This window comes from Bradysia coprophila, chromosome X, assembly GCF_014529535.1.
Source record: "Bradysia coprophila strain Holo2 chromosome X, BU_Bcop_v1, whole genome shotgun sequence".
NCBI classification, from domain to species: Eukaryota; Metazoa; Arthropoda; class Insecta; order Diptera; family Sciaridae; genus Bradysia; species Bradysia coprophila.
Genome location: NC_050737.1, coordinates 315,231 through 376,178, shown reverse-complemented (window position 1 = coordinate 376,178; position 60,948 = coordinate 315,231). Strand labels below are relative to the sequence as shown.

At 34.6% G+C, this 60,948-nt stretch overlaps 3 protein-coding genes and 2 long non-coding RNA genes across 6 annotated transcripts; 3 read left to right on the top strand and 2 right to left on the bottom strand.

The window, feature by feature from the left end:
* The first annotated feature begins 1,709 nt into the window (after positions 1 to 1,709).
* On the top strand, positions 1,710 to 2,368 carry LOC119085643. The gene is made up of 3 exons (XR_005089334.1): positions 1,710 to 1,790; positions 1,847 to 2,044; positions 2,166 to 2,368. It is a non-coding gene; the product is annotated as an uncharacterized LOC119085643 (long non-coding RNA).
* Positions 2,369 to 16,445: 14,077 nt separating this feature from the next.
* LOC119085713 (cytochrome P450 3A2-like) lies at positions 16,446 to 22,072 on the bottom strand. The gene is made up of 5 exons (XM_037196163.1): positions 22,007 to 22,072; positions 21,145 to 21,703; positions 17,922 to 18,267; positions 17,146 to 17,858; positions 16,446 to 17,085 (listed from the first exon to the last, which is right to left on the bottom strand). Exons 2-5 carry the CDS (start codon positions 21,324 to 21,326, stop codon positions 16,893 to 16,895), a joined length of 1,434 nt encoding a protein of 477 aa, XP_037052058.1. The 5' UTR covers positions 21,327 to 21,703; positions 22,007 to 22,072; the 3' UTR covers positions 16,446 to 16,892.
* A 244-nt stretch (positions 22,073 to 22,316) lies between these two features.
* Positions 22,317 to 33,803, top strand: LOC119085711 (cytochrome P450 4d1-like). 2 transcript variants are annotated; one of them, XM_037196160.1, is made up of 10 exons: positions 22,317 to 22,492; positions 29,027 to 29,264; positions 29,330 to 29,436; positions 29,882 to 29,972; positions 30,034 to 30,059; positions 32,434 to 32,663; positions 32,730 to 33,027; positions 33,080 to 33,320; positions 33,378 to 33,551; positions 33,610 to 33,803. In XM_037196160.1, exons 2-10 carry the CDS (start codon positions 29,111 to 29,113, stop codon positions 33,780 to 33,782), a joined length of 1,494 nt encoding a protein of 497 aa, XP_037052055.1. In that variant the 5' UTR covers positions 22,317 to 22,492; positions 29,027 to 29,110; the 3' UTR covers positions 33,783 to 33,803. The 2 variants fall into 2 exon arrangements, with proteins under 2 accessions (XP_037052055.1, XP_037052056.1); XM_037196161.1 differs by having other exon boundaries at positions 22,330 to 22,457; positions 29,012 to 29,264.
* A 1,439-nt stretch (positions 33,804 to 35,242) lies between these two features.
* LOC119085714 lies at positions 35,243 to 56,303 on the bottom strand. The gene is made up of 3 exons (XR_005089339.1): positions 56,293 to 56,303; positions 50,761 to 50,771; positions 35,243 to 35,299 (listed from the first exon to the last, which is right to left on the bottom strand). It is a non-coding gene; the product is annotated as an uncharacterized LOC119085714 (long non-coding RNA).
* LOC119085712 (cytochrome P450 4d1-like) lies at positions 35,384 to 37,964 on the top strand. The gene is made up of 9 exons (XM_037196162.1): positions 35,384 to 35,563; positions 35,628 to 35,734; positions 36,039 to 36,129; positions 36,190 to 36,215; positions 36,295 to 36,524; positions 36,580 to 36,880; positions 36,934 to 37,171; positions 37,551 to 37,724; positions 37,785 to 37,964. The coding sequence occupies exons 1-9, from the start codon at positions 35,410 to 35,412 to the stop codon at positions 37,955 to 37,957; spliced, it is 1,494 nt and encodes a 497-aa protein (XP_037052057.1). The 5' UTR covers positions 35,384 to 35,409; the 3' UTR covers positions 37,958 to 37,964.
* Positions 56,304 to 60,948: the final 4,645 nt, after the last annotated feature.

Genomic DNA, 60,948 nt, shown 5'->3' with positions numbered 1-60,948 from the left:
GGACTTTCTACGTGTGCAAAACAGTAAGCGCGATGTCATGACTATTTGAACCGATTTTAAATATTTAGAATCAAAGGTTGCGATCTAATTGAGTTATGGCTTTATCGATTCGTCTTTCAATTCTAAAAAATCTAAATTTTTAGTTTTTCTATAAATTAGTTATTTCTCGAGCTTTCGACCTTGAAAGCCGATAGTCGTGAAAGTGTTTTTTGATCATAACTTTAGATTTCACGATTAATGTCCGGAGCGATAGCGGAAGACTTGACGCAGTCTAACTTCCAAAAAGGAACGAAGAAAATTTTTGAGACGCGGCATCATGTCCGGAGCGATAGCGGAGGACTTGACGCAGTTTAACTTCCAAAAAAAGAACGAAGAAAAATTTGAGTCGCGGCAACTATATATAGGCGAGAATTCTACTTTCGCCAAAATGTCCGACATCGTAACCATCGTATTTTTAAATTATTCTCACTTGAAATACAAAGAAAATGAGCTATCAAACGCCTCCCAAAGTGCTCGGGAACCGGAGATATTGCGTTTTCCAAGTCGTCATTTTCAGTACAAATACATGAAAAATTGCATTCTCCAAACTCTTTCAACTTACTCTGTATGTTGCTATCTATCTATCTATCTGGCACGAAAATTTTTCCAAAAAAAATATGCGTCGCAAAGTGGCACATGCGACGCAGATATTTTTGGTAAAACTTTCGTTGTTTTCAGTCAAATTTTTTTGGCATATGATGAGGAAACTAAGCCAGCTTGTTTGAACTAATTGTGTGTAATTTTAATTTTTGCGTAACGAAGCTGAAAGCGTCAACCCTATTGATATCATTCCCTAGTTGTTGGGATCTTACTTCTCACAAACAAAAAATCCAAATTTCTACTTAGTCACTACTCGTATTCTCATTAGCTATGCAGCAATTACTTTTGATAATTCAAACTGCTTATCTCCAATTATTTTTAGCTCAACAGAAATGTTAATGGTCAGTATCACTATTCAATTCAATTCATTGTGATGTTATAGTGAGCAAAAATGGCCATAACATGCGAAATAAAATTGGATAAAAAAGTGTTTTATGCTGGCCAAAATCTGAGTGGAACAGTCTACCTGTCTTTGACAAAGAAGAAAACCGTTCGAAGTGTCAAAATTCATATTGGAGGAGCATCACGTATACGGGACCATATTGACCATAAAGCGGGACATTATTTGGTGCAATGTTTACTGGATTCTGAGATGTATGTTGCTGGAAGCAGTGATGGTATTATGATTCGGTTCCAGCGACTATCTGTTACCGAATGTTCTTTCTTGAAATGGGCTTTCAGGTAAAATTCAAATGACACCTGGTGTCCACCGATTCAAGTTTCACTGTAAACTGTCGCCGAATTTACCATCAACAATGTCTGGCCACCCAGTTCCTTCGACTGACTACGAAATTCGTGTTGTTGTGGACATTCCCTTTTGGAGAGATATAAAATTCATCAAGCCATTTACCGTTATTAAACCGAGAGATTTAAGTTTGGATCAAAAACTTCGAGTAACGCCACAGTTGAAAAACGGTTCCTACATTGGCAGCTCATGATTCTGTGTCTTTTTGTAGGTACCGTTGGCAGTTGAAAATATCAAAAGATTTGCGTTGAATTGTTTGCTATTTCGCAATACTTCCCGTCCATTGTTTATTGATGTTTTAATTCCAGTACGCGGGTATTGCCCAGGTGAAACAATAAATTTGGAATTGGATGTGAGGAATAGCAGTCATAAAAATATTACCAAATTCTCGGTGATGTTAAAGAAAGTAAGGAAAAACTGGAAAATATGTCGGCCATTAGCTGATTTATGTCCGATTTCCAGCGTATTACAATCGATTCCCTCTACGGTAAAAATTTGGGTCATTCCACTCACACAGTCGCTAGTATAAGCAAGGAAAAGACTCGTGGCTGCAAATGCAATCAAGATCAGAAAATAAAAGTGAATCTGAAAGTGCCGTTGAGGACTTTACCAACCGATATTTCTACATCTACCTTAATCAAAAATTCATATTTTATTGAGGTAAGGAAAACTGAATTGCGGGTCGTCCATAAGAGCTCAAAAATAAGGAAAATTTAGTGGACGTCCTTAATGGCTGTTATTACAGAACATGCGCTGACGCAAGTGAACTGATTTCTTTCAGATAATTGGGCACGTTGGTTTTTGGCATTGTAATCCCACCTTGCGTATACCTATTGAAATCGGAACAACACCACCTAGGGACTGTAAACAAACAACGTCAAGCCATGTCGTTGAATTTTTGTCCACGCCTCCCCCTTGTGTCACGCTGAAAGGGATCCCTTAATACTTAAGTTGATTTGTGTGCTATCAGATAGACGTAAACGAACCAGATTTGAATAGAGCTGTGTCAGAGTTGGAATGACTGTATAGCATTGGCGTAAGATCGGGTAAAAACGATTCATTTGACCTCATTCATGTTAAAGATGGTCAGTGTAATTTAGTCTAGTTTTAGTTATTTCAAATCTTATACTTCAATTTTTTTAACATGCGTTTTATTATATAAAGAAACACATTACCCAGAGCGTGTTGTTATTTTTGTCGTCGATATCGATAACAGATGAATGACCGTATGTGACATGACTTTCCAATGTGAGGAGGTTCCACAAACCGCAATTATTTCACTGCAGCCGTATCGCACAAAATGTCTGTAACTCTGCATTTTACTAAAAAAAATTGTATGAAAATCACAGCACAGTTCCCAGATTAGTTGAGTGAAACGACATTCCTTACGTTTCTTTCGTTGACAACATGTTGAACGGTGTGGAACAAATAAAACTGGAGAACGATAACCATGTAGTTTTATGTTACCTACCTGCGGGAAAATTTACTTACTCACGCACTCTGGGTATTATATCGGTTGCCGCCTTAGGCTCTGCAGAGACAATCAGTAATGCAAAGTGCACTTTACTGCGTGGTGGCATGGAAAAAGTTTAATTGAACTTACTTGAAAATGTTGGGAGAAAACTCTATTATGCATATTTTACACTTTACATAGTTTGTAAACGTCATTCGTCCATCGTCAAATCTGTTACTTCTATCGTTCAAAATGACACCTACTTTTTGATACAAAATCTTGTACTTCATTACTTTTACCAGTCATTTTACTATTAAAAATTAGTATCGAATTAGGTGTAAGTCCCCGTTTAGTTTTTTCTTGTGCTGTCGAGTCGATAACATGCCGTTTTTTATACCCTCATTGTCTTTGATGAGAAAATGTTCTACATACTAAAATAGATCTTCCGTTCATTGAGTGTTACGCAAAATAAACTTTTTTGGTCGATAGATTTTTGCGTACATTCTTAGGCAATTCCCATTGCTCTAACGTTTATGGAAATTTAAAATTACGATTAAATTGTTCCATTCACCCCAATCAAACACTTATCATAAATCAGTCCATGCAATGTTTCCTTTTTTTCCACTATATTCAATTCATGCGATTCTTAAAAATGACCTTCACCCAAATATTTATTTCGCATACAATCCGAACATTTCCTCTTGATTTAGCATGGAAGTCGAAATAAAAAAAAATTGAATAATTTTATTAATTCATATGGAGTTGATTTATGCATTTCGAAAAAGGTCAAGCAAACGGAACACTGTTGCTGATAATGTCCAATAAATAACGTTCTTATATGGGGACAATGTCATTTTTGTACAACCAGCTGAATGGTTTGGAAACATAAAAAAATAATCTTAATGTGTATTTGTATTTGTATTATTCCAGGGTATAACAAAGTTTCTTTGTTGATGCGAAAAGTTCCGCTGGCTGGTGGAATACCCATTCCAGAGCCAGGCTATATATCTATTCAATATACCGAAAAAAAACATATTTACTTTTCGACCTTTTACGCAGTAGCTTTGAGAACCTTTTTTCTTCTTCTTCTTCTTCCTTCCTCATTGATATTAAATGTCTGCGTAAGCACGGTGAGCTTAAAAAAAAATTTATTCGACCTCTCGTGGACATGGGATTTTTTTATGGGAATGTGCTCAGGGGACTCCCAGGATGACGAAATGAATATTTCCAAAATATTTCGATGGGAAAATTTTTAATTAGATCGATTTTTCGTTTTTTTGGGACCTGCGGGAAGCTTCGAAGACTGTTTTTACCCTACTGGTGACTCGTTTGAACACAAAAATATAGTTGCTGTTTAGCCTGAGGTGTAAGCTTTACAGCGATACCAATCATGATACTCATGACTACCAACAAACATCTTGTATGAGACATAGTCATTCAACTAGGTCGATGCGAATTCGAAAGGCTGTATCACACGTGGATGATTTCTATTTTGTCTCAAAAAGTATGTTTAGTTATTTTACATAATTTAAAAGGTGAATAAAGGTCGAAAAATGAGTTTGTATTTCATTCTGATATAATCTTTGTTGTTAGACCTGAACAACCATCCCATTTTCTTCGTATAATGTCTCATTTTTTAGTGGAAACAACTAAAATGTTTCAGAATTAGCTTAAAATAGCTATTGGAGAAACTACATACGAAACAAAAGAAAATACAACCAAGGTCTGTTAATTTTTGACTCGAGATAGTGCAATTTGCTCATGGGTGCGATTTATAAACTTTTTTATTTCGAGTCAAAAATCTTTTTTCCACCTTTATTAACCCCTTAAATTATGTAAAATAACTAAACATACTTTTTGAGACAAAAAAGAAATCATCCACGTGTGATACAGCCTTTCAAATTCGCAGGCATCTAGTTGAATGACTATGCCTCATACAAGATGTTTGTTGGTAGTCATGAATGTCATGATTGGTATCGCTGTAAAGCTTACATCTCAGGCTAAACAGCAACTATATTTTTGTGTTCAAACGAGTCACCAGTAGGGTCCAAACAGTCTTCGAAGCTTCCCGCAGGTCCCAAAAAAACGAAAAATCGATCTAATTAAAAATTTTCCCATCGACATATTTTGGGAATAGTCATTTCGTCATCCTGGGAGGCCCCTGAGCACATTCCTATAAAAATATCCCATGTCCACGAGAGGTCGAATAAATTTTTTTTTAAGCTCACCGTGTAAGGGGTATTCAAGCATTGCATATAGCTACAGTACAATTATGTAATTAATTGATTTGCAGATCGTTCTTTGTTCGGTAAAAATTAGAAATGCAGATTTAGAGAAAGAGTTTCGTGAGTGAGGACTGAGCACAAAAACAAGAAAAACTCAAGAAACAATAGAAATTAATTGATTGATTGATTATTTATCGAATCAAATCTCTCGAACGGGAAAAACTTTTGCTCTATAATTGTGGATGAAAGGCTTCCATTGTTTATTAAATTGATGGGGGGAAGGGATTGAATGAATGATACGAGTAGGGACAAATGAGTTTTCTTGAATTTTTGACTGAATTAGATTTTTGCGATGCATATTGCAATATGGTTAGACCGGCTCGAATTAGTTCTGGTATTATAAATCGGATGTAATGTTAATCAAAGAGCGGACCCTGAGGGTATCGGTCGGTATTTTCTTGAAAGCATTTACAGTGAACGACATCTCAAATGTCTCACTGTCAAATTTTTCTGAGAATTTTATTGTGTCATTGCAAATTCACAATGACATTCTCTGAAAAAAATGACAGTGAGACATTTGAGATGTCGTTCACTGTAGTTCGCACTAACTTTGCCTAACGAAAGCCTTTTAGTATTCTTGCTTGATCCTCATGTGTACATACCACGGAATAAACGGTAGAATTTATCAGCGACCATTCACCTCGGCTTCGTGTCCGATCAATAATGTTACTCATCTAAGCTTGACTTTTCAGCTTTTCATTCATAGTTCCTAGTTATGGAAATGACTATGACATAAGAAATTTATATCAAAAGGTCCAGGACCGTACTCGATGAAAATTCTGCTTATTGGACAGTTTGCGCAAATGACGTATAAGTTATACGTCGACTTATAAATATGAACTTATAAGTTATAAGAAACCGAGAAACCGTAAAATTAAAAGCTTGGTGTGATAAACTATGTCCTCGACGGCGTCTCGGACCATCCACTCGACCTCGATTAACGATTTTACAGTTCTAGTACTACCCCATTTTCAAGTGAAAGTGTCAATACAAATTCTCGACAAGAATATCGAATAACTTCGAGACCGTATATGTTATGTGGATCACTCAGAAATTAAATTTAAAGCCTGTCACTTTCCTACATAAAAATCTAAAAATATAAAGGAAGTAAAAAAAGACCGTTACTGATGGGTGTAGACGCAATTTATTTTCTTCCTCATCGACAATATCACTTTTTTTACAACTAAACCGTATCGTTTCAAAGCTTTCATATCGTAATCGGGATTTCGAGTAAAAACCGAGAAGAGGGACGGTGAATACAGATATATCAGAGAAATTTTTCCAATTTACACCCTTCGATGTGTCTGTAAACGAGATTTAGTTTCGTTTCATCGGTCGATTTATTGTTTTATTAACACATTTCGTTACATGGTTTTTCAACATAAATAAACTTTTACTGGGAGAATGTAGGTATCCATAAACGGTCTACATAAAAACCCTTTAATTTTTGGAATTTCAAAAATGTATGGCGTGATAAACATGTCGTTGTTAGAAGGGACAATTTGAATGTAAACATTTCTATGCATGCGGACGTATTTTCTGTTACATATGTTGTGTTATTGTTTGGTTATATCAGGGCCTATTTTATTGAAGATTTTTACCAATTCTCTAAAATTGTAGATTTGTAAAATTTTTAGGATTTGTGGAGAATTGGTAGAAATTTGTGAATTTGTAGACATTTCTCATTTTACGAAATTCTGTATTTTCTAGACAATTCGTTAAGTTCTAAGTTGTTCACTTTAGAACATTTAAGATTTTTTTTTTTTTTAGAATAGGCCCTGTCAGATACACAAATGTATGTTCCATCTCCATCTGCCCTCTCTGAATCGAAATTGCAATGTATAGCGAAAAATTAGAATGTAACAGGAAAATTAAAACCCATTGAAAATGAAAATTCGAACTGGAATATGATATCGCCTGTTGCTGGTTATGCTCATGGTTATCCCGGTACGTAAAAACATTACGTATACCCTCATGATGTTAGGGATTAAAAAACAAACTATTTTTAGACACACAAAAAATCCAATTAATTTCTCAATATTAAATCTGACACATTAATTTCACATTTCAGCAGACACTCATTACAAAACCAATTCCATTTTCGAAACATCCTTTTTATAAAAAGTTTTTTTTTTCTGCTGTAATTAACTAATTGGTAATTGGTCAATCATTGAATGAAAATAGAAATGAGTGCAGTGTTGAGTGTTCAATTCTATAATAACGACGTAATTATATTGTCTGTTTCTCTTTCATTTCATTTTTTTTTCCAAATTGCATTGTTCATATATCATCGATAGAAAAATGGGAATAATGAAATCCATTCGCAAAATGCACCCAACTACTTTAGGTAAAATTCTGTAGATTTCGTTGAAAAATTGCGAGTACTAAAAAAATGATTCCATTGATCAGGATGAATACTTCAAAAAGTTGTTTTATGCAGATGGATGTAATGAAATTGGTTAAGTGAATTAGATAGGTATTATGCTCTAATTTAATTCATTTTGAATTAAAATTACCTGTTAAATGGCCGTTTATATTTTTTAATTGAAGTGTAATTAAAAATTCATTATTTCAAAGAGATTCGCGGAGCATTTATTGAATGGAAATGAAAATGTGAAAGAGAAGTTCATATTGAGCGGACGAATATATTTCGAGTAACGAAAAACGAGTAAAAAAACAGCAGAAATATGCAGTTACAACAAAGTTTCCCAGTAATCTTCTACTTATAATGATAAGTTCTGTGATTGTTTTATTACATGTCTCTCAAATTCAACCAATTTTATAATGTGTCCAGCCATTTTGAATGCATAACATAGCTAACTAGCCACATCGATTTGGAAACAAAACTATATTGTATCCATCCAAACTGATGATTGAGCCAAATTGAACGAACTGTATCAGTTGACAGTTAATTCTTAGAACATCTTAGCACTTCACCACGTTTCCAACTACTAATTTATTAGGAAATCATTTCTCAATGAAATACCGTATACATCACAATAAATACCCAGGAGGTTATTCAACATTAAAGAAAGCGAGTGTGCAAGTATAAGTTGAAAAACAATTTATGAATTAAAATCGTGATCATAACGATTTCGGCGAAAGAACCTTTAAATATAAAATCGTTTTTTGATGATTTCTTTGAACAAAAATCTGTAATTTTTATAGAAAAAATTGGTTTGTGGGTGATAACTTACTTAAATTGGAGAAACCTGTGCAGATTACATAAATTTACACAAATTTTAAAGGATGAAGGGGTTAAGTTATGACTAACAAACCAATTTTTCCTTTAACAGTAACATATTCTTGCGTGCCATAATGGTTTTACTAAAAAAAAAAGATTTTAGTTAAAAAAAAATCATCAAAAAACGAAAAAAATTCCGCCTAAATGTAGGCTACAAATTTGCACAGGGTCCATTGCTGCTAATAAACTAGGTCCCCCCCAAAAGGTGGGTCAGGTCGCTTGACTGACACTTTTCTAAATGTATTTTTGACGTATTCATGAAAACTTGTCACATTTAATACATAATATATTTACTACATTAATGACTCCAGGCAAATGACAGTAAAATTTGACAATTTTTTTTTCTTGGAAACCATCGATGGTAAGGTGGAATTATTTTTGACCACTTTTTGAGCATCAACCTCAAATCAGAAATAAAATATGACTCGTGTAGATGACGACCCTCGCTTCGCTCTGGCCGTAAACTTACCACTCATATGAGCTGTCTATTATTCTGTTTGATTGCATTTTTTTTACATCAGAGTAGATGCGAAGTTTGTTTTGTGAATGTGGAACGAGGACTTTTTCACAAAATAAAAAAGTGCGATAGATGTTCTTCTCTTACAATTTTGCGTAAAAAAAGGAAGTTCCCCGGTACTTAATATACCTTCACATGGTGACATGGTAATAAATGAACTTAATTAGTTTTTGGTTCATCGTTAAAAATAACTCAGTTTACCAATATTTCGGGTAAATTGATACCACTCTATAATGGTAAAGGGATTAAAAATATTTGTAAAAGGAGAAATTTATTGGTAGACCGAGAAAAAATAATCCCTCGATTTCCCATTCACAAAACCTTCAATCGTGAATAAAATGTCACGACTCGTGTGAATTACGGCCCTCGCTTCGCTCTGGCCGCAAACTTCACACTCGTAAAATTTTTACAATATTCATTTAATTCCATGTATTTAAAAAAAATCTTCAAAAATTAGTTGAGATAATTCATCTTATTCCCTGCAAAAATTTAACTTTTTTATTAAAATTGCTTACACTTTTTAATCAAAGTGTGCTAATTTGATAACAGGCATTTTGCTGGCGTAAGATGTGGTTGTAAACGGAGTAAAAAACTACCGACTTGATAAATGACAAACAACTTGATAGTCAACTATCAAATTTGATAGTCAACTATCGTTAGTCAACTATCAAATTTGATAGTCAACTATCAAATTTGATAGTCAACTATCAAATTTGATAGTCAACTATCAAATTTGATAGTCAACTATCAAATTTGATAGTCAACTATCAAATTTGATAATCAACTATCAAATTTGATAATCAACTATCAAATTTGATAGTCAACTATCAAATTTGATAGTCAACTATCAAATTTGATAATCAACTATCAAATTTGATAATCAACTATCAAATTTGATAGTCAACTATCAAGTTGTTAGTCAACTATCAAATTTGATAGTCAACTATCAAGTTGTTAGGAAGAGATGTTTACAAGTTAGAAGATGAGCATAGAACGATGAAATTATTCTTCCTACAAGTTTCATGCACGTCGAAAACAAACTTATATGATTTACCAACACTACCAAACAAAATCAAATTTTATCAAAGTAATCTTTTTTAATTAAGGCTATGATCAACAGTATAAAATCCCGTTTTTCTCGGATAGCTTCCAGATCCTTAGTCCTACATAGCCCATCTTCGAACTTAGCCTCGGGATTTTAATTCCACGTATTAAAAAAAAAGAAACATCCAAATTGGTTAAAAATTACTCAAGTTATCGTGCCTTCAACGATTTTTTGTTACCCACATTTAACGTTTTTCATAGCATTTCATACATTTTCAATCACAGTGCACCTTTTTGTTACCCACATTTTTCGGTATTTTCTGGTGTAAGACCCTGACTTTCAGTCAAGGGAATTTGTCTAATTAAATTTGATATTTTCTAAGATTCAAAATTGAGGTATGTGTATATAGTTCGTTGAGGTAGTTCACATAAAATCTATGAACCGATAGGTAACTGTATTCGAAACGTCATAGCGGTCAGTTACTTTATTCAAGCATGATAAATACGATTTGCTCATAAATCAAATCAGCTTTGTTTACAATGGTATTCATTCGAATCTGTCTCCGAAAAAAGGAAATCCATTAAAGCAACCAAATGCTATTTATCTTTACAACTATAAAGCGACCATTGTTTAACTTATCCCTATATTTATCGGCTCCATAGTGAGTGGATATGCTCATACTAGTCTGCAGTGAAACAAGTGACCCAATTTTCCCGAAACCAATTTAATTGAACTTCGCTCATTTTTCTTAATGGATCGATTAAGAAAACTTTAAAATGCAACCTAGTTAACGGTTGAGAAGAAATATCTACAAAATTTATTGCTGTCATACAGTTGTTTCATGGCTTGCATGAACAGTTTAAGGATATTTTATACACCGAATATGATATGAAAATAAAGAGCGAAAATAAATATTAATATGGTGCCGTAAAGATTAATTTTCTACCAAACACTTTTCATGAATTATGCCAGACAACCTCTTTTCGAAAAATTTCATCCTTCTTCGCTGGCTGACAGTATTTATGATTTTTTTCTAATGAAAAGAATAATTTATGGAAAGTCATTTTCGTAAGCCAGGGGTAGTTAGCTGGCCGATTAAACAATACATTTTATTACAAAAGATTAAATTTCAGAATTTCTAATTTTGAAATGCGTTAAGGGAACATCCATATAGTATGCCGCAATTCAGTGTTGCCATCCACGACTTAAATCATTGATAAGAATGTTTTTGTGACGTATGAAACACCGACCTCCCCTCCAAATTAATTTAATTTTCGAAAATGTATTTTTCTCGAATTATCACTTTGTCTGAGAACACTGAACTGCGTACGTCCTTTAATACCTTAAATACCTTAAAAGTTTCCATTACTCTCTGTGCGGCTGAGTTATTACGCTCGGTGTGCTGATTTTTCGATTTTTCTTTTCTTCTCAGAGCTTTTGTTACAGTTCTAGTACCACGAACAATTTTCCATTTTTTTTCAAATCAAATCCAGTAAGAAGCGAGTATACGTCCACACATTGGTACTTTTCTTTAAGTATACTTACCGGCTTAGCTTTAACGGCAAGATATTTGTTAACAAACAGAAATGTACTGTAGAGTAGACGAACTAAAATAATAACACTACAATATAATTACAGACAAAGGAGCATTTTTCAAGTAAGCAAGACATGGCATTTATAATTAAAACTGAAAGACTTTAAATCCTTTCAACAGATTCCGCAATGTGTGTATAAAATGTTCACAGATTTATGACTTTCCAGTTTTTTTTCATCATCTCCATTATGCAAGCTTTAGAATTTTTTTTGAAATTACGATGTTACATGCATTGGCATAAACAAGTACAGGAAACGCGCGGAATGAAATGAAAGCGTTTCAACAAGGGGATTTTTTTTTTATTCTAAAAACATTTTCATTTTATACTTTTCTACGAAATATAATAGTTGCAAGAACCTTTTTTATTCCTTGTTTTAGAAATTATGATAAAGTTGTTGTTTATTATATCCTTGTAACTAGACTACCATCACGTCTCCACGGCGGCTATTGGTGAAAATATCGCAAACATTTTATCTTTTCACTTTTATTTATGAACAAAAAACTTATCGCTTTAGCTTTAGCTTTAAACAGGGCATATTTTTGGTATATATTTGATTTGGTAGAATTTGTAAACATTTGCTAAGATTTTTCAAACTTTTCTAGTGTTGTTTTTTGGTTCGGAACATATTTCAGATTTTCTAGAGTTTCAAAAGCCATCTCGTTAGTTGGTGGTGCGTTTCTAATATGTTAATCCATGAGTGTTGGGCAACCATTGTGCTCCACTTTGCAAAAACATTCTGGTTAAGAACGCAACGACTTCACTGATAAAAAATATTTTTTCACATTACCTGTGACAGATAATCTTTTCAAAAAGATTACCTGCAGATGGTAATGTTACGAAAAGTTAGCTGACACAGGTAATGTTATAGAAATTAATTATCTGCGACTGGTAACGTGCCCCAAAGCTTCCTGTAAGTAGGCTATCTGTGAAGCATTACCTGTGACAGATATGTGTCCGTCAAATGTTAGCTGTGGCAGATAATGCACATTATCTGTGGTGGGTAACCTACATTAGCTGTGACAGGTAATGTTTTAGCTTATATCCACAATAAAACTATGAAACGTTACGTACTGAATGACTCAGTGACAACGCACTAGACTCATGATCTGAGGGTCCCCGGATCGAATCCAGCGCGTACAATTTTTTTTTTGCAAATAACTGTCGAAGTTAAGCTTTTGCATTACCAGTTATAAAAGATTACCTGTCACAGATAATGTTATGAAAATACATTACCTGGGGACGTACATTACCTGTGACCGCTGTTAATTTTTTGTCACTGTTGAATCTACACGGGAATCTTCAATCAATACTTCGAAACTTAGAACGAGATACTGTCACCAAAGTCCTGTACAAGGACAGAATGAATTCTATCAACTTTTGGTGGCATTTTATCTTGTAGAGATTCAACGGTACGAGAATCGGGAACGCAGCTGAACCACGAGCTGTGAAGTCAAGTTTCTAACTCTCGAATAAGTGTTCTTGTTCCCTATGTGTTTATGGTTAAAAGAAAATATATTCTTAGACCATAACACGGGTAGCAAGTAAAAGACGAAATGTTCGAAAGTCAATAAAGTGTTTCCAGGTTATGATATTTTGGTTTAAAATTTGAAAAATCCCTTAGCGAATGCAAATTTTACGCCAACATATCATATACTGTGTCAATGAAGTGAACTGGGAACATTGATGACTTTTAAAACTCCAAAAAATCTAAAATTGTGTTTTCTAAAGCTGAAGAAACTGTAAAACTTTTATTTTTGAAAAGATCGATTTTTTACCGGCTGCGCCATAATTGTCTTTTTTGTCGCATTTAAAATAAAATGTATTTTTGCAATTTGACCAATTTCGGAAAATTTTATCAGATCAATTTTCCAAAAATAGTCTCTGACTTCAAATAATATAGTTTACAGAATACAGACTTCGAGATGAGCATGTTTGAAATTTATCGCTTGCATTCTATACAAAATTGCTTCCAATGGATGTGGTGCACATATTATTTCCATGTGAAATACTTGTTTCGTCCACAATGAATACTCTCAAGTTTTACAAACATCTGAAACATCTCGAATTTTCGTAGTAGTGATCATTTTCTGGAGTAGATGCTTGAATTTTATAAGGGAAGTTTAAACCACTGAATTTGAACCACTTCACAATGATGCAAACTCGCACAACCAAAACAATAAAATTTTCTCGAAACATAAGGAAGAAAGTGCAATGTGAGCCCTTCACATGCATTTTGTTGAAGATGAAGACTTGTTCAAACGAGTGTTTGTTTGCGTGTAGAGAGTAGAGACTCCACTTACAGCCTTACGATAAATTATAAGATCGCAGGGCCTATTTGAGAGGAATTAAACTCACGGCAATTCCTTTAATTTTTCCGTCACGTTTACCTAAAATGTAGGAACTATTTTTTGACGGAAAAATTCCAGGATATTTATTCATGCTTGTTTGTTGTAATTGGCAAGCAGAATCATTGAAAAACGGCCTGGTACGTTTCACCCTCCTTAAGGACAAATAGTCCATTAACAGACTATTCGTCCTGAAGGTCAAATAGCCCATTAAGAGACAATTCGTACTGAAGGACAAACACCATATTGAGAAATTATTCGCATTTAAGGAACTTTCCGTTTTTCAAAAGGCCCCCTCAATGTATTTTATAAGATTTAAGATAAACCAGAATTTTTGGGAATTTGTTTCCCTGAATTGGCACTGAGTGATCTGCACAAGTGCATATGTTTAAAATAGTAATACATCGTAGACACTAGAACAGAATTTTCAAGAGAGGTCATAGTTGGTCAGAATTGATAAGTTGAATCTCGAATTTATATTTGTTGCATCGTATTTTTTCTCATAAAATAACTCTTGTAGTAAACCTGTTGTACATACGATGTACTTCAAGTTTTCTCTGTGAATATGCTCTCGACATATTGCATTGGCTTCTAGTTAACTAATTCCGTATGAAGTTGTTGTCAAACCTCAGCAAACATAAATCCGTTAAAATCGTTCATTTTTTCACAATTATGCTTACCTGGTACATAGTTATGTAGTTAAGGATCGTCGAATCCTCGTCGTTAAAACGATGATGTCTTTGTTGGCTGACTTTGTTAGCAAAACAATTCAAATTGAAACTATTTTTTCGTCAGAATTTTTATTTCACACACTCTGTTAGACGCAATATTGGATTACGGTTTTTCAAATTTTTATTACATAAACGGTAAAGTGCACCTACCGTCATTGTTTGTGCACACTTACCGTACACAAGAATGTAATAATTATTATGTGGTAGGAGGGGTAATGAGATCGTTACACTTCTGTACATAACACGAACGAGCGTTAGCGAGCCCTACTACAACATATATGATTTTATCTGTCTAGAACGATAATCTCGAGCTTATCCCTCTAGGGAGTTTTTGTTTATCTCGATATATCTGTTCTCGACAGATAAAATATGATATGCACCTATTGCCAGACTGTTATTTTGACGTGTAGGCATTACGACCCACGCCTTCGGCTAGGGCAATAATGTCCTACACGTCAAAATACCAATCTTGGCAACAGGTGCATAATATATATTATCGTTCCGGGGTGAGTTATGTCATACACAAACGAAAACTGGAAAATATTCTGATACACACATGCACACACACATTGTGCAAAACAAAACGTGTCAACAAATCCATTTCATTCGAAGTCTCAGTAGCCGAATCGGTAAGAGCGCGCCACTTTTATGCGATGGTCTTGGGTTCGCTCCTCGACAATTTTTTTTTAAATTATTTTTTTTATCAAATATTCACGTAGACTTGCAGAGTCTCTTCAAACTAATTTCATTTTCAATCGAAACGATATCTGTTTCGATGCATGACTCAACAAAACGTGTTCTTACGTTGCGTTGTACATGTTGATCACATCGAGTTTTCAAAGATTTGTATCTCGGCAGATATTAATCCGATTGAAAAACTAATTACGTTACAGAAGGCCTGAGATCACGCACTACACACTGGCATTTTGTTTGATTGAAATCCGTTTAGTCGAAATTTAATTATTTTCATCGTAAACAAAATACAAGAGAATGGGTTCACATAACAACTACACACACACTGCGCCATGAGTCGTACACGTTATGTACTTTTCGAATTGAATCACATTAGCCGCGAGAATCCAACTAGCAATTTAGTAATTCGTACATATTCGAAAACTCAGTTGTCGAATGGTTAGCGCTGCTTGCTTTCACGCAAAGTTTCCGAGTTCGGTTCTCGTAGGGGTCAGGATTTTTTTCCGAGTTTCTTTCATATATGCGAATGCAACACAACAATTGAACAGTTTAGTTTCTTTCATTTAAATGCAGAGTAAAACAAAACTCCCTAGGGACGGGTCGCGGTCGACGATAGATTAATGTATCATATACAGCTTATATACAGAACCGTTTAATGTATGACATACTGGACATACTCACTCCAGAACGATAAAATATCTCACGTGTAATTGCTTGCAAGTTTTTTGGTTTGGATTGTGTGGGAGTGCACTAGCTTTCGGCTCGTTCCGCAAAGCCCTCACTTGCCAACACAACAAACTTACGAGCAAGGACGTGATATATTACTTAACTAGAAGTTTAATTCAAAAATTACACTTTAGGTCTATGTTGTTGTCTCGTTTTCGCTTATGTGATAAAATAGAGTACACACTTGTCACTATCAGTCTCGGCAAGCCTCGACTTCTTCGTGACAAGTGTGTAATATATATAATGAATGCGGAACGATTGGAGTTAGATTTTTTTTTTAATGAAACCATGTTCATAAAGGCTGAGAATCATTGCGAATCAACTTACATCCTACATATTTCGTTGTGCAGTAGCAACGATAAAATATTTTTATCAATAAAATTGTAAGCTCCTCTATCTGCTACGTTTCTTCTTATTTTTTTTTATGTTAATTCAATAATGTATTACCACTGTGAATATGTGAACATATACGTAGTACGTATAGTCGTGCAATGAGGTAGTGCACAAAATTCTACAATAAAACTTAGGATTGGTGCTGAAAAAATCGTCATTCCCTGGCTTGGTACGAAAAATACTATTCGCTGTCTAGTGTGGAAATATCACGACTTTGTCGTTCATACCAACACTAGCTAGACAAATTGTGGGAAATGTTATTGTAGCGAATTTGATTCCTTGAAAAAAGCCTTTTATCATGCGTTAGGAAGAGTACTAGCTCGTTACGCGTATCGAAAACGGGTTTTTCGCCATCGGCCATCTCAGATCTAGTGAGTAGAGCAACCCCAATAAAAGATATTATTCAAATAGTGTTGCGGTTCATAGACCCTCTGCCTGCACTGTCACTGTCATATAATATAAATCAATTTTTAAAAGGCCCCTACAACTGACGCTTCACTAATTTCAAATACATTGTTTCTGTGCTGGATACTGGCTGCGCTGGTGCATATTTCAGTGGTTCTGTTTTGTCGACCATTTCAAACTGAAATCGGCGAATAAGATGTAGAACGCAAACCTTGATTTCGAGCATTGCCAATCGAACGCCCACACAATTGCGTGGACCATTTCCGAACCTGTAACTGTATGCAATTAAGTATGGGATTCAGGACAATGTTTTAAAGTAAAAACTTAACGGTAGAAAAGCGTTCGTGTTGTGTTTCAAGATCGAATTTTTCAGAAATCTCTCCGGTCGAAAATGCGTAGCATCCTCGAAATTCTCTTCGTCGTGGTGGATGCAATGTACAGACATTTGGATGTGGGTATCTTTGGGTATAAATATTTCCTTTCCATTGTATTCGATTGTATAGTCTTTGTCCGCTTCTCTCATTAATCGTGGTAAAGTTGGCGAATAACGTAGCGTCTCATTGATCACAGCGTCCAAATAGTTCAATTCGTTGATTGTGTCATAGGAAACGGATTTGTTTTCCTTAAAAAATTGATCGATTTCGGTTTTCAGCTGATCCTGAACTGGTTGATGCTTAGCCAAAAGATACGCGATCGTTGTCAGCGTTACCGAGCTCGTATCGAAACCAGCCAAGAAAAATGCTATTCCTTGATCGGCTATTTGTTTGTCTGTTAATAGTTGACCTTCAAATTCAGCCTTCATTAGTAATCCAATAAAGTCATTGTAGTCATTGTCTGCCTTCGATTGTCGACGATCTTCGATAATTTGCAGCGTCAGGTTAAAGAAAAACCTGGTCGCCTCTCTATTGAAACCATGCAAATTCAATACTTCGGTAGAGAACGTTGGGAAGAGTATAACTAGAAGAGTATTCAGTTGCAAAGAGCCGAAAAACTTTTGGCCATATTTAACGAACTCATTGTTGGGATCTTTGGCCGAATTCAGCTATGCAACAGAGTCACAATTTTCAAAAATTTTGATTTCTCTGAAAGTTGTAAATTTACCAACCTGAATACCGAATGCACATTTTGCAATCGTGTCCAATGTGAATCCAGAAAAGTATGGTTTCACATCAACTATCGGTTCGCCTGATTCGAGCGCATCAATCAGGTCGTGGACACAGCTTTCCATCAACGGTAACATTCGACGAAGTTTGTTGGGACTGAATGATGGTGTAACAATGTGCCGTAACCTTCGCCATTTCGAATCTCTAGCGAATAGAATGTTCTCTCCACTTATGTTTTTCTCGGCACCGAATTTTATTCGGTTCGGAAAATGTTCGAGGTCATTCAAAATCGATTTGGTTAGCTCAAGATCGGCAATCAGCAATGTTGGACGGAAGAAATTGATTAATCTGAAATGAAATCAATCGTGAGCTTCGCAACTTGTTGATGAAACTTAGAATTAGATGCTACGAAAGCAGGTGCGTTTTTGAGCAACAATCTGTAGTTCACCTTTGGCTCGGACATACAAACTATGCCCTAGTGAAAATACAGCTACCAATGCGAGTTGCCCATTTTTCGAGTATAACAAAGTTGTTTCCGCCGTAGTAAATTACGTATAACTTTGATTATCACAAATGAATTCACATAAAATGAACAGAAAATATTCTTCATGTAATGGATCATTTTCGCAGGGGCATACTGCTACGTAATGGACAACTTTCACATGAAGCACATAATAAAAATCTTTACGAATTACATTCCCTTCGCCTTTCATCTAATGATGATATAGTTTTCTAAAAGTGAACAACATAACGACCGACCACTTTACCTAGTTACCTAGCACGCAGTAAAATTATTCAACAAGCAAATTTTTACATCTAAACAAGATGGGGTGGTAACAACCCTATGGTGAAGGACTGTATAAGATTACGTTCGTTGTTCGCTTTCGAAAGGTCGTGCCGTTAGTTTATTCAATCAGAATACTTGCGTGCTAGATAATTGATGTCTTAATCGGGTTTGAATCACCTTTCCAAGTTATTTGCTTAAAAATCGAGAAATTATCAGAAAAATCAACAATAAACGACTTCATCTTCGATTTTTTTTAGTGACTAAAGATGACAGAGGGGGTAGAAGTTATACAACAACAAAAACGAATTTTGAAAACATTTCAAACATTCTCTTATCTTTGACTATTGATATTGGATAATTTCTAAAAAATTTCTATTTTCTATAAGCGAACATTCGCAATCGCAGTTTGCATACATATCGCCATAGGCACCAGTTCGTTATTGGAATAGCAATGTCGCTAAAGATTTAAATTCTCAAATATCACCAGCTTACTCCATGGATTTCTTTTCTTTTTCGGTGTGAAGTATTCTTTAGCGAAACTAAATGTTTTCTTACAGTGCCGGTCGGTTCCATATATGAGCAAAGAGGGCAATTGACCTTGGCAGCGCCCTTGTTTATTTAGCTCTTTTTTCTTTTTAATTTATTTTGGTAAGAACGCCGCAATGGACCAAGGTCACCACAACATGTGAAAAGCCATTGAAATCAATGTATCAATTACAACTAGATCATAATAACGACTCGATTGCAGTCCGACCATACTACATGAAAAACGTGCAAATAGTAATTATTATCTTTAAGATTTTTCTCACTTCCCCCAGGAAATGAGTCGGTCCTTCATTGACATGAGTGTTAAAACTTATTTTCTGTCGGTTTGGTGAGTAAACTAACTTAATTGTTTGGAACTACGTATTTTTCTTTGCGTGTTCGCCCTCGGCTATATTGTAATGAAAATTGAAAGGACATCTACCAAAACAACATTTTTCTGAAGTATGGGTCCATAATATCTACGCTAGTGCATCTTCAAAATGCGTCAAAATCTCACTCGCAGTAATCTACTATTTAGAAATACTAGAAAGGGTATTCCGGCGCCTGTGATTTGAAAATGCCCTTAACACCCAAAAGTTAAAACGGTACTGTAGTCGTTATCGAAAAGAAATCTATGTAAGCACGTAGTACATTTTCGACAAATTTCCAACAAATTTACAAATTAATTGGAGTCTGGCGATTTTAAATGGAACTTTTAATTGATTGGCTCTTTCGATTCGAATTGTTTTGTACATTCGTGTCGTTAGTTGGTAATTTTTCCAATGAAGTCTGCTCATCGATAATTTATGGAGTTGTCAAGTGTTTCATTATACTTGAGATAAGCTGATAAATGCAATTATTCATTGAATAATTCCTTCACATCGTTCACGCAGAATATATAACATTCTCAATTATACTTAAAATTACAATTGCAATTCAGTTGGAACAACCAAACAAATTTCTACCAAACAAAGTATGTAAAATTTGAATGAACCAAACATTCCATCAAAGTATAAGCGAATAACATCATTAAAGCGTAGATTTTATGCGCAGAGACAGAGACCATTAGTTAATTGTCTGTTTGATTGTATGTGACATTAGAGCTGTGCGGGCGGTCTAATTTTTATTCGGACCGATCGGGATCCATATTTCGTAATTTATACAACTAGTTGCGAAAAGTGGAGTTTTTGTCGGTAGATGCATACAACGTTTTCTGCAACAAACTGCGAAAAATGAACTTTTGAAATGCACAACATAACTACACCTTTAACATGCATTCTACTGTTTCAACGAAATATTGTATGAATGATCAAGTTGACTGCATTTATGTACGCTTCAAAAATTGGTTCACTGCGATTATATGTCTCAATAGCCGAAAGGTTAGAGGTGTTGCTCGATAAGCATTTGGTGTCGGTGGTACGAAATTTGGTCAGGGCAGAATTTTTATTTACGGTTAATGGTTCAGATATTCAGAAGGTGTGGTGAAAAGTAAATCCATTTCACCAATAGTGACGAAAAGCATAAATGAAAATCCATTTTGCAACTAGTGCTGAAAAGTAAAACATAGAAAACCAGAGAAAAAAAGGCCCTTCGCCACCTAAATCACGCATGAAAAAGTTCAGTTTTCGCAGCGGAGTTGCAGAAAAAATTTTTTCGATGAATGATGTCCGCTTATCCAGCTTTGAAAGCATAACTCCTTCTATGTTCACACATAGTCGAGATGTTTACATAATTTCTAAGGAAATAGACCGCTCGGACTCGGAGACAGGCTCCAAATTTGTCAAGCCATCCGAACCGGCTTCAGATTACGAATAAATAAAATCCCCGGTCCACACAGTTCTAGTGACAAACACCTTTTTTAATGATTTCCGTTCCAGTTAAACGAAATTCTTCAAATTTAGTTAAACACTCACCCTACAACTTTTCCGTGCTGAGCCACTAGTTCCGAATCTAATTGAAGAAATGGCAATTTCACTATTTGGAATATACTGTGACTGCTATTTGGTACACTTTGTTTACTCCAAACCGACAATTTTTGTTTGCACCATATGTACAAACTTAAAACACATAATACAGACACAATTATCGCGAACATATTCGAAACATACAAAGCGCGATATTAATCAAATAACAAAATTGTTTTAACTCTATACTGTCGAGTCTGTGTTATGGCTGTCGCATGCAATCACCAGCTAATCGCGTACATATACGAGTGTAACTCTAGAACGAATGGCATTGTGACTGACTCATGGACGCAAATATACGATCTACGAATTTATTTTTTCTACAGTTTTTAGTTCATAGTTTTTGTGGTCGATTAATTGGCCCATTATACATTCATTTCGTTACTATATGGAAATGTGTTGTTTCGCCGAGTGTTAGATTTGCTGAATGAATTAGAAGCGAACAGAGTATATATAGTCACACAAACCATCACATTAATTTACAGACGATTGTTGTTTTTGATGCATACTATACGTTATTGTTCCAAGGTTATTTGAGCTGTCAAATCTTCATCCATACGATGTTTAGAGCGGGATGGAAAGTCCACTCGGGATCTGCTGTCATCATCTCGGGACAGCAGACCTCGAAATGGAACAATAGGCTGTCGTTTCGCTATCTCTCTCACTAAAACACTATATAGAGCCCTACCTAACCAAAACATTATTGTTGACATATTGTTGGCGTCGAGGTTATGGCTATATGTGGATGCTATATGTCGTGCGTTTTCGGTTTGTCAAAAATCGTTTTTACCGCTCGACGGTACATACAAACCTATGGATTTATTTACTCGCCTACGTCTCGTTCAGCAAATTATACAATAGTCAAAATTTCATCCATGCAGATACGTGTAATTAGGACTGTAACGTTATGAAAATGGCTTTAGACATAAATGACTCACTTATCTCTATTTTCTATAATATTCGAAATGTGGCAAAACTTTCCACCTTAGTCTATAACTCAAGTGTGGCCAAACATGGATTATACCCTTCGCGTTCATCTATCTGTCTGTATATTCAATAAATAATTTCAATTGGAAATACGTTCTTCTTTTTCTTTGTTTAGCATTCCGAACTTGTTATACTTTTAGAGGTAGCACAATATAATGTATTCGATATAAATATCTAGGTATTAAGAATCTCTTTTGTTGTCTGCTAAGTTTTGATAAGATTACATTGTTAATCCAGTAAAAAATAGAAAATTAATAAAAGTTGGAGTCGGTTGTGTGAGTGGCTTTATATTACTTATAAATAATCTTATGTATATCAGAAGTATTACACTGATTGCGATAAAAGACGAATGACTTAATTTCACGATTGATAATTTTGTTAATTACTCGAGTAAAAAGTTAAATGGAAATTTATGGGGAAGTATTGCTAACTGCTTGATGAAGTATCGCTTCTTTACACTGCATATAACTATTCGTATCTAAATTGGACGACTGATTTTAGACAACTTCGCTCAACTTCGCATGCAGGCAAAGGGGAAAAATCCAAACCGAAACATCTTAGGACTCTCTAAATATCGGCCCTTTTTTGAAGTTTTAGAAGTGTTGGTATGTTTCTAAAGTTGCGAACTTCCATCCCTATCTTTTACGTTTTTTCTAACACACGGTGAGCTTGAAAAAATTTACTGTCAAAATTGCAAATTGTCTGAACAAGTTTTGTATCATCAAAACGATTTTCCGCCCTCCAATTTAATATGCACGAATTTTTCCATTTCAACGTATGTCAAGTAGTTGTCAACATCTTCTGTGTTGTGACAGAGGTCTTTTTTGGTTGATCTAATTAAGTATTGCCAAATGTCAGTACTTAGTAAGATTTTTAAATTACAGATATCGTAAAACAGAAGATAGGTATACTGGGGGTGAAATTGATGAGAATAAGGGAGAGATGAGTTTCTATGAAAAGGTAAACTGCCACGTGATATACATTTTAAACTCCGATTTTGAAAAGTTCGGACCAGATCGAATATTCAGGTTCATGTCCAAAACTAACCCAATCGCCCTGTAGACCACGCTATCGTCCAATGTGGCGTAATTAGCAGTCGCGGCTTTCCCTTGCATTCGATTAATCTGAAATAGACTCGACTGAAGCTCTGACTGACATATTAGGGTGGAGCGGGAAAAAATTTCGATTTTTTATTCAATTTCGACATCGTGATCCAGAATCAGTAACTCCCACTGATCATTTTTCCGAAAAAAGATTTTTTTAATTTTATGATTTAGGGGTGCCGCCGATGGTATTTTTGAGTAGAGTGTAAGGGATTTTTCAAACATTTATAGCGTAGAAACCTTTTCCGATGGGTTCAATGATCTTGGTCATAAAATGTCTAGAAAAGTCCAAAATTTATTTAAGTATAACATTAAATTCGAAAAAAATCAATTTTGTGGACTTACGGCACTTCAAAGTTAAAGCTCTGTTCCCAACGAAAAATTCATCTACTTTGAAGTGAAATTTCGGTATGAAGTTGCATTATGACATAAATCAAATTAAGCGTTATTTAACTTGTAATTTAATGAGGAATTCAAAACAAAAGAAATATTTGAAAAAAATTACAAATTGTAGATGCTATTGACAAAGGGTGACGCTCATGCAAAACGTTCAAGAACATCTACATTTTGTAATTTTTTTCAAATATTACTTTTGTTTTGAATTCCTCATTAAATTACAAGTTAAATAACGCTTAATTTGATTTATGTCATAATGCAACTTCATACCGAAATTTCACTTCAAAGTAGATGAATTTTTCGTTGGGAACAGAGCTTTAACTTTGAAGTGCCGTAAGTCCACAAAATTGATTTTTTTCGAATTTAATGTTATACTTAAATAAATTTTGGACTTTTCTAGACATTTTATGACCAAGATCATTGAACCCATCGGAAAAGGTTTCTACGCTATAAATGTTTGAAAAATCCCTTACACTCTACTCAAAAATACCATCGGCGGCACCCCTAAATCATAAAATTAAAAAAATATTTTTTCGGAAAAATGATCAGTGGGAGTTACTGATTCTGGATCACGATGTCGAAATTGGATAAAAAATCGAAATTTTTTTCCCGCTCCACCCTATGACATATGCAACGAAAAACCACCAAATACGACTTTGCAATATACTACGTTCAGACTCTAACGAGTCTTCTGCAAGGCGAGGTAATTTCGCAAGACCTCAATTTGACCTATTCGGTGCAATAATTATTAATGTCAACGAGTGATAAATCCTTTTCTAGAATCTAGATGTGTCAGTTATCAGGCCCGGACTGGCCATACTGGGTGTTCGGGCGATTCCCGAAGACCTTTTGCCGTAGTCGGGCGAAGTCCAGACAGGGCTTTTTTTTTAAATTAACCATTTATTGTTCAAACAAATGAAGCCCATTTTTAATTTCCAATCAAAAAATTTCTACTGAGGCCTTTCTGTTACTTCTTTTTTCTATTTCCAATCAAAATTTTCCTACTGAGGCCTTTCTCTCAATTTTTTCTTTGTTTTCCAATCGAAATTTTTCCACTGAGGCTTTTCTGTTAATTTTTTTCGATTTGCAATCGAAATTCTTCTACTGAGGCCTTTCTCTTAATTTTTCTTTGTTTTCCAATCAAAATTTTCATACTGAGGGCTTTATATTGATTTTTCTTCGATTTCCAATCGAAATTTTCCTATTAAGGCCTTTCTGTTAATTTTGATTGGAAATAGAAAAAAAAATTGACGCAAAGGAATCGAGCAGAAAATGTTTGATTGGAAATCGAAAAAAATCAACGGAAAGCCCTCTCCGGATCAAAATTTGTATTCTTTCAATAGCGAGCGAAGTGAGCGATTTTTTTTTAAATAAATTTTTCGTTAGTTACACGTTTTTATATTCCACTCGAAAAATTTTCCCTATTTTTTTTCCTTTTAAAGTCTTGCACCGTCAAATCGTTACGCCCTTGGCAAAAATGTCCCAATTGCCCGTGTGGCGTGGCGGAACTCTGTGATTCACTTAGACTGTGTAAGTTACACAATATTAATCAGTCATACGAATCGAAGGCCTAATTGGAAAAAGTCGGCTAATATGCCTAAAAAAGAATTACAAATAACGTTTTTTTTAAATAATAAAAACAACAAGCCAAGTCATCAATTTTTGTCACTAAGTTAGTGTTTTAAGAGCTTCTGTCTCGCATGGAGACAGCTACCGAACAGGAAAAGTGATGATTTGTAGGAACCGGTTCCAGATTAAAAAGAACCGTGTACCGGGTTCTGCATTCCCAAATGATATAAGTGCGATTCAGAATTTGAATTTCGGGTGAATCAGTGGATTAACAAATGAATTGAATACGTTTGGTTTGTGTTTCGATACACAAAATTTCGATACATCGACGTTATTACATTCTAAACTTTCGTGGAAATTTGATCAGGTGTTACTATAATAATGCTGCAAAGTTATTTAGCTACACGAGCCTATCTAAAATATGGTTTCTTAATAAATTTTACCTCAGCATACAAACTCTACAATCTACAATTGTGTACCACTATTGTGTATACCAGAGGTTACCTTACTGATAAATGAAAAAAAAAAGTGAATATTTAGCATATTTAAAGCAACTTTTTGACTTCTCGTCACCCTCAGCGATGAGTTATTTTGTAAATTGACTGATTCGAGCATTAACACTCGAATTTCGACCGTTCACTGTACTGTATTCTAGAACGAGTTGTTTATTACAACTCACACGAAGAATGCACAACTATTGTCTGTACGATATAAATGCAAAGTGTGTTCTGATGGAAACTGGAAACCTCTTAATATTTTCTATGTTAATGCTAAAAACGAAATAAGATTTATAGGCCTTTTGGCTTTTGGATTATAGAAAAACTCGTCCCACAAATTTCTAACACATTTAGTGAAGTTATTTCTTTGTTCACACTAGTATTGTACAGCATAAGCGCCATCTATGTGTAACGCCTTTCTTCTCTATGAATGCGAAATTTCGTTCATTCATTTACACAGATGTTACCATTCACATATTTGTATTAATAATGCACTTATGCATAATACAGTGTAATCCATTTCGGATGCACCAACCCGAAGGAAGAAAATAGAATGGAATAATTAATTTTAGAGTAATTTCCACATAACCATAATGGAGTAAGTCAGGGTACATTTTACAAAATTTAAAGGGTTTGAGTTACTAACCTCCTTACAAGTTAGATTTGGTTACTAATTCCCCAAATTATCAAAGGTTAGTTTTATTGTCTCAAAGAGACTTTTAAGCAACTGGTTAATACTTTAAAACAATACAGTGCCATTTTGTCAGGTGCTCACCGTTTCTATTCTATGTCTTTCTATCTATAAGTAATAAATAGTGCAGAAGAATTCAACATTTTTAAAATATACACTGCACTGCAAATTAACAACTTACTGAAGCAAATATGAGTAACGAATACATCCTACGGCATTGGCTGTCTGAAATGTACACAGTTTTGTGCAATCAATTTCTGAACAACACTACAAGAACCACTGTGTAAATATTACGCAACAATATTCTCGTTTGCTTATTTAAAAAGCTTTGCCGCTTACACAACTCATATCTCATGATGGCTTCACAATATCGTATAACATTGAATATGGAAATAATCTTTGAATGGGGTATTCATGTTGGAAATTCTGATACGAAATTAAAATTAAATCTGTGGATGAATAACAAGCTAGCAGAATAACAAAAACGGTACAGTAAATATGAAAGCGTTACAATTTGTAAAGAAAATCAGTAATTAAAAATGTTGACCATAGTTTATTCGCATTAATTACGTTTCTCTTGCGGAAACGACAAAAAATGAGCCAGTGCAGAGATCTAAAAGTTATACAGTCGTCGGACTAAAAGATCCAACATTTTCAATCCAATTCATTCCACACGTAATGTCAATACAATTACCGTTAATACACACATTACGGACTTAGCAATGTTGTACGTACTCATGCAGAGTATGGACAGAATTAGATTCAATGGTTGGGTCTCTTATAACTATACTTCAATGTAATTTTTATTTGTACTGGTTTACAGCAATTAATTAGTTCTATGAGGAAATGTAACAATAAAATCAACAAAGAGACGTAAAATAAAAGCAAAAGCAAACTAATTTACAAATCGCTCCGGGAGTATCAGATTCTTAATAAAAGAACGAAGCGGTTGCTAAATTGAACACATTGAATTTGCAAGCAACATGTAATTTGATGCAATTTAATTAAAATTGTTAAATAGTTATTTATGATAATCATGGGCGCGCGTTAGCATAGCGCCCATGACGCAAGTCCTATTACTAATTTTTCAAATTTTTCAATTTTTTTAATTTTTTCTCAAAATTTTCCAATTTTCAAAATTTTAAAAATTTTCAAATTTTTAAAATATTTAAAATTTTTACAGTTTTTCAAATTTTTTAAAATTATCAAATTTTTTTAAATTTTTTTTATGAAAAGCATTTTAAAGGAAAATGAGATAATCATCGAGAATTTTGTGGATTCATTTTTTTAAGTATTCATGAGTACTTTTGTAAGTAATAAAGTGAGCATTATTGCTTTTCGGATGGAAGATATAGAGGATATAAATTGCGACCAAATAAATAACATAACAGAAAATTAAACCAAACTTCCAAAACAACTGATATCAGTCAAAAACACTCAAAGAGTAAAAGTGACACAAGTCCCTGGGATTACTTCCAAAACAACTGATATCGCTGTAGGTGACACATTCTGCGCTTGTACGCAAAAATTGTCAGAGCAAAAATTAGGCCAAAAAAATTCTAGAAGAAAAATTTTAACAAAAAAATTTTGCGTCACAAGTGGCAGATGTTGAAGAAAGTACTGTTAAGAATATTGTTAACATAGGGAAAAATACGTCCTGAAAGATTGTACAAATGAAAAATAGCCGAATCATCTGCCACTTTGTGACGAAAATTTTTTTTGGTAAAATTTTTCTTCTAGAACTTTTAGAATTTTTTTGGCCTAATTTTTGCTTTGACAATTTTCGGGTACAAGCGCACAATGCGTCACCTACAGCGATATCAGTTGTTTTGGAAGTATGTCCAGGGACTTGCGTCACTTTTACTCTTTGAGTGTTTTTGACTGATAGTATGCCTTAGGCCGCAGGTTGTGTGTCATAATAGACATTGTGAGCCATCAATATGGGTATCGAACCTTGGACCTCCACAATTCAATTTCATAATTGAATTCGCTTTTTCCTAGCTAGTGGTGAAATATCTCTACCTCGTCGCCTATTTCCGACCAAGGTTCTGAAAGAACAGGTGGAGACAACTCTGAGTTGATGACGGTGACACATAAATGGCGTCAGCTGTTACGAAGTTTATATGAAAAAGGCAACCTAACAAAAAAATAAAATTCCAAATTTTCCTAAAAACATTTTCTTCAAGTTGATTTCACACACAATCTGTACTGAGTGCGTTTATCAATTTCGGTGTTGTTCCTAACTTACGCTAAAAGGCTTTTTCAGTTAATTTGATTCCAGAACTCGCCTCCGGTTCGTGCTTCACTAAAAAAACCTTTTGGAATTCGTTAGGAAAATAATTATCTAAATTTTCAGTCCAATGTCTGTAAATGTTCAGTGAAAAACTCAAGAAAATTAACAAAGTTTTGTATAGTGGACGACCCACTAAACATTGTATGTAGCAACGCACTTGTATGAAGACAAAGTATTTCAAGCAAATGTGCTTCTTATGGCAGCTGACAATTTTTTTTACAAATTTTGAAATGCGTTGATGAAAACGAAAAAGCTGATAAAGTAATTTTACTTTTTACAGACGAGGTGTGAAGAGCCTATACTCAACGTTCAATTTCACGTGACGCAGCGACAATATTTCCTTGGTCCGTAGAACAATACGTTTAGTGATAGCGGAAACATGTCTCTAATAATTCTGATTTTAATCGGACTACTGATTCTGTTCCTGAGTCAAATTAATTATCGAAAAATCTATTTATCCTTCAAAATACCTGGACCAATTCCTCTGCCATTCATTGGAAATGCCCTATATTTTTTCAACAAGTCACCGGAAGGTTTGTCTATACTTGTATTAAAGTTTTTTTGGGCAAAATTATCGTATGTTTACTTTGATCCAAAGAAATTTTTGAAGTGGCTGTCAAATTGACTGAGGATTATGGAGACAATGTATCACTCTGGATTGGTACCAATTTCGGAGCTTTATTATCGAATCCTGAACATATAAAGGTAAGAAGTGTTATTATCGACCATCTTAATTTAAATGTAAAGTTTCCCAAAAACAGTCCTTTGGGAAAATGTTTTCTTAAATTTTCACATATCTTCCTTAATTTTTGCAATAAGCATATGGAAATGTATGAAAATTCGGGAAAATGTGTAAAATTTTAGGAAAACATGGGAAAATGTTTTCCCAAAAATAGTCCATGTTAAAGTGTAATAGATGTGTAGATAGTGTGATAGTGATAGTGTAGATAACAAACGTAGTCTAAAAGTAGTCTAAAATTTCAGCGACTGAAATAGTTATTTGACCTATTTTGTTTGCATGTGTTTAAAATTAAGTTTTTCGTTAAGCCCCATTCCTAAGAGTTTATTCACCTGTCCCCTCTAGGAGCTGATGTGAACATCTCCAAATTGCTAACGTAAAGTACGAACTCATTCAATCATTTTGTTTCAGGTTATATTAACTAGTGCCAAATTTATAGAAAAATCGGAAGCTTACAGGTACCTAAAACCTTGGCTGAACGAAGGGTTATTACTCAGCTCAGGTACTGTAGATTTAATACTAAAAAAATTATTCAAGTTGATAATTATGATTGCTAATTGTAGGTTCCAAATGGTATCAAAGGCGTAAAGTATGTATTAACAACGTTGCAACTCAAATTAATCGATCTATTTAAGTCCATCTATACAATTCAGAGAAATAATTACAGGTAGCGCCACCTGTTTTAATTTCTCTGGTAAAAATTGATAACAACAAAAATAATTTATGAACCATCCGTCAAGTACGTTCTCACTTAGGGGAAGGGGGTTTGATTCTTTTTTATAGGAAAAAATCGATTGTACACGCGTACGTACTTAATGGACAGCTCCTCATAGCCGAAGTGTTTTGAAGACATACACATCAATTTGAATGTGGATTATTGTAACGAAGTCAATTGTCAGAGTATTCGCACACGAATGCAAATTGAATGAATGAATGAAAGAATGATTTCTTTATTTAGCATAATGCTCCTCAGATTTCACAAATAAATAATTTACAATAAATGTTTAAATTTCATTTTACAATCTTAGAGATTTCACTTTGGTTTACACTATCACATAATAGTTTTCTTTAATATAATCCTTTAGTCTGTTCTTAAACACAAACACATTTTTCTCATTTCTTATTTCACTCGGTAGGTTGTTGTATGTTGAGACGTTCCACTTTGAATTGTCCAATGTTACGCAACGGATACCTGTCTGGATCGACGTATTAAATGTCCCTTTTTACGTACTCCGGCACTAACCCATTTTTAACTTTGCAGACCATTAGCATACAAAAAATATTCACCTTGGTGTTACTATTTCATGTTATATAAATATTAACTAACATAGTGAAACTGAAACAAATCCAGCGGCTTTTTTTACGTTACAATTTGGCAACGGGCTGAGCATACATACATAACGCTCAGGGACGAGAACAACTACGAGTAAATCATCAAAAACTCCTTTTCACACTTTAATAAGGACAACAACGGAGACATTAACACGAAATTGCTTTTGTGTTTATTGTTGGTTGAAGATCCTGTGTAGATCAACCGTTGCGTCCTTATCCAGGTCGTTTGGAATCCTTGAAATTACCTCCCAGCTGAAATGCCTATAAGAAAGCTAAACAAAAGATAAAACTTTAAGAACAAACAAAGCTTTTCGCTTTTTCCTTTCCCATGGTTCACGTTTAGTGAAAAAACTTGAGGCAAAGACGCTGTTTAGACCTCCGAATGTGATGGTGGTCACAGAACAGTATAGAGTGTTTAAGTGAGAGAGATGGCGAGATGACAAACTATTGTTCCATCTCGGGGTCTGCTGTCAGATTCTTTTGTATTATCGATGACGGCAGACCCCGAGTTGATTTTCCATCTCGCTCTACTTAAGCACCGTATAGAACTGTTCATCTTCAGTTGCTTCCATCACATTCGTTCACAAGACAGCATAAAATCGCAACGTTGAACAAGTTGTTGACGAATTTATTTAGAAAAAGTTGCCATTAAAATGGAAAATCGGACTAATAGGAGTGGCTGCTCTGAAAACTTCACCACAAATTCGCAGCAAAAACACCGAGAAAATTCAAAAATTCAACACATTCGAACCATAAACAAAATAAAAACAACAAAAAAACAAAACTCAGCGGCACCGTACTCACAATTGTAACCAAATTCCTCTTGAATGATCTAATTTCTTCAATGAAACGCCAAATTCTATTCCTTTTCAAATGAAAGTCAGTTGCAAAATCATCCAATTTCAAACACCGCAACATTGTTGGACACATTCGACTATTAAATAGCATTATTAGTTTTTTTTTGCAACATGAGGAGCTTATGCTTACTTTAACACCATGGAACATAAGTCGTTTATGATTCCTTTTACAAAATGGAATATCAAGAACTTATGCTTCCTTTTACAAAATGGAACGTAAAGAACTTTTGCTTCCTTTTACAACATAGAACATCAGGAACTTTATCTCCCTTTTACAACACGTAAAATAAGTATTTTATGCTTCCATTTAGAATATGAAACATAAGAAGCTTATGCTTCCTTTTACATAATGTAACATAAAGCACCTATGCTTTCATTTACAACATGGAAAACAAGGAACTTATGGTTCCTTTTACAACATAAGAAACTTATTATCCCTTTTACAAAATGGAATATAAGGTACTTATGCTACCTTTTACAAAATGTAACTTAATGAAGCTTTTGTGAAACAAAATACATTTTTTAGGAATGCGGATGATTAACAAAGTGCCGCTTTCAATCATCACCCTAAAGTTAAAAAGCCATTTTAACATTTGACCACAATTACAACAGAAAAAAACCGAGAAAAAAAAATTCGTGTGCGAATAATCCCACAATTGACTATTTGCACTTGTGTACGAATAGTCTCACAATTGACTATTCGCACTCGAGTGCGAATCGCAACGGTCTTATTGTAAATACCTGGTATTGGCTACTTTTATTTCCTCTCTTCAGATCATAACCCCATCTTTCCACTTCAAAGCTTTAGACGAACATGTAAAAATATTCGATCGGTACAGTATCGTTTTTGTCGACATTTTGTCCAAATATAAGACCACCGACAAAGTAGAATTGTCACCATTGACTAGACACTATACTCTGGATGTTGTTTGTGAAGCTGCGATGGGAATCGAAGTGAATGCTCAACGACATCCCAATTCGGAGTATGTCAAGGCAGTTAGAACGTAACTACTCAATAACTTGTTACTGCTTCCTTTGTTATATTTTTGGATGTGTCTTTTATCTTCTAGCGTTAGTCAAATTATGATGGCTCGCCTTATTAGTGGCTTCAAATGTGCGGATACAATTTTTCGATTCAGTCCACTGTACAAACAACAGGCGAACGGTTTAAAAATAATTCATGCTTTCACCGATAGAGTCATTCAAGAACGACGCCAAAAGCTTGTAGCACTAAGAAATAAAAGCGGCAACTCCGTTGACATGGCAACTTCAACAACTTTCTTGGATATCCTTCTCGAAGGAATTATCGACGGTAAGCCGTTGAGCAATTCCGACATTCGTGAAGAAGTGGACACATTCATGTTAGAGGTATGAAGATGTCATCAAATGAAAATACGCAGTGTTGATAAAAATTTATTAGGGTCACGACACGGCAAAGACAGGAATTTCATTTTGTTTCTACTCACTGGCCAGGTATCCCGAAATACAACAGAAATGTTTCGAAGAAATGAGAAACATCTTGAGTGATGATCGATCGAAAGAGGTGTCGTGCAACGAATTGAATAATTTGCGGTATTTAGATTTGGTCATCAAAGAGACGCTTCGACTGTATCCTAGCTTACCACTATTGGGACGGCTGTTATGTGAAGAGCTTACCATAGGTACTGGTTGAATTTACTTCCTTTATAGATTTCAGATTTAGAAGATTTTTCGTTTAGGCAAGTACAAATATCCCAAAGGAACAAATATCGGATTTTCTCCTTTACTTTTGGGTCGTGATCCAAAACTATTCGAAAATCCACTAGAGTTTCGACCGGAACGTTTTCTGGAAGATACTACCTCCGAAAAGTTTACTTTTTCGTATCTTCCCTTTTCAGCTGGACCAAGAAATTGTAATTTTGTTTTTAAATGATGTCCAACCAGACTTCCTAATAACTGTTTTCATTTCAGGTGTGGGACAGAAATATGCAGTTTTGGAAATAAAAGCTGTAGTGTCGAAAGTGTTGAGACATTTTGAAATTTCTTTGGCCGACGACAGTAAATCAGATCCGGTATTAATTGGAGAATTCATTTTAGCCACAAAGAACCCAATTAATTATCACTTTAAGCCTAGAATATATTAAATAAATTCGACGCTATTCGTACGACAATTCGTTTGTCCCGTTCAAAAAAATAATAAAACAAATGAAAGTTTCATTGAGAAGACAAAGTAAAATGGACAACCTTATCCGCCAAAAAACCCTAAAGGTGAAAGTGTTACGCAAGTCCCTGTTTCTACTTACAAAATAACTGATATCGCTGAGGGTGACGCTTTGTGAGGCGAAAGTTTTATCAACAAAAAATTTACCCAAAAAATTTAAGAAAGAAAATTTTAGAAAAAATTGCGTCACAAGTTTAGGAACCAACCTCCGAACACCTCCCTTATATCAAAAATAATCCAAATCCATTGAAAATCCGATGGAAGTTGGGAAGTGCCAGAGGAATCATCTCTCATCCCAAAATTTAGGAACCAACCTCCGAACACCTCACTTATATCGAAAACAACCCAGATCCATCGAAAAATCCGATGGAAGTTAGGAAGTGCCAGAGGAATCATATCTCATCCCAAAATTTAGGAACCAACCTCGGAACACCTCACTTATATCGAAATTAACCCAAATCCATTGAAAAATCCGATGGAAGTTGGGAAGTGCCAGAGGAATCATCTCTCATCCAAAAATTTAGGAACCAACTTCGGAACACCTCACTTATATAGAAAACAACCCAGATCCATCGAAAAATCCGATGGAAGTTAGGAAGTGCCAGAGGAATCATCTCTCACCCCAAAATTTAGGAACCAACCTTGGAACACATCACTCATGACGAAAATAACCCAAATCCATCAAAACACTTTTTCCAACATTTACCAATCATAATTCACAATTACTAGCTAAAAAAAAATTCTTCTGACACACACACACAAAACACGATGTTATATGGCATTGTATGGAAACTTCCGGAAGTCCTACCTCCCAATAGTTATTTGGATCACAAGGGACGAAAGTAAAGAAATTCAACCATGTGCGAGAGTTGCTGCCCGCGCCGAAGGCATGTATTATATATCGACTGATAATCGGTAAATATCGACTGATAACACTAGACAACAGAGGCATTGTGATGTAGTGTAATTGGTAAATATCGACTGATAATCGGAAATGTCGACTAATAATTAACTAATCTATTCAGCATAAATTTGCTTCAGCTGTTTTTCAGCTGATCCACACATACAATCAAAACTGGTTTTCCTTGTTCATACGGTTGAAGCTGCTACACGCACGCGCATGATAGTGGTAAAACCGTATAAAGACGTATAAACGGTTGTGATTGTTTGCATGGATCAGCTGAAACACAGCTGAAGCTAATTTATGCTGAAAATTGACTGCCTTTGACTGTATCGTTTGATATTTGTCGATAAAACATTCGATTGAAATTGGATCGATTATTTGGAAATTTTATCATCTATTTATTGATGATATTTTTCAGTGAACATGCCTATCTATGAGCACACGTAGAGCGAAACAGCTGGTGTAACAACTGGTTGGAACTTAAAAAAAGCAATCGAATACATCCATTTCTTGCTAACAAAATTGAGTTAAGTGTACTGAAAACACCTGAAATAATACAGTAGGTCTATTTTGAAGGTGATGTGTCTAGACAAGAATTTATTAGAATCTGAATTCGTAGAGTAGTTTTACGTTTTATAGTGCAAACATGTTGCTACTAATTTCGATTTTAATTGGACTGTTGATTTTATACATGAGCCAAATTAATTATCGAAAAATCTATTTATCCTTAAAATTACCTGGACCACTTCCACTACCATTCATTGGAAATGCCACACATTTTGTTAACAAATCGTCAGCAGGTTAGTGGACACTTTCGCGAAACATTTTCAGGCAGATGATTATGATTATCAATTTTATTAACAGAAATTTGGGTAGCTTTCGAAAAAATGTTTAGTCAATATGGAGACGTTTTAAGAATCTGGGCTGCTTCTGAATTACTAGTTTTATTGTCGAACCCACGAGATATTGAGGTGAGTGGACACTCCTCGAAAATTAATCGATTAATTAAGCGTTATTACCTCAACAACACTGCTAATGAAATTTCTTGATTGGTACCCACTACCCCTACTCATAAATTCACTTCGGCACCATTTCCATTAAACGCACTTACGTTTACCACATAAATCCAACGTTATTAAGGAACATCTTTTAAGACAATTTTGAGTTGGTCACAGTCGGTGGCACCCTGCAAAACCATATCATTTCACTGGTTATTTCAGAATCTAACATAAATCATCACTTTTACTACCCAAAACAACTGCTCCTATATTTCAGGTTGTACTAACAAGTACTAAATTCATTGAAAAATCCGAGAAATACAGATTTTTGAAGCCATGGCTAAACGAAGGGTTGTTGCTCAGTTCAGGTATAGCTAATATTAGACTAAACATATTTAGATTAACAGGTTTCATTGCTACTAATATAGGTTCCAAGTGGCATCAAAGGCGCAAAGTATGTATTAAGAACGCTGACGGCGGCGTAATTTAAAAAAAAAAATCTAATTTGTGTGGATCCTTTTTCCTCCGAACAGATCTTAACTCCTTCATTCCACTTTAAAGCTCTGGAGGAGTATGTCAAAATATTCGATCGGCACAGTTCTGTTTTTGTCGACATGTTATCCCAATATAAAACCACTGACAAAGTAGAATTGCTTCCGATGATTGAGCTATGTACGCTGGATATTATCTGTGAAGCAGCAATGGGAATCGAAATGAATTCTCAACGGCAGGCCAATTCGGAGTATGTTAGAGCAGTTAACACGTAACTATTTTTCAGCTGCCTTTTTCCTTTGCTGCAAATTCATCTTATTTTCCAGGATTTGTCACATCATCATCAAACGTATTAGTAGTATCCTTATTTGCTTTGACACAGTATTTCGATTCACTGCAATGTATAAACAACAAACAAATGCCTTAAAAGTACTTCATGGATTCACGGAAAGAGTTATTCAAGAACGACGACAAAAGTTTGTGGCACAAAGCAGCACCGACACAGTTGACAAGAAATTTACACAAACTACTAAAACTTTTTTGGACATTCTACTTCAAGGAGAGATCGACGGTAAACCGTTAAGCAATTTGGACATACGAGAAGAAGTTGACACTTTCATGTTCGAGGTTTGATGGACTGTGCAAATGAAATCAGCTGTTTGTTAATTCAAATTTTCTAGGGTCAAGACACAACCAGTTCAGCACTCTTATTTTGCTTTTTCTCGCTGGCCAGGTATCCTGAAATTCAACAGAAATGTTTTCAAGAAATCCGAAACGTGTTAGGAGATAATCGTTCAGCGGCGACGTGTAACGATTTGAATAATTTGCGGTATTTAGATTTGGTCATCAAAGAAACGCTTCGACTGTATCCATCCGTTCCACTTATAGGCAGATTGTTAAGTGAAGAGCTGACCATAGGTACTTTTTGAATTGTTCAATATGTGTCATGCAACAATGACGTCTAGACGCCCTCATTAATCAACACAGTTTGGTTATGTGCATTGAAAACTTGTACCTCGTCATTTTCAAGAAGATCGAATAGCCTAACGTATTCATCGGGAGAGTTGTTGATTGACTTAGAAATTCAAATAAGTATGATGGTTTGCGGAGTGTCCCGAAAGTGTGTTCTTTCGATAGTATGTCAAAAGACTTTAGGTGATTGTTAAAAGTCTTGCGACAATTGAAACTCTTAAGCCGAAGAGACCATAGGAGGAGAAGTGAAAAAATCATTGAAAGATGGGAACGTCATTATTGCATGACCTCTTAGATAGACTTCGAGCTTAGCGATTCTTTTTAGGCAATTGCATATACCCAAAGGGTACGAATTTAGGATTTTCTCCCGTAATATTGGGTCGTAATCCAGAGTTATTCCAGAACCCACAAGAATTTCGCCCGGAACGTTTTCTGGAAGATACAATCAACGAAAAGTATACTTTTTCATATCTACCCTTCTCGGCTGGACCAAGAAATTGTAATTTTGTTTTTAAATGATTTCCGGACTGCTTTTCCAATGTTTTTCTTTCGGTTTCAGGTATAGGACAGAAATTTGCAATTTTAGAATTAAAAGCAGTATTGTCAAAAGTTTTGAGTTATTTTGAAATTTCATTGGCAGAAGACAGCCTGTCAGACCCGGTATTAATTGGGGAATTGATCACAACTGCATTAAATCCAATTAATTACCATTTTAAGCAAAGAAAGCATTAAATAAATTTGACTAAATTCAGCATGTTTTGTTTTCATTACAATCTGTCTAAAAATCATTTAATTGGCTTCGCCTCGAACCATTTACCATTTCTCGAACATAAAATGCCCTTTACAGTTCTTGTCACATAAAATACTATAATTACAACGACTTACTCGTCGCCGTCATTGCTTCAACTGTCCTATATTTGAACCTACCCAACGTTCCCTAATCGAAACTTCTCTAAAGACTACCGTTTCGGCCCGCTAGTTTCAATGATCTAGACACCTGAAACCGCTAGTCCGTGGTGCGTTGATTTTTTCATATGTACAAATCGAGATGCTACTCCGACATTTGTTCAAAAATTTCCACAGTGAGAAGCTGTCTTAAAATTGTATCGATTTCAGTGAATGATTGTTTTCTTGCAGAAACATAAATTAGTTAGTGAAGCACCTGAAATAATAAAATAAAAAGATTTTGAAGGTGAGGCTCACCTGGTGAGCTGAACATTTTATTTAAAGCTTGCATTGCACAGACATGCCGCTAATAATATTTTATTTAATCGAGCTGTTGAGTCAATATGAAATATGGAGACGAATTGTCATTCTGGGCTGGTTCCGTATTAGTCATTTCATTGTCGAGCCCATCAGATATTGAGGTGAGAGGTAAACTGAAATTGAAGTTCGTATCATCAAATAATCAAAAACATAAGGAAACTAATTAAACGCCCGTTACTGCTGCAGAAAATTGATATTTTTCACGGTAGGAAAACCAGGCAGAAGCAGTTCATTTTTCGATTGTCAACCTAATGCACTGTATGAAAATGAACTCAAATGAATACTGACATAAGGTCAATTGATTTTATTCACAAAATATAATAAAGCTACTAGATAATTCAGGTCCCTAGTCACATAAAGCGCTACTGTCTGGTTTTACTATGTCATGTATTTTTATGAATTTTAAATTTGTAGGACAAAGTCGGGCAGGACCAGTCGGGGTTTTTTCTTCTGACAAATGGGTTTTCAAAATTAGGTCGGCTTGAACTTCGAAAAAAATATTTTCGGCAAACTAGGCCGGATCGTGATTTCAAAAAATATGGCTAGCACACCTCTAAATAACACAGAGCAAATGGTTGGAAACTTTACTCACTCAATCACAGTGTCAACGTTTCGATCACGACGAGTAAAGTTTATTTTACTCTACCGTGTTTCGATATGTTTTCTATATTTCTCTCAGTTTATCCGACTATGGAAACAAACGAACGGAGGAACGAACGAATTTGATTGTTTCTTGATGCATATGGATTGGTCTAAGTTTTTCTATGAATAAAATGGTATAAATTTTCGACTTTCAGCTCGGATTTATTACTTTACTTTTGAAGAAATAATAGTACATTAAGGTACCGGTGAAGATACCGAGAATTAATACTCTTCTGTATATTACACAAACACGAGTGTAAAGAGTGTACGTGTAATAATACAGAAGAGTATTCGTTTGTGGTATATGCACTGGTATCTTATTAGTATATTACTTCCGAGGTTCCAAGTTGTGTATTTGATAAGTGGGGTGTTACAGCCCGACCCGAAGGGGAGGGCTGTATTCCCCACTTGTCAAATAACAACTTGGAACCTCGTAAGTACAATGCTTTACGTGATTAGGCAATGTAAATGAAAATGAAACATGCCGTAACACGTAAAATGTTTTATTGTATTGGCGCAAACGATCAACTTATCGACATATTAATGTAGAACATATTTACCTAGATAAATAATAATGACGTCATATCAATGGAATAATTGAGAGAAATAATGTTTGGTATAATACTCCGAAAAACAGTGTTTAATGTCGATATATACACGCCAATGCAATAATAATAAATTATTTTCTTACCGTAACCAATATTGCAATATTAAAAGATAAGGACAAAATAAAAGCGGTGAATGCAATAAGAATTCACCTGGCTTTTGGTGTATTACATTTCTGCGCATTTGGACTTTAATAACGGCAAAACGAAACAATAGAAAAGTAGTTTTAAAGCTCAAAACTTTTCGTTGATTTTCTTTGTCTTTTGTTATTGTCATAATTGAAAATATAGCTGACAAATAGCGACTTGCGGTTGATGTTATATTTTTATGCATTGCAGTCTCTAATTGCATTGAATATTCCAAGTAAATTACCATTACTGTGGATTGCTATGCTTCAGCCGGATAAGAAATTGCTATTTTCGGTGATAAGTTATCATTTCGTTGCACTACTGCAGAATTATCTTTTATGGTTAATGCTATTCGAACGATCGTTCCCGGTAAAAATTTTCTTTTGATGATTTTTTGCAGATTAGTATTCATTCCGTGGGCGAATTACCACTCAATGTAACATGTATATTCTACGCATTTCATAACTATCAATTGCGTCTCACAGACTTGTCTATTTGCCTATGAATCGGACGTTTTGCAGATTAATTCATGATCATTAGTTGCAAAGCATTCTTAACCTAATTGTTTCATTGTAATTCCCAAGAAATACAACAACCGAACGAACTATGTATGAACAGAAATGAATCGGAAAATGCAATTACGTCGAGAGATCTGTGTGTGCAGTAATTGCAAACACAGTAATGCAATGAACAACTATAGATGTGTCGACACGCTTAAGAGATATTCAATCTCCTTGTTTTCCAGGTATCGAAGTGAATTGGGACGTTCAATGCCTTTACTTCCTGTTTGACTTTCTCCATTAACTTCAGCAATAAATTATAACAAATATTGTTGGATATTCTATGAATCTTTAACTTATTTATTTATCAACGGCAATACAGCTTACTGATAATTATGGTAGAGATAGAGGTAGATAGAAACATAAAAGTACAAAATTAAAATAAAGGCAAAAGTTCATCTTAACATCTTAACTTGTTACAGACGGCTGTCATCTGTCATCGACAACGACAGCGATAAAAAATGACAAGCTCTGACTGATGAGGTCTTATATAGCAAAAAGCATGTTCAAAACAAATGAAGTAAAAGATTTCTGAAAGTCAATCTATGTAAATCTTCGATGAAATGAAGACTTCATTAGTAATAGTTTGAACAGTAAAACTGTTAATATGCTTGTCGTCTGTGACAGGTTAAAAGATTTCTATGTGCCGAATAAACACCAGCTGATCTACTCACTCACCCTTCTTGTATGATAAACAATCAAAACACATTCTTAACAATGTGTTTACATCAATCATACGTGTGATAACGGCAGAGTAAAATAAACCAGGCAATAGCAGTTCATTTTTGGAACGTCAAGTAAGGGACCTAATGCACTGATGAGCACTGACATAAATTGAAAAATTTTATTCGCAAAAAAGATAGGGTTACCAGATTATTCAGGCCCCAAGTTAAATCAAGCGCTACTGCCTGGCAAACTTTACTCTGCCGTGGTGTGACTTTTCCATATTTTTGACATTAACGTAGAAATTCACTGTGTGCAGGCGTTGTCTTTGAATTGTTTACAACACAAAGTGTTTTGTTTGTACAACAACTGGTCTTATTCAGCTTGAGCTTGTGCTTACTCGGCACATAGAAATCTTTTCAGAATTGTATAAACGTTAAGCGTATCGTCATTAAGTCACTTCGTTTGCTTAAAGTAGTGATTGATAATAAATCTTTTATTTCGTTAATTGAAACTATTTTTTTGAGATTAAGGCTTGATTTCCACTTACCAAAAAAGTATTTCGTGTAAGAGAAAAAATTGATTTTTTTTTCTTTGTTTACTTGACAGCTTGTTCTCTCATGAAGCACTTTTTGTTGAGTGGAAACCATACTTAAGAGTAATAAAAAAACAAGATAATCAAACAATTCCTATGCCAGAGATCATGAGCTAATCAGATGGCATAACTTGCGGTAGATGACAAGAGAAAAATTTACTGCTATTTCACATGGTCTATAAAACGACACCAGCCAATATCGCTCATTTTTGACGTCGTTGTTGATATATTGCATCTAAAACGTTTCCATTTCCATGGGCAATGCCGTTATGACAAAAAAGCAAATTTAAATAGTGTCAATCAGCAAAGGAATAGCGAACCAAATTTCAACTTAACGTCAATTGCAATATTTGCATAAAAATATAACATCAACCGCAAGTCGCTATTTGTCAGCTATATTTTCAATTATGACAATAACAAAAGACAAAGAAAATCAACGAAAAGTTTTGAGCTTTAAAACTACTTTTCTATTGTTTCGTTTTGCCGTTATTAAAGTCCAAATGCGCGGAAATGTAATACACCAAAAGCCAGGTGAATTCTTATTGCATTCACCGCTTTTATTTTGTCCTTATCTTTTAATATTGCAATATTGGTTACGGTAGGAAAATAATTTATTATTATTGCATTGGCGTGTATATATCGACATTAAACACTGTTTTTCGGAGTATTATACCAAACATTATTTCTCTCAATTATTCCATTGATATGACGTCATTATTATTTATCTAGGTAAATATGTTCTACATTAATATGTCGATAAGTTGATCGTTTGCGCCAATACAATAAAACATTTTACGTGTTACGGCATGTTTCATTTTCATTTACATTGCCTAATCACGTAAAGCATTGTACTTACGAGGTTCCAAGTTGTTATTTGACAAGTGGGGAATACAGCCCTCCCCTTCGGGTCGGGCTGTAACACCCCACTTATCAAATACACAACTTGGAACCTCGGAAGTAATATACTAATAAGATACCAGTGCATATACCACAAACGAATACTCTTCTGTATTATTACACGTACACTCTTTACACTCGTGTTTGTGTAATATACAGAAGAGTATTAATTCTCGGTATCTTCACCGGTACCTTAATGTACTATTATTTCTTCAAAAGTAAAGTAATAAATCCGAGCTGAAAGTCGAAAATTTATACCATTTTATTCATAGAAAAACTTAGACCAATCCATATGCATCAAGAAACAATCAAATTCGTTCGTTCCTCCGTTCGTTTGTTTCCATAGTCGGATAAACTGAGAGAAATATAGAAAACATATCGAAACACGGTAGAGTAAAATAAACTTTACTCGTCGTGATCGAAACGTTGACACTGTGATTGAGTGAGTAAAGTTTCCAACCATTTGCTCTGTGTTATTTAGAGGTGTGCTAGCCATATTTTTTGAAATCACGATCCGGCCTAGTTTGCCGAAAATATTTTTTTCGAAGTTCAAGCCGACCTAATTTTGAAAACCCATTTGTCAGAAGAAAAAACCCCGACTGGTCCTGCCCGACTTTGTCCTACAAATTAAAAATTCATAAAAATACATGACATAGTAAAACCAGACAGTAGCGCTTTATGTGACTAGGGACCTGAATGATCTAGTAGCTTTATTATATTTTGTGAACAAACTCTGACTTATTTAAGCCTGTTCAAAACAAATGAAGTAAAAGATTTCTGAAATCAATCTATGAAAATCTTTGATCAAATGAAGTAATAGATCAGATAGTAAAACTGTTATGTTTACCGTCTGTGTTTATTAGGGCGAGACTTTCTTGTTAGATACAAATTCAGAAATCCATCATAGCCGCAATAATTAGTCATTCATTCATTCAAACGTCCAAGTCGTACCAGCCAGTATCTTTGACATTTGAAAGTTCAATTTTGATTTATTAGAAGGCAAACTTCATACGTGAAATTAATTGACCAATTAGATTTTGCTAACACACACAAACTCCATCCAGTTTGTTGCCTTTAATAATACCAACAACATACATATTGAACTTTTCCGAAGCAAAAATCGCCACACAACATTCTAGCTTGTTGTATACATCATCGTCCTACCAGTGAATATAAAGTTTTGAAAACCTTTTCAACACCTACCAACACAATAACCAAATTTCCGGCAATTAGGCAATTTTAAACATTGTTTGGTGAAACACAAAGCCGCTACTTTGTACCTTCTTAGTAATGTGTGAACTTAATTATCTAACTGGGTCTTTGTTTTTTATTCGTATTTTCGATGCACATCTGAAACGATATTTTTCAATTACAATTAAAATGTGCTCCAATTACGCTTTAGAAATATTTTAAACCGAACGACCACACGATTGAATTTTAGAGTCAGCAAAGTTTTAGTACACTCGGTACATAGAACTGTTTATGTACATTGTATCTCGGTGTGGTAAACTAAGCTTCATCACATCTATCCTGAAGATAAAGTTTAATTTTATTCACAACGGTAAGACATTATCTCCCATTCTTGAATAAAAGAGGATAAATGAGTGTAATTGCTTTTTGTGTATCGACAACTCGTCTTCGGCACGCATCAATTAATTTCACGCAGAATTTCGTTCTTTTCTTGTACAGTTGTCAGTAAAAATTTTGAAAACTTTATCGGGCATTTCAGATAAGGATTACGCTCGCCCAGGCGCCAATTGTGACACGACATTGGGGTTGGGATGTCTCAGTTGCTCAATGATACTAGGCTTCCACAATAATGTTTTGGGTTCGATTCCCGACAAAAATTGTGTGTGGCTTTATATTTTGGTTATTTTGGTGTGTTGCGACAATGTACACACTGAATGACTCGTATGCCGTAACTCATATATGACGAATTTATGTAAATATGTCTAGCCTACATTGAGGCGATATATTAATACATACAGTTTTTGCATATTTTGAGTAGAGGTGAGCGCCGGCGCCAGTAACGCCGATCGCCGCCGAAAATGTCACTAAAAAGTCAGCCGCCGCCGGTCGATATTTTAAGTCGTTCAGCTTATCGCGCCGCCGCCGTTAAAGACAAAACACTGCGCCGCCGCTGCGCCGCCGGTTTATTTTTTCTTCATTTTTCGGCGCAAAGTAGAGGTAATTAGGAATGAATTCGTTTCACCAAATACGAGAAAAAAAAATTTAATCAAAAAACAACAGAATTTTGAATAAAAAAAATTGAGTAAGTATCTTGTGAAAAATAGACTCGTGTGAAACGTAAACTCCTTCGTTGATAAAAAGAGAAAATATTATTTTGGTAGTTCTATATCAACAACCAATAACGTCAGCAAGTGGTTTTACAGTGGCTCAAATTTTACTGTCACATTTTTCAATTTTCTTCTTGCTTGACCATGGAAAAGCTTGAAACTAGTGCAGGTTTCGAAAAATCTGCCAAAATAAGTTTGAGTTTCGGCTGGTATGTAGCTGATTGGAAAATCTAGACTTCTCGGATGCTTTATGTACGGTATGCATTTTGAGAACTTGAAATTAGTGGAATTTTGATGACAACAAAATGATTTAAAAAAAGGGCTCCTGAGATATTAGTTTCATTGAGAATGTCTTGGACAGCTTTTGTTAAAACTAGAAATTGAATACTCAGCACTTGTCTTCAAATGAAATACTATAAATCTAGAGTGAATGGAAAAAACTTTTCCGAAAAATACTTGCAATTCGCTATATAGCGCCGTTTTTGGCGCCGAAATGCGCCGCCGCCGCCGGTCAAATATTGTTTTGCGCTGACCGGCGCACACCTCTAATTTTGAGGCGTTGTTCGGAAGTCATGTAAAGCCAGCGGTCCAGACTGATCTTGCTATTGCCTGTAAAAGACTGTAAGGGGTTATCCGTAAATGACGTCCACTTTATGGAGAAACGCAACAGAAAACTATATCATCATCCATGCTACCTTTTACCCAACTTAAATGATAGGAATACGGTCGCATTCGATCAATCAATCAAATTACCAAAAAGAATTGTTCGATTTCGCTATCTTTTGATATTGAGAGACAATCTAATCATCAAACCATTAAACCCAAGTCTAATCTCAGTATAATTGTTATATTGTACTGATACGGACGTTTTCCATAAATTTCCGTAAATACACGATATATCTTGTATTAGTCTGTCTATACCGCGTTCCTGATAGAATTCTCCGAATTCAATCAAAATCAAAACTTCTATTCATCAAATCCTGTCAGGTAATTTTCGAATGAAATCCCCAAATCCCAAAACTTTTCTAATTGAAATAAACCTTTTGCCGAACTATCATTTTCATCATTGATCTTTGAAATATGTGTGCTAGCTGGACACTAGCTGACGGCAAAATATTAAAATGATTGGGAAAAATGACGAGGGAGCTGTAAAATTGCAAAGAAATATCAGATGAACGACTTATTTACGTTTAGATGGATATGTGCTGTGCTGCATGCTTAATAAAAGAAAGCAATTAAACGGAAGGAATTTCCGTCGTGACACCTTAAAGGAATTCTTAAAAAAAAAATTATTTAATTAAAATAGGGCGGATCGATTTTAATAACTTGCAAATCCAGCCCTTTTTATAGGTTTGTTCCCAATAACTGTAAATCCGAACTTTGACAACAAGACGACGACGATTTCATCCACATACCTGAACCAGGTTAACCTAAACGTCAACAACTTGCTTTGTGAATTTTTCGTTAAAATTTTCGTCAACCTAAAAGTTGAGGTTAAGTTGAGGCCTTCTGTGGATGAAATTTGACATTTCGAAATGACCTTGAAACAAACCTATAGAAAAGAGACGTAATTTGAAGTTTTTATTATTTATACAAAGTGTCAAGTAAGCGAAGAGCTAAACGGCGTAAGTGGACTGGATGGAGGCTTCAATTTTATCGATTATTTTGAATAGTATGGGAGCAGCAGCACCCTGTCATATTCACAGTAGAAAGAAAATTCGTAGTTTCAGTTGTGTGGTAGGTAGACAAAAATTGACGGAATTCAAAAAAGCCTGGATTGTTTTCGGGAAAACAAGTTTATTGAATTTTCCTAGATTTTCATTCATAAATTTCACTAATTTTCCAACAATTTTATAAGAGAAATTCGGAAAAATGAAGGAAAATTCGGAAAAATTAAGGAAAATTCGGGTAGATTTAGAAAAATATGGCAAATTACAAGCTCCAAAGTAAAACTAGATGTTAAAATTGATCCATCCTGTTAAGCCCAATCGATAATCAATTTGATATGAACGCTTTTGTAATTAATTTTGCATGACTTACTCAAACATTTATTTTCAATCAGAGAAACGTACACATCCAATACATAGAATTTATGCCCACTTTAAATATATATAAGATACACGCATTATGTAGAGAAATGACAGAGTAAATTGAATTACACAAAGTTTCAATTCATTTTCAACTTGTTGGAACGGTCTCATTATGAAAAAAAGGAAAAAGTTTATGAAAAGTAATATGCAAATTTTCCATTTTCTGTACGGATTAGATTAACATTTTTATTTTTAAATTCATCTCTTTTTGGTGTGTATATATACTATAGAGGAGAGGAGGCAAAAGTTAAAGAAAATATAAATATTTTACGGTTCAGATAACAATTATTTTCGTAGCAAAAACGTAATTTATATGATTGGAATTTTTTAATATGCCGTGTTTATGTTTCGTAGGCACTTTGTTTGCTTTTTTATTGGTAATGTCTTCGACTTCGATGTATTTTCTTTTTTTTCGTTAAATAAATTCAATTTTTCCGAGAAGCATAGGCGCGTGCTATGAATTTATTATGAAGGGGTTTCGTCTTTTCTTCGGAAATATTTATTATTGTGAAAGCCCAATTTTGCAACTTCTTACTTTTCATAAAAAAAATTTGTGTAAGCAGATTCATCGTCATCATCCTTGTTTTTCAATACATATATACTGCGAAGAGGAAAAAAAATTGGAAGCCACACATAAAATTGCTATAAAATCGAAAAAGGGTTTGATGTCCAGCTATTTCACATAAAATAAAATAAAAAAAATCACAGTCGGAGGAAATTACAGCCAACGAAACAAATTATTTTCCACATCACTCACCTATTTTACCACACACACTAAACTGAATTACCCTTTCCAATTGTCCCAGTTCATCGGGATATATTTTTTTACCGAATCCTAATTCACATTTTACCGCTATTTATAAAGTGGCGTAAAAATCGTAAATTAAGGTTAGCATCGTATAATGTGCGTTTATGTAACTACGGGACGGAATTGAACTGTTTCTTGCCTGTTTTTAATAACGTAATGAATTAGATTATTGCACGTAGTTGTAGAGTGCGAAAAAAAACTTTATCGCGCTAGAGCGATAAATTTTTTCGCACTCTAAAATGCTGAGAGTAGAAACTCTAATGTATTTAGACTAAACTATGTTTTATAAGACATTAATTGATTTTTCTTGAGCCAGCAATCGTGAACATGTTTATTAACGACAGAACATTTTATTGACTCTATGTGGGACGTTCATTGAAATACCCAACAAAACCTCTCTCACATAGGCCAGTGTCGCAATCCTGAGACTTTATTGCAAATGTTAACAACAACAAAGTCAGGTAACATGTCCGCCATTCTAGTATAAAGTAAAGACTAGTCTCCTTACATCGTGAATATTTTTGTCACTGCCTGTTGAGACATGGCAGATGCTTACTGATTTTGAACAGTGGCCAGGCAATATGGTTTTTGTGTCATATGTTTCCGTGTTTTGGCATAGAAACAGTTCATTCCGTCCCGGAATTGCATAAAACCTTGTATGCAACACATTCTTTTTGCATAAATAACTAATATACACCCGAGAGAATTTATTACATATTTTGTCAATGATATTAAAATGTAATGTCATATTTTTTTCGGTGTTCTCTCTCTCTCTCTATCTGTGTCAAAGGTCTGATAATAATATATAATATAAAATGCTGTCGCTTTTGTTTCGTGGATGAAGGGAATCAGAAGTAATAGCTAACATAAATATTTGCATATCGTAATTTTAGAAAATGTTCCATTATTGTGTTGATTTTTTATTTATTTATTTTTTTAGAGCGATATTGTATTGTAATGGCAAGTGAAGGAGTGTATTTATCATCTATGGGGGGTAGAACCGATGAATTTTGGTTAATGTCTACGTTATTATTCAGAGCTCCCACACGATTTGAAAAATAACCGTAAGTTCGCTGAAAATTCAAAATTGAAGAGCATGCCCTCGCGTGAACATAGTGGGTATGACCACGGCTGAGTAAAACCAAGCAGGAGCTGTTCATTTTTTGAGTGACAAAAAACTGTATGAAAATGAACTCAAATGAACACTGACAGAAGTCCAATAGATTTTATTATTATTTTATTATTGTTCTTAGTCAAATGAAGCACTACTGCCGAGGGGTCACCGACTAGTTTTCGAAGTAGCAAATTTTTGCGATTTTTTGGGATTTATGGTTTAGTCGAAGCCTAAAATGGCGGCCACTGTTCCCTAGGGAATCAAAAAATCTTCCATATCCGAGTAAATCCCAAAATAAATCCCTATAAATCTCAATAAATCCCAATAAATTTCAATAAATCTGATAAATCTTGAAGAGTGCGGGACCCCTCGACTACTGCCTGGTTTTGCTCTGCCATAGCATGACCAAAGTCCAATCTAATTAACGCAGCGTTAAATCGTCCCTTGTTGAAATTTTATTTTCTGGTTTATTGCCTGTCCCTGGGAAATGGATCATTTTCGCGGAGGGTAGATAGTTTTGTAGTTTTGTAAACGGTCCCTTTTTGTATGCGGTCAGGCTATAAAATCCTTTACTTTATTAAAATTATAATCTGAGTGTTTGCTGTCGGCATGAAACCATCTGTGCTTGGGAAAGGGATGTATAATGCAAGGTTCTGAAAGAACAGGTTAAGGCACCGACGAAGGCGGGTGACACACACATTTTGACACATTTTGTTGAACACACTCATTACAGATTGTTTGAAATGTCAATCTGTAATGAGTCTGTTCAATAAAAAGCATCTATTTGTCAAAATTTGTGTGTTACCGCCTTCGTGATCAACTCAGATGTGTCTTAACCTGTTCTTTCAGAACCATGGTATAATGTGACATTTACACTAAAAAAAACCCAGCTGAAAAATATGAATTTTGAAAATTAAGGAGAATATGTGAAAATTCAAGAAAATGCCCAAAAAATAGTCTTTGCTATGTAGTCCCCAATGATTGATAACGACGAGTAGTTTGCATTATATAAAGATAGCTAAACGCCTCAAACGCCTCACGATAAACCCAAACAACTAACCAAACTCTGTCTTTTCTTGTAAAATGTTCACCTTTAACTGGATGAATAAAATTTTATTTTCATTTTACGCATATCAAACAGCACATTGAAAACATTTAAGGTCGAACTGCAAATATTTACATTAAAAAGAGCAACAAATATTTATCTGTTAGTATTAACAACCCCCGACCCTGGGGGCCTCAGAATACCTGGCAAATTTAACTCGTCTATCAGTTTGCTTTTTATTTAATTTTAAATTAAAAACCAGATGTTGAAAACAATTGAACCGAAACTCTGCTCATTTAAAACATAAAACAGTCAACCACAAACGCCATTGTAAAATATAAAATGAAGTTGTGGTAGACGTGGAACTCTGAGATCGATAACTCTAATCATAATTTTATAAATAATGACCAGAAATTTATTGTGTGTATGCAACATCAAAGAAGAGTTAAGGTACGACGCGACATACCCAAGTAATGACTCTGACAATGCTGTAGGATCAGCAAATTAAAATAAAATAATTTCCTTGACTGAAAACTTTGCAGACACGTAGGCGTGGGTATATAAAAGACACTATCTGAACTAGTTCCCAATTCGCATATCGTGTTACTATTTCAGTCCCGAATTGGCTATGCACCTTTAGAAGGCGTATTATAATCTGTTATCGACAGCAACAAGCGCTGAACTCTATCAGGTAATGTGAGAATATTTAGCTCAAAAGAAAAAGAAGAAAGGAATGGGATAATTATACTATCGATGCTTGATGTACGCGAAAGGATAAACAGTTTTCCGGAAATTGTTACGCTCAAAAATATGAGCATTCAAACGAAAATTTCACCTAGTTCGTCACTGATACATTTTAATGGTAATGTACGGTTACTCGAATTTTAAATAGAAAAACAAAGATTTACATATTTTAGAAATGAATTTTGATGACAGTAACTTACCATTTTAGGTGACGCCAACACATAATTTATTTACTGAATTAAGAGCGAGAGAAAGAGAGAGAAAAGTAGAGAAATAGTGAGGAGAAAAAGTAGACATATGAAACGAACGAAAAAAAATTAATGGAGGAGTGACATGAAACAAATTTCTATAAAAACGTATAAAAGGAAAGGAATAATTAATTGGGGGACATTCACATCTTCATCGAGAAAAATGTTGAGCTAAGTACAGAGAATCGCGATAAGAAAATTCCACAAATTTTCCTTAGAGGGATTCTTTTGAAAAACAGCCTATCGAAATCGGGCATGTTTTCTAGTGGAACTTTTTATAGGTACCTAGAAAGGTCTTCGACCCTAGAAGCCAAAACCACTCTCAAAAAAATTCTTCGAAGCTTTTGTGACTGGTGAAAGGTGATCAAAAACCGAAAACTTGCACTTTTCTTACCAACATTTCTCCAGGTACACGAGCCGAATTTATTATCGTGTGAGGTGTCACCACTAGAAGCGTCCTATGAAACTATACAACAATATAACAAAATAAAAGCCCAGCTTCCTTTTACGAATTGTGTTTCATATTTTGAAAATTTTGGTATTAACATTTTGTGAACGGAAAATCTTTCGAAGTCAGATGTAGAATTTTAAGGTCTGTTTCAGTCGATTCCATGGACCAATTTTATTTTTACAATTAGATGTCCGAAACAACTTAATTTGAAACGCATGTGAGAAGACGAGACCAAACCAAAGAAAGTAACAAAAACTTATAGAAGGTGAATCCCAAATAAAAAACGCGAGATCATCAGCTGGTCAAGGTTCTGCGGCAGTATGACATCAAAGGTGATAAGCACATAGAATAAAAGCTACTGACCATACCTATCAAGAAAAAAAATTGTCACAGATTTATTTAAAAGGTTATGACCACTGTAACACGATAGTAATATTTTCAGCTGCCTAACAAAATGGCCGCCAGCCGCCATATTGGATTTTAGTAAAAATGTAATAACTCTGTAAAAATAATACTTAGAGAGGTGCTGTCACGATGGAAGTGATTGGTTATGTCTTAGGTGTGTTTCGGGCATCTCATTTATGGACATCTATATATATAACTCTATACAGCTATACTGAGCCATATGTAGGTTAGGAGGAGTGATTTTTAAATTTTTTCGAGTTCTCGAACGGGAGGGGTCTGGAAAAAAATTTGTCTCCCCAAAATTACGAAACAGGAAAGCAATTGTTTAAAAAAAATGTGACAGAACCGGCGGTACAAAACAAAAAGGAAGTTCCAATCCACCCTATAAATGTGTTACAAGTCGCGGAAGCCATAAACAATTAAGAATTTAATTGATTTTCGTAGAGGCTAGAACAAAATTCAATTTATTCGTTGTATGTACGTACATTCACGATGAACGCAGACTGCACACAGCTAGAAATTTGTTGAATTGATTTGAATTGCTTAAAACTCACTTATTAACGTGGTACGGAGCTACGTATATTACATGCGATAATATCGCATTGCGATATACATCACTCACATATTATAGAGAGGAGATGATCTGATCAAGGAACGAAATGTGTATATAATAAGGTTGTCACTGAAGTTAAATTCAACAAATTAATTACATCGGCAATTACATTAGATTGATAGAAATGACAGCAATTCAAAGAAATTGGAACAAAATGCCGTGATTTCAATGTATTTAGTATGGGGAATATAAGAAACGTCATATCTTGCGATGCTTAACTCCTCACCACATAGCCGCTATTAGTTTTCCTCAGATCAACCATAACCTAATTCATACAATTGATCTTTTTGTTTGAACCTTCGGGTAAAGTGAGTGGAATGAATGACCACTGTTCCTGAACTAGTTCCACATTATCTCCCGTACTCAAATTACGATTTGTCCATTTAATTACATAGATCTGCGTTTCATTGCAGTTAGGATCGTAAAGGTGTTCAAATGCTCCCTTTTTTACATTCGCCAAGTAGTCATTGGCAACATCTTCCGAAATTAACGAATCTTCAATCAATAAATTCAATCGATATCGCTTTAACTATAACAAATTGTCGAATTGTTCGGTTGTTAGCCAAAAATATTACCACAACTTACTCAATTAGAGATAGGATGTCAATCGATAATGCCTCCTGCTTAGACAGTATAATTCAGAGTAAATAATTCAGTAATTCGGTAGAAAATTGCTCAAAACCTACCGTGTTTCAAAACTCAATTCCGAATATGTAAACCCGACCAATTCTACAACAGAGCATCTGCAAAATTTAATTAAAACTCCACCAACCAGCACCACCGTCGACTCAAAACATAAAGTGACAAATTTAAAGTCATACATCTTAAAAGGATCGTATGTTCAAAAGCTTATACCCTGATGTGAACATTCTTGAAACCATTTTCATTAATTACAATTATGTGCAAAAGCAAATGGAAAAATAAAGCCCGTATCTTCCAAAAACACAGTTGAGTTTATACTACTTGCCATCCACACATATACATACATACACTGAGCGAGAGTAAACTTAAACTAAATTTTTAAACTACATTCGTTAAGCCCGTGCCCCCTATCCGCACCGCCTCATCCTCCTCCGCATCATTCCGCACATGAAAATACTTAGTTGCTTGCGATACTTTATACATCAGTGCGATAATGAAACTTTAATGTTATATCTCCGTTTTTATTGTCCCACCATACAACTTCCACTTTTCAACGATAAAACCAGAAGATTTTCGTATATAGTCACATTCAGATTGTAATGGAAACGAGAGCCAATTGTATAAAAGTTACAATATATTTTAACATGAAAATGAAAGAAACGATAGGTATTTGGTACAACTCTTGTTTCCATCCATCCATCCATCCACCCATATAATATACACATTTTGTGTTATAACGTGTACACACGGCGAGGTGCGTATTATAATAGCGACGGTTTTGGTTGTATGGAAAATAATAAACTTGGAATCGTAAATTCCACTTTTATGGCAAAAATATGATGTATTTTACGATTTTGCTGTTTGGTTTATCTTCTCGAATCAAATGGTTTATTATGTAGGTGGGTTTGTCATTGACTGAACGGCGGTTATCATCTATACATTTTAATATATCAAATATTGGATGGCAATGCGGTGATCCAGCGAGTAACTTGTCGCAAAACTTCCGGTAATTAGACAAATTTATTGGACGTGGATTTTATGGTGAATTTTGATATTTATGTGTGTGGTTGAAGGGTACGGGTGTAACCCTATAGCTAAAAAGAAACTTTCCGAAAACATTTTACAGTTCGGTTAGTCATCAATTTGACTTTTTGGTGTCTAAGAAGGTTAGATTTACTTTGAAACTTTTCATCTAATGGTTCAGGATTTATTGTAAAGTTAAAGTTTCACAATCGATTAGGTGAGAAACGTGAATACCCAATTGGTATTTACGGTCGAGTTGAGTCGGTATGATAAACTGTATGAAGGTCAATGAATACCGCGCTATGCCGGTGCTGTCCCGTTATAACGTTAGCGTTTACACTCTTTGTTTCCTCAAAAAAAGATAGCGAGGAATTTGGTTACTGTTTCAACGGTAGTAGAGTTTTACTCGCATTCCTATCATCATTTCGAAATGAATTTTTAAGTAAGAATAATAGAACTCTGTTGAAAAGGTTGCAGGAAGACTAAGAAAAAGTAGAGCAAAGTCGATACTCCTTTATGTAGCTACACATAGCAACGCTAAAGAGACCGAATAAAAAAAAAATTCTGTTGGTTACGTTGGTTACTGTCAAGCTTGCCAGGAGAACAGAATAACGGTTAGAATTAGATCTCTTTCGCGTTACTACTTACAGCATGAATTTACTTCAGCTCTTTCTCAGCTGATCCACACATACACTCAAAATTGTTTGAATGGTTGAAGTTGAAAGCAGCTGTTACACGCACGCACGACGTGGAAGTCGTAAATTCGTGTAAAGACGTAAGAACAGTTTTGATTGCTTGTGAGGATCAGGTGAAAAACAGCTGAAGCAAATTCGTGCCGGAATTTCACTGCCTCTAACTGTAATACATAATGAAAACAAACTCCTCAGATGCGGGCATGGAAATAATGCGGTATCCTGGTAACATAGTTAACTGGAAACTTTTTTCATAAAAATTTGGTTAGAAGTTAGGCCCTTGCAGAACAAACCCACTGAGAAATGTATGACCGGGAAGTCAGTTTAAAGCAATAGCTACGCTATATTCTCCAACATCGCAGAATCCTTGCAATAGCAGCTTGTAATCGTAACGAGTAACGGAACATCCCTAAATGAACTTCTAGTCAACACAATGAAACAAAAACATCAAAGAACCATACAGAGAATTTTTTTAGTGAAAATTTCAAGCCTTTTCACATTCATAAATCATGAGCTCCGAACAGCGAAATAAAATATTCTTTTGTTGTTCCTTCGTGGAAAACAAAAGCCAGCTGATAAAGTAATACGCCATAAAGCAACACAAAACTGTATATATTACGTTACGGCATCATACCGTTCAAATGTAAAGTTTAATTCATTCATACATTCAATTGTTCATTCAAATTTAAAGCTCAATTACGGTGCGAATTCAACAATATTTACCAGCTGATTAATGGAGTACATTTCGTTAATGTTCATTCGCATAAAACATGAACGGTTTTTATTTTTCGTTTTCTGAGAAAGCTGATACTGAAACAATCTTTTTAAATTAAATAATCGGCTTCAGATTTATGATTATAGTCGAAAACAAACGCGCCGACACTAAATCGATGCCGAAATAAATTTTTTGTAATTACTATAGCATTAGATCACTATTACAATTTACCGAGCGTGAACAAGAAGATCCTTGATTTAGCTGATAAAAAAGCACGACCATCAAGGAAAATATGTGCGCCTGAATCAGATTGCAAATTTGTTTTGATGTCAGCCGAATAAAAAATGAAAGGAAAAGAGACCCGTACGAAGTTTGTATATTATTGTTAATAAAGATCATATGTATATGTGATAGTAGATTAGGTCCGTGGGTCCAAGTATTTTGACGAGTTGGGACGTTAAAGCCCGACCCGAATGGGACGTACTGTGCTTTACGTGAATAGAAAATGTAAATGTATATTTCGTATGAGCAAAGCGCCATTTACATTGCCAGATCACGTAATAGTATATCGGGCTGTAATACCCCACTTATCAAATACACAACTTGGAACCTCGTAAGTACAATGCTTTACGAGATTAGGCAATGTAAATGAAAATGAAACATGCCGTAACACGTAATAGTACATTACTTACCAATAGGGCAAATGATGGAAATGGTACTTCTTGTGTAAAATTTACCGACATTATTCAAAAAATTGAGGTAAAGTTTTGCCTACGTAAAGTAAACTTTATCTCACGTTTTTGAATAGAAGAATTCAACGCACACAACGAATTTTGCAAGTTACATACAGCTTGCTTTATACCAGGGCAGATATTCGTAAATTTGTTAAAGAGGATTTTCAAAAAGAAAATCCTCTGAGGGTTTTCTATGATTTTGAGATTATTTTCTTTACAGTTTTTGCTGGATTTTCAAGGATTTCCTTCAATTTACAAGAATCTTCTTTTGAGTTGTGATAAGTTTCCTGGATTTCCAAGAATTTTGTTTCTACTTTTCTGAGGATTTTATGTTGTAATATGGTTTTAAAGGTTCAAATTTTTTTTATGTTACGAAGGCTATCATCTGTTATCGATAATTGTCTCAGGAACAAAAGGAAAGTTTTGACTGATGCGGACGTATATATAGCAAAAAGCATGTTCAAAGAAACGAAGTAAAAGATTTGAAATCAATCTCAAAAAACCTAGATCACATGAAGTAGTAGATCCGATTCACTGACTCCTATGTAGAAAATCGAAAAATACGACCTGATTCATAAAAAAAAACTGTGAATTGCATAGCCGTTGATGCCGATCCCTTCTACAATAAGCCCTTCTACAATAGCACACAGGTGTCATAATTAAATTTTCGCCTATCTCGTAATTTCCCATACAAAGTTGGAATCCTAATTGTTTATGTCTATGTGCTTATGGGATATGTAGAGGTAGAGATTCACTTGTGAATCTTCTTTCTATGCAATTTTTCGTCCATAACTCTGAACCCACTCGACTTATTTATGATAGAGTATTCGCGGACTCACCTGAAGTAGCTGCCAAAGTAGTGGCCGAATTCGTAAAAGGGAAAAGTTTGTTTTTTGGAAGTACTTGTGAAGGTTGTTTTTACAATCGTAGTAGTAAACCTACAAAACCCACGAAATTCGTAAAAAGTCTAAAAATTTACACTTCTTGCATGAAAAGTCATCAGGGGCCGTCCATAAATTACGTAACGCAAGTAGGAGAAGGATCCTATAGGGTCATATATTTAGGAAAAGTGTCAGATATTTTGTGTGCCAAGGGAAAGGTCTGGAAAACGATTATTCCCTTGACTGTAAGTCAGGGTCTTATGCCGGAAAATGCCCTATAATGTTTGTCCCAAAGGTTGTAGGAACTGTTATGAAAAACGGAATTGTTTGTCCCAATATTTTGCTTGTAAACACGATAACTTGAGTAATTCACGCCGTAAGTGCGGTCGAAATTCAAAATCTTTCTGACGCAGGTCTTCCTAACGCAGCGTCATTTTATACAAGGAAGCGTTGTAATGTATTTTTCTGTTCACTTTTTCATTGACTCGTTCACTTGAAATTCAAATTTTAGGCGTGAATTATCAACTCATTACTAATTTTATTTTTTTAATCTACGCAGAATTGAATTCCTGAGGTAACGTTCGAAGATCAGCTATGTGGGATTAATGGGATTAAGGATCTGTTAGTGATTCCAGAAAAACAGTATTTTTCACTGTTGGAAATTCAATCAATCGAGAAAGATTACTTTGATGAAATTTGATTTTGTCGATTAGTTATATCCAGCTATCACGCATGATAGTTGCCTATTACCAACTATCACGGGTGTGATAGTGAATGCGAAAGTATCAGATTTCGCGCCATGATGTAAAAAATGTATACAATTTTATGAAGAATTTCTGAATCATAATTAAAACTATGGAATGTCGTTTAAAAAAGTCAAACAGAATATTAAAACTGCTACGAGTGTAAAGTTTGCGGCCAGAGCGAAGCGAGGAATTTTGAATGTTCGTGATTTATGAACGGTCCCACACACCATTCAATTTAGAGAAAAAGAAGTAAAAAAATATGACATAAATAAAATACATGAGCACATCAAAAATAATATACGAAATATCAACCAAACATGAACATTGTGTATGGAAATTGCTCAGTTAAAATTCATAAAGACTTTCATGTTTTGAACACGAAGAAGTAAAAGGTTCGCTTTTTATTACATATCATTTTCTTATTTTTTTATATTAAAAAGAATTTTCGACAAAAATCTAATCCAACCGAATTTCTTTCTAAATATTTTTCCATATTTCAGCTATTTTTTTTCCTTTTTATTTATTTTTTTCTTCTTCTTCTGATTCCTGTCTCAATTATTATGTATGGCAATAGGCATAGATAGATTTGCCCACGTATATGTAACACAGGTATGTAATTTAATTTGGTTTTCGTCTACTCTAGCTTTGGAAAATGTGTAACATGTTTGTTTGGATGCATGTGTGAATGTGTGAGAGTGAGTGTGTGTGCGTGTGACCCCTTTTAAACTATGTTAAATAGACACAAAGGCAAAACCATATCAAATTAAATCGCGTTTTACCTACAATAAAATTGGGTTAATAATTTACCTGCCATAAACTGACTTAACCGAATTGTTGTGTACACATATAGACACATAGAGAAGATGCACACAAATATGTATACACCGCCACGATGTATGTAACATAAAGTGTTTCTCTACAATATTAGATTAGCTTTGTGCAAAAATTCACATCCGTTTTTATTATTATAATTCATTATATGCAGACACAAAATTTCAATTTACCTTCATTTGAAAAAAAAACCGTTAGAAATAAATGTGAAAAGAAAATCATTTTCATTCTTCCGCTGTGTTGGAACGGTGGTGTATTTGAAAAAAAAAATATGCGAAAGGTGTATAATCATAGCATAGACATTATAATGTATACAAAAGGCTTTAGCTGCTTAGCTGGGTGTTATACATTAAGTGTTGAAGTTTTATATTGAATTTATTTCCAGCATTTTACCAGTCAGTTTTTTTTTAAGTTCACTTAGATATATTATTTATTCATCGAAATATTTTACCCGTTTCTGTACCGTGGAAAATAGGTTTTTCCTGTTGAAAAATATTTTTCAGTGAGTCATGCAAATGACGAACATTAAAAAATCTTCAAACAAATTAATTATTGAAACATTTTACTGCAGTATTGTAAATAGTAGATCAACAAATATAGTAGATATTATCTTACATAGCGAGCGAGCGTAACGCACGAGTGAATACAAGTTTCACAACTATAATGCTGTTCATGAAATAGGCTTGTACAATATACAACAGATTACTCACCGAACTATTATTTACGAAAATATTAGTACATAGATGACGACCATAAGTATCAAAGTAGTCGAATGTGAAAGGGTATGTATGGGAAACGCGAGTATAATTCAGCCATGCACATTCAGAAGTGGATTGAAGACGATTTTAGGCAATTAGACACACTATGTAGTCGCCCGACGACTAAGACTTTGATCGAACGGAACATATGTCTGAAATGTCAGGATAAGAACAAGTACGACATTCCAGTTCCAGACTATAGTCGTAATGACTACTAATACTACTAATTAATTTAGTGATTGCAGCTGCATGGACGAAGTGAAGAAAAATTTTTGTGGACAACTTTTTCGATATTTTTGAGTTGTTTGCGAATCATAGTGCGTGAGTGAGCACAGCCAATTCTCGAAGTTCCAGAAAATGTTTACAAGAAAATTCACGAAAATGCGATCGTATTGTCGAAGCAGCGCGTTCGGGCTTAGTCGCCGTTTCAAAATCAAAGAGATAAAATTTTCATTTTTTTCGATTTTCATGGTACAAATATGGGTTAAAAATAACGATTATTTTCGGTTGTTTGCTACATGAATTCGATCGTATTGTTTCTTCCACATTTGTTTATGAATGGAAGCAGCGCGTTTGGGCTTAATCGTCGTTTCAAAATTAAAGAGAACGTTTTTTTTTAATTTTTCTCAATTTTCATTGTACAAATATAGTAGTGAATACTTAATTACAACAACTACAATTAATCTTTTACAGACTGACAGCATTTCAGCAGTTCTACAGCGGATCTATTACTTAATTTGACCAAGACACTGATTTCGAATCTTTTACTTCATTTTTTTTAGCACGTTTTTCTGCTATACAAGACCGCATCAGTGAATTAGTGAGAGTTTGTCGTTTTCTCCTGTAGACATTATCGATAGCAGCAGCTGATAGAAGAATGATTAAATTGAAGTAATATTCTATGTGAATTCAAAAGAAATTCAAAGCTTTCCAGTGTTAACAAGCCTTATGATGGCTGTTCTGGCCTAATGCCACACATGTATTTTGTACAATGCATGTTGAAGTATCGTGTTTCTGAGCAATACTGTTCCAATAGTATTAGTTAGTACATTTTCAGGGGTACAATTTTTTGAATTTTGGAATAGATTTCTACTCGCCCTTTCGAGTTTGTTTTCTTGACAAACACATAATTCAAGATTAAATCACTCAATTCAACATTAACGTGTTGTAAACTCTGTTACGACAAAAAAACAAAAATTGATTCCACCAGATATTCCATTTAAAAATCTATTAAGTTTCGCTATTATTGCAATTAAATTTACATTTCTGTGACCCGTTAATGCGCATTATTTACCCTTTTATTATTTATTCAAATAAAAAGATTCGAGGGTGTGTTTCCTTTTTCGAATTTAATCCAAAATGTTTTCATCTGAGAATTTAACAGAAAAGGGTTAGATCTGGTCATCATCACTCATTCCTTAACAAGATAAACATTTCGGGGTAGAACTTTTGCAAGCCTGATTCTGTAATGAGTGCCACTCTGAGGGCTTTTCGAATCGAGTAATCGTGTACACAGAAAAACTTTTTAT

Coding starts and splice junctions, on each gene's coding strand:
- LOC119085713 (XM_037196163.1), bottom strand. CDS start 21,326: ATGTTCGCGATAATTGTGTCTGTATTATGTGTTTTAAGTTTGTACATA. Junction 17,859..17,921: donor AATGTGCATTCGGTATTCAG/GTTGGTAAATTT, acceptor TCTGTTGCATAG/CTGAATTCGGCCAAAGATCC. Junction 17,086..17,145: donor AACACGAACGCTTTTCTACC/GTTAAGTTTTTA, acceptor ATACAGTTACAG/GTTCGGAAATGGTCCACGCA.
- LOC119085711 (XM_037196160.1), top strand. CDS start 29,111: ATGTCTCTAATAATTCTGATTTTAATCGGACTACTGATTCTGTTCCTG. Junction 32,664..32,729: donor TATGTCAAGGCAGTTAGAAC/GTAACTACTCAA, acceptor TTTATCTTCTAG/CGTTAGTCAAATTATGATGG. Junction 33,321..33,377: donor ATGTGAAGAGCTTACCATAG/GTACTGGTTGAA, acceptor TTTTTCGTTTAG/GCAAGTACAAATATCCCAAA.
- LOC119085712 (XM_037196162.1), top strand. CDS start 35,410: ATGTTGCTACTAATTTCGATTTTAATTGGACTGTTGATTTTATACATG. Junction 36,130..36,189: donor AGGGTTGTTGCTCAGTTCAG/GTATAGCTAATA, acceptor CTACTAATATAG/GTTCCAAGTGGCATCAAAGG. Junction 36,525..36,579: donor TATGTTAGAGCAGTTAACAC/GTAACTATTTTT, acceptor CTTATTTTCCAG/GATTTGTCACATCATCATCA.